General features: G+C 40.1%; 6 protein-coding genes and 1 long non-coding RNA gene across 7 annotated transcripts; 4 read left to right on the top strand and 3 right to left on the bottom strand.

The window, feature by feature from the left end:
- The first annotated feature begins 1127 nt into the window (after positions 1-1127).
- LOC129747066 (trypsin-3-like) lies at positions 1128-7050 on the top strand. Its single transcript, XM_055741078.1, has 3 exons — positions 1128-1348; positions 6148-6406; positions 6461-7050. Exons 1-3 carry the CDS (start codon positions 1140-1142, stop codon positions 6743-6745), a joined length of 753 nt encoding a protein of 250 aa, XP_055597053.1. The 5' UTR covers positions 1128-1139; the 3' UTR covers positions 6746-7050.
- A 5894-nt stretch (positions 7051-12944) lies between these two features.
- Positions 12945-15090, bottom strand: LOC129748851 (seminal metalloprotease 1-like). The gene is made up of 4 exons (XM_055743617.1): positions 13981-15090; positions 13728-13895; positions 13213-13646; positions 12945-13141 (listed from the first exon to the last, which is right to left on the bottom strand). Exons 1-4 carry the CDS (start codon positions 14045-14047, stop codon positions 13052-13054), a joined length of 759 nt encoding a protein of 252 aa, XP_055599592.1. The 5' UTR covers positions 14048-15090; the 3' UTR covers positions 12945-13051.
- A 2795-nt stretch (positions 15091-17885) lies between these two features.
- LOC129748976 (trypsin 3A1-like) lies at positions 17886-18926 on the bottom strand. Its single transcript, XM_055743788.1, has 3 exons — positions 18675-18926; positions 18363-18615; positions 17886-18301 (listed from the first exon to the last, which is right to left on the bottom strand). Exons 1-3 carry the CDS (start codon positions 18914-18916, stop codon positions 18011-18013), a joined length of 786 nt encoding a protein of 261 aa, XP_055599763.1. The 5' UTR covers positions 18917-18926; the 3' UTR covers positions 17886-18010.
- Positions 18927-32293: 13367 nt separating this feature from the next.
- On the bottom strand, positions 32294-36651 carry LOC129749647 (uncharacterized). The gene is made up of 4 exons (XR_008738116.1): positions 36147-36651; positions 35300-36080; positions 35121-35240; positions 32294-32483 (listed from the first exon to the last, which is right to left on the bottom strand). It is a non-coding gene; the product is annotated as an uncharacterized LOC129749647 (long non-coding RNA).
- A 9769-nt stretch (positions 36652-46420) lies between these two features.
- On the top strand, positions 46421-47570 carry LOC129749473 (trypsin-1-like). The gene is made up of 3 exons (XM_055744448.1): positions 46421-46721; positions 46789-47038; positions 47208-47570. Exons 1-3 carry the CDS (start codon positions 46582-46584, stop codon positions 47499-47501), a joined length of 684 nt encoding a protein of 227 aa, XP_055600423.1. The 5' UTR covers positions 46421-46581; the 3' UTR covers positions 47502-47570.
- A 743-nt stretch (positions 47571-48313) lies between these two features.
- LOC129746103 (trypsin-4-like) lies at positions 48314-49378 on the top strand. The gene is made up of 2 exons (XM_055739565.1): positions 48314-48886; positions 48966-49378. Exons 1-2 carry the CDS (start codon positions 48359-48361, stop codon positions 49275-49277), a joined length of 840 nt encoding a protein of 279 aa, XP_055595540.1. The 5' UTR covers positions 48314-48358; the 3' UTR covers positions 49278-49378.
- Positions 49379-55395: 6017 nt separating this feature from the next.
- On the top strand, positions 55396-69178 carry LOC129743182 (CUB and peptidase domain-containing protein 2-like). Its single transcript, XM_055735155.1, has 8 exons — positions 55396-55704; positions 57455-57701; positions 57889-58179; positions 63856-64051; positions 64108-64206; positions 68147-68468; positions 68537-68789; positions 68858-69178. The coding sequence occupies exons 1-8, from the start codon at positions 55475-55477 to the stop codon at positions 69149-69151; spliced, it is 1932 nt and encodes a 643-aa protein (XP_055591130.1). The 5' UTR covers positions 55396-55474; the 3' UTR covers positions 69152-69178.
- The last annotated feature ends 908 nt before the right edge of the window (positions 69179-70086 follow it).

The raw sequence follows: 70086 nt of genomic DNA, 5'->3' as shown, positions 1-70086 counted from the left end.
TAGTCCGGCTCGTTTTTTAGCTCCATGCACGGTTGTAGACGATACGCCCAGCTTATTTGCGGCATCTCGGAGAGAGAGGTTAGGGTTTCGCTTGAAACTACCGGCATCTCTCTTTGTCGTCTCAGCGGCTTCCGGTTTTTGGTTTCCACCCGATCCAGACTTCCTGGCTGTCGACAAACGTTCCCAAACACTTTAATTACACTTCTAAAGGTTGATTTGGCAACTTTTAGCGATTTTGCCAGCTTTGCGTGCGAGTAGCTCGGATTTTCGCGATTCGCGAGCAAAATTTTTATACGCTGCTCTTCTTCCTTGGACGGCATTTTGACAACTGAAGAGTGAATTCCAAAATCAAAATAGGAGCAACATTCTACACACACACACACACACACAGACACCTTCAAAATGAGGGGTGTTCATGTTTTTTAAATGCAAAATTGAAGAAATACGTCAAGTTGATATTGACCAAACTTTGACCGTATCACCCTTTACTCAAGTTAGCCGCTCAGTTTTGCCACGCGTTGGAAATCTTGGAGTTTCCTTCTCACTTTTCTTTCAAGCTCCGATAACTTCTTTGGGCCCGGCAGGCAAGTAAACCTGCCAAAATGTGCTTGGCAACGGCTACGACGATTGTGTTTAGACCCCGTACGCTGGAAGTCACACACAGTCATGTTTCTGACCTCTGCGTTAAAATTTGTTCTCCATCAAATTTTTCGATGCTTCCAAAGCGTCAAAACAAAGTACTAGGGCCCAAAAGCTGATTTAACGCAGCTACAAAAGTAATGTTTCTTGAGATGTAAACAACCAGCAGTCAAGTTTGGGAAAACTCCGATAAAGCGAGAGTTTAGTTAAAGCGATGCCAGAAGAAGGAAATGTTCCGGACTATTCTGAAGTAGAACGAACAACATTCTGACTAAAACTTATTTTTCTCATCGCATTAATGGCAAAAGATTTCTGGAATTGTAAACCGGTGTCCGTCTTGTAAAACAGTCTCATTTACAACATTCTTATCGCGATTCGACTGGTCCCTGATTGAAAGGTACAACTCGGTTGGCTGAATGCAATTTAGCCTAAGTGGTCCGAAATATAAAAGCATTTGCCTTGGCGACGTTTTCGAATCAGTGATCTTTGTAGGCGTTAAGATGTGGAAGTTTATATTCGTAGCTGTTACAGTCGCCGTGACTGTCCGAGCCGGAGTTCCTCGAACGGAAACGCGAATCGTGGGCGGCACGGATACCACCATTTTGCAGCATCCCTACATAGTGTCGATCCGCAAGCTCAATGAGCATACCTGCGGTGGCAGCATCCTGGATACCCGCACCGTACTGACAGCTGCTCACTGTGTGTATTAGTAGGTATATTCTGGTCATTTCGAAGACGTTTTTTTTACTTTTTGAACCTTCAATTTTCAAGCTTGCTATATGACCGGAAAAAAATACAGATTCTATGTCCTATTTGGTAGGGAAAAGTCGGGTAAGACGGACACTTTCAATATTTCGAAAACTACAATTGTTGCGCGAGCGATTAACAGAGAGAGAATTTATGTTTTCGATTTTTTAACAGCCTTTGTTATAAACTATTTTGTTGTTTGTGACGGCGGCGGCGTTAATAAATTCCTTTGAGGAAAGGCAAAACACGCCTAAGTTATTTTTACAATTTGTTTCAGATCATTTGAGAGATTTTTAGGAAGTAAAGAAACATGTGACTTACGTTTAGTATCTCAATCTCCTTACTATTCTCGCATTCCAATAACGTCCCTTCCACGTGAGCTGTTGGGAATTGTAGGTTAGGTTGGAATTTAAATGTCTAGCTCTTTCAGTTACCTGGCGATTTAATCGTGAAACTATATAGAAACTGATTGTGCTTCCTGGCACTGTCTGTAGCTATTGTATCTATACATTTTAAACAAATTTCACATCAATTGAGATAATTTTATGATTTTCATTTTACCTACGCTTTTTGCACAACTTGCACTAGCTTTCCTTACAGACTTATAAATTCGAAAACTATCAGATTGCTATGATCAGTTCAAATTCTACAGATTCATGAATTCAAAAACTATCAGATTGCTATGATCAATTTAAATCCAACAAACTTATCTAACGGCAAGAAACAAGGTGTATTCTACGAAAGGTGCTTCACTCCGTAGGTTGTGACACTGCCCCTCGGTACGTCACTGTTCCTGTGGCTTACCTCCTGTTGCACCGACATCTAACACGGCAATCTTGGTAGCAGGTCGCCCTAGAAGCCCCTTTACTGTCTGAACAATAAAACGACGAACCTGACCATCATGCGCCGGACCAGCTTTGATCACACGCCCTTTTGGCCAGCAATTCCTTGGAAGGTTATTGTCTATGACCTTCACCAAGTCTCCTTCCTGAATGAGCTTCACGGGTTGAAACCACTTGGTCCTGCGCGTCAGCGTGGACAGATATTCATTTACCCACTTCTTCCAGAAAAGATCAGCGTATTGTTGTGCCATCGTCCACGATCGTTTCAGAGTAATCGGGGTATTGTCGAAAACGATCGGGGGCTTACTTCCATTCGAAGAACCCAACAAAAAATGGTTAAGTGTTAAGGGGCTCATTGTCGTTGTCTATCGGTATGTCTGTCAATGATCTAGAATTCACTATCATTTCAATTTCCATCAGCGTAGATCATAGAATTTCGTCAGACGGTAAACGTCGTGGGGGATCGAAATCGTTCATTTTCTCTTGACGGATTTAATTAAGCGCTCCCAACAGCCACCAAATTGTGGGCAGCCGGAGGATTGAACGTCCATCTAGTATCTGGGCTGACGAATTCAACTTTCAGACGTTCTTCGACGATCTTCGTCAGTGCTTCACGTAGCTCCCTCGATGCTCCGACGAAGTTGGTTCCTCGGTCACTGATGATTTCCAAAGGCGGACCTCTTCTCGCGATGAAATTGCGCAGAGCTAAAATGCAGCAATCCGTAGACAGGGAATGTGCGATCTCGATAAGTATGCCTCTGGTGGTCATGTAGGTGAAAAGAACTCCCCATCGTTTTTCGGTACGTCTGCCAACTAGAACAGCCATTGGTCCAAAATAGTCTATTCCGGTATATGAGAAGCAATGGTGCCGAAATTTCGTTCATTACAACAATTCTTTTGAAAAATATTTCTTCTTTAAATTTATTCATCCTTGTTAGTTGTATCACCTACAAATAGGAATGTTTTGTGTTATAATAAAGTAAAAATGATTTATTTTTTATACCTTCTGCGAATGAACCGAAAACCTTTTTTTCGAAACTTGATTTATCTTTTGGATATTCATTCCTAGAGCTATTGCAAAGTCTTTGTGGGTCAATCAACCCATGCAAATTGGACACCCCGTATCAATATTTGTTCTTTCAAGTGTGTGCGTCCGGATGTTTCTGAATGTAATTCCGCAAACCTGAATTTCTCACATAACTCATTTCCTAGTTTTGTGAACGTTATATTCATTTCTGCAAACAATTTATTTTAAAAAAAACTTCATGGCGTTAACTTCTCTTTCTTACGCTGTGTGACAAAATGTTCATGCATCATCCTGCAGGTTATATCCGAAGGCAGATATAATGCATTTGGAGCGTGATCTTGCCGGTAATGCGAAACCGTAGGATTATAAGATAAAATATCGTTGCGTACAACTTCTGTTAAAAGAATTTTTTTTTTTTTGAAAGGTCACGTTCAACAGAAGAATCCTTCGTTTTTTTTTGCAAGCTCTATTTATTTTATTTATTTACATAGTATTCCGCCTTACGACATAACTTGACGAACATAATTCCTAAAATTCACTCGGTCCATGGCAACCGTTCTCCAATTCCTCGGGCACCCCACGTTCGCCAGATCACGCTCCACTTGGTCTAACCACCTCGCTCGTTGCGCCCCTGCTCGTCTTGTTCCTACCGGATTCGTAGCGAACACCTGTTTTGCAGGACAGTCGTCCGGCATTCTCGCAACATGTCCCGCCCAGCGTATCCGGCCAGCCTTCACCACCTTCTGGATACTGGGTTCGCTGTAGAGTCGCGCGAGCTCGTGGATCATTCTTTGCCTCCACACTCCGTTCTCCTGTACGCCGCCAAAGATGGTTCTTAACACTCGTCGCTCGAATACTCCGAGTGTACGCAGGTCCTCCTCGAGCAATATCCATGTCTCGTGCCCGTAGAGAACAACCGGTCTAATAAGCGTCATATACAGGTTACACTTCGTACGAGGGCTAAGTCTTCTCGACCGCAGTTGCTTGTGGAGTCCATAGTAGGCACGACTTCCGCTGATAATTCGCCTCCGGATCTCACGGCTGGTGTCATTGTCTGCGGACACCAGTGAGCCGAGATAGACAAAGTCTTCGACTATCTCCAGCTCGTCGCCGTCGATCGTGACCTTGTTATTACTGGACAAGCGGGTTCGGTCGGTCTCGGATCCGCAGGCCAGCATGTACTTCGTCTTGGACGTATTAATCATCAACCCAATCCTTCCTGTTTCGCGTTTCAGTTTGCGGTAGATCTCCTCCACCGCCGCAGATGATCTGCCGACTATATCAATGTCATCGGCAAAGCAGATAAGTTGACTGGATCTGTTGAAAATCGTGCCCCGCATTTCGCCCACCGCTCGTCGAATAACACCTTCTAGCGCCACGTTGAACATCATGCAAAATAGACCATCACCTTGTCGAAGCCCCCTGCGCAATTCGAATGAACTCGACAATTCACCCGAAATTCGCACACAGCACTGCGTTCCATCCATCGTCGCCTTGATCAGTCTGATTAGCTTCCCGGAAAAGCCGTTCTCGTCCATGATTTTCCATAGCTCGTTACGGTCGATCGTGTCGTATGCGGCTTTGAAGTCGATGAATAGATGGTGCGTAGGGACTTGGTGTTCACGGCATTTTTTGAGGATTTGCCGTAATGTGAATATCTGGTCCGTCGTAGACCGTCCCTCCATAAAGTTGGCCTGATGACTTCCCACGAATCTGTTTGCTTGTGGCGTTAGGCGGCGGAGTAGGATTCGGGACAACACTTTGTAGGCGGCATTGAGGACAGTGATCGCCCGGTAGTTCTCACAGTCCAATTTGTCGCCCTTCTTGTAGATGGGGCATATTACCCGCTCCTTCCACTCCTCCGGTAGCTGTTCTATGTCCCAGATCCGGACCATCAACCGGTGTAGGCAATCGACCAACTTGTTCGGGCCCATTTTGATGAGTTCAGCTGCGATGCTATCCTTCCCAGCCGACTTGTTTCTATTCAGCTGGCGAATGGCTTCCTTAACTTCACTCATCGTTGGGAGTGGCTCGTCTTCGTCGTTGGCTACGCCGGCGATGTACCTTCCCCCACCGTCTTGATCTCCTGCACCTTTTGATCACCTCACGATTGTCCGTAAGGACACCCCCGTCCTTATCCCGGCACATTTCGGCTTGCGGCACGAAGCCTTTGCGGGATGCGTTGAGTTTGCAAGCTCTATGACTGCGATAAAAGAAATTACTAAAAAGAAACATTGCTCACTTTTGAGATTTGACTTTCTAAATCAAGCTTCCTGTAACTTACGTTGGTCTGCACTCTGCAGTCTTTTTTCGTTACCGATTAACGATGAAAAAACGCATTCGGCAGTTGCAATCAGCACTTATAAGTGTATGACTCACCGCCTTACCATATTTTGTTCGCGTTTTTGCGGCCTGTTTTTTGTCGGTTTCGGTAAGCTTCCAGCTGGTGGAAAATCAAACACATTTTAATTAGTTATAGCTATTTTGTTCTCATCTGTTGAACTATTTCATACCTTGATTATTGTTCCCAATATCTCTTTCGAACTCTCCGGTATCGTCTAAAAGTTCTTCCTCCTCGCTCAAATATGCTTGAATAAGTTTCAACGCACTGGCTATTTCAATGAAGTTGGAAAAAATGCTTCATTTTTTGTTTGGAAAACTTTCACAAGCTTACTAACTACCATAGTCAATTTTCATAACTTATAACACGGAAGTATGTTTCCACATTTTTTGACACTAAACGGCCTACTTGATCAAGCTACTGAAACAAACATTCTTAATTTTTTTTTTCAATTTTTTGTCCAACCTGAAGCGTTCGTCAACTTTGAGAGAACATTTCAGTCGCTTAAATAAAACTTTCAAGTTCTTCCATCGATCTTCGCTCGTCCACAGCCCGCATCTGACGGCTGCCGATTTCATCATCCATGCCGGGTCCACTTACCGACTGAACGACGGCGAGTATCGAACTGTTTCGGAGCTGCACGTGCATCCCGATTACGATGATTGGACCCTGGAGTATGACATCGCGGTGCTAAAGGTGGCCACCGGGTTCGCTTTCGGTAGCACAATTCAACCGATCCGGCTGCCATCGGAGGATTTCAAAATTGAGCACGGTACCCTGGCTTCGGTTGCCGGCTGGGGAACACTTTATGTAACAATTTTTTTAAAGTAACAAAAGAACAGAAATAAACTCATTTTTTTTCAGTACCAAGGTCCCAGCACCAACCACTTGCAGCACGTGCTGGTGCCGGTGGTGCGCAATTCCCAGTGTGGAATGGCGTACCAGAACTTCGGAACCATCTGGTCGTTCCACCTGTGTGCCGGGGGTAGTGGAGTGGATGCCTGTCAAGGTGATTCCGGTGGTCCGCTAGTGTACGACGGACAGGTCATCGGAATCGTTTCCTGGGGCTACGGTTGTGCCTTCAACGGTTACCCGACCGTCTACACCAGAGTGACCGAATTCCTGGACTTCATTCGAGGGAATTTGTGAGCGATGTAACTATGAATTGAGAGATGAAATAATGATGAAATAGTCTAAGATGTGTTGTGAGCCTTCTTGGTTGAATAATTCTACTAAATCAAAGCAATCGAAAGATTCCCTTCAATTCAACCACGGTATAAGAACAGTTCGCATATACCGGTATTTCGATGGTTACTAGCTAACTCACTGAAGAAGATAGTAAGTTGCTATCGAAAAACCGGTATATATGAACTGTTCTTATATCGTGGTTGAATTGAAGGGAATCTTTCGATTGCTTTGATCCAAATGAAATAGTGATATTTTTTAAAAACATATGATACACCAACAACAAAACAATCTTTTCTTATGAGAATTCCCTAAACAACAAAATTTGGTTTTCATTCTGAGAGCTTTCACCTTGTACATCATCAAGCTATTGTTGGTGTACTCCTTAGGCGTTGTATTGTTGTTTTACAGCTGGCATCTGCCGGCTTTCTTTATGACATTATAAGCAATGAAACTTTCATTGAAAGGTGTTACCACAGCAGCCGAATTCCGGGCAAAAAATGTCGTGAAAGAAAAGAAATTATTGAAGACATTTTTAAAATTTTCTTATCTTGGAATTCCGGTGAATTTTTAGAAGACATTTTTTGACGTTTAAAAAAGAAAACACGATTTTCAATCTCTTCGGATTTTTTTCGTTTCGAAATTTTCTTAGATTGACATTCCTGTCAATTCAAAGAACACATTTTTTTGACGTTTGAAATAGAAAACGAGATTTTTAATTTCTTCGGCATTTTTGCTTCGGAAATTTAAAAAGACCTTTCTTTTCAGTGAGGATTTTTGTTAAATTAAGTGTCAATACCTATTAAAACTTGAAAATAATGGAGCAAATGATTGTATCATATTACTTTGCAAAAAAGAAGTGGTATAAACGTCGGTATATTGCGATATCTTGGCTCAGGTAATCGATTAAACCTAATTAATCTAAATCAATAAGTATGACACTTTCGAATGTACAACTATAACATATTTCAGGTTCCCATCAAGTGACAGTCGGACAAGACAACCGATTGTTTACAAACACGTAACTTTCTAGCTTCATTTTTCAAAATGTCCAATTATTCCTTCAACACTCAACGATATGTTTTTTCATATTTAATTGCATGCGCGGTTGTGATCAAGATTTGAAGTATTTTATTTAGCAATATTGAATATTGCTGTTATAAATAGTCAGTATTACAAATATGATTTTAATCTAATTACCATGCTCAATATCGGGAAACAAACTAACATGGGAGAAAGACGGTGCCAACAATAAGTCGTTTTGAAAAGTATCACCGACAACAAACGTCAAAGACGTCTAGCGGTGAATAGGTGAACTATACTTTTTTCTTCTCTTACATTTGTTTTTTTTTTCTTTCTCTTTACTTTTGCGGAATCAGCCAAGAAGAAAAGACATTTTTTATGAAGAGAACGACAATTTTAGAATTTCTTTTCTAGAAGAGATTTTTAGTGATTTCCTTCAAGTACCGGAATTCGGCTGAAGGTGTTACCACTGACCATACTGACTGGACACTCGATTTCGTTTTCTGGATAATTTTTCCAACAGTGCGCAATGTCGATTCCAGAGTGCGCATCGATCAATTTGAAGAAATGCTATCCCAGTTAGGAAATGTCACCCAACTTTAAAAATAAAACACGCAATTTCTACGATAAAATCGGGCTAAACAGGACAATTTTTCCTACAGGGCATTTTTTGTTAAATTTTTCAGGTTCGCCACCTGCCGTCGGTATTGCGAACCTGCAAAATCTGACATCAAAAAATTAGACAGAAAATGGTTGAATTTTTGTTCTAAGTGTCATGTCAGTGTGGTCAGTGGTGTTACTTCAAATTAGGCTCGATTCTAATTTTCGATAGCAGTGTTTATTACAGCAGCTTCAAAGCTAAAAATATTCGACTTTTTGTTGGCATTTTTCGGTTAAGTATTAAAATCTAGCTTACATTAAGTCGCCTATGCCTTGCTACTCGATCGCATTCGAACCCGGGACTATCCGAGCCAGATTCGAATTTCACTTTCAGTTCGATAAAGTAAAAAGAACTTACGGTCAGCTATGCTCTGAATTCTATCAGGCAATTCATCGAGTGCTGCCGAAATCGAGTGGTATCGGAACGGTATCACTGTTTCAACAATCAATAATTAGCAAAAATCTATCCAATCAAATATCAAAAAATAACTTACATTTAACGAAGCACTAATGAAGCTATCTGGCAAAGTATCGATTAAACAAATTGAGTGGGTTCGGAATAGTGGGATCACTGTACGAACAATAACAGCTTATTACTCTTGGGTCAAATATCAACAAAAAAAGGGAAACTTACGGTTGGAGATATTAAAATTTTGTCTGTGTTAAAATATTGTTGCACTCTACTAGTGATACCTCTTCTGCGGAACAATCACGGAAAAAGTCTCAATTTCACGACAAACAAATCACCCCGAATAGCCAAGACCGTGGTATTAATATAACAAAACAATGGCTTCCAATTTAACAATAAACTTCATTGTAATATCTAAATATTTATCAACCGATTTTTATCTTGAAAGTACCATAATTTTGAAAATCACCGTGAAGTATAACGTTAATTCAAAATATTTCATAGTTGACATTTCTATCAGAAGCATGGTTTGACAGTACTTTTCCTGTGATTTTTATTGTTACAATGTACTTCAAGGTAAAATGAGAATCCAAACCATACGAAAATAGGTAAATGTTTGCTTTTTGCACATTTACTGTTTTCCGTGTATCGAAAATTTTTCGCGCTCAAATCGTTTTTTTGTGATTTTCGCGGACGGAATCAGGGAATTCGGACAAGTTGGATCAAACTCATGAATCAAGCTGGAGCGATTTGGAACGGAAGATGACGCCTTCAACTTCGGCGATGATGGTGAGTTCTTTTTAATTATGAGCATTATAATTAATCAAACTAATAGAATTTTTTTTCATTCCAGAAGCTGACGACAAAACGGTGAAGTTTCCTGCTCCAGCTTTAGGTGAAGCCCATGAAGTGTAAACGATTTGTTTTTACAAAAATATAATTCGATAGTTTCTTTATAGCTTTAAAAATACCAATAATGAATAAAAAATAAAGCAAACAAACCGAACAGTTTTTTATTTATTTTAAAAGGAATAATAAATTTTAATGGAAAAATGAAAATGGAACAACGAAAATTCACGGTCCCGAAATTATGATAAATTATGAATTAACCTTGATGTTCATGGTAGTTGAACCACAGACTAAACGATTAAAATTCAAGGGAAAACAATGAATTTAACAGTTCAATTGAAAAAAGTGGAAGCTGTAAAAACTATTATCTGTATCGTTTCGTGTTTCAACATGTATGGGAAAAAGTTGATTTTATCATTGTTAAGTTGCTTAACAACCCCCTTTTTTCATGGTAAATTTTGCGAATACCATAAATTTCACTGTCAAAAAATATGAATTTGACAGTGTATTCATGGTTTGATGAACCATGATTCGCGTAGTCTCAGCCGTTAAATTCATGGTTACGTGAAAATGAAATTCATGGTCTTTACATAATGTTTTTCTATTCGGGACTTCTTACTTGCTCAAACAAGACGCGCACAATGAAAAGGTGCACGCTCCTTTATTTTAATTCAAAATTAAGTACGACCGAGGTTCAAAACATAGTTCGATTCTATGAACTTAAAGTTAAGTACCCTTCTTCCTCCTTGCGATGGTTCAAAACGGAGTTCGAACTGCGAACTCAAAATTGATCCTTTTTTTCCTTCAGGGAGGGATCAAAGCTGAGTTCGACCTTATGAACTAAAAATTCAACTCTTTTTGTTGGACCGAAAACACTTAGCGATTTCACTTCGACCCGGAACAACAACCAACAAACACGACGCAAATATTGTCGTTCCGGAACAATTACCGGAAGACTATAAAGGAACTTCATAATGGAATGTCCGCCGTGTCAGCCTTAAATTCCGGATGTTATTTACTTCCTGTGGGAAGTAACATCCGGAAGTTTTCTTTCGTCGGAAGTGTCAAAACTTTCCACCGCTCTGTAATGTACCTGTACCTGTAATGTAATGTACCGGAATAGCAACATCCGGGTACAAAAAATTTTAACAATCCTTTAATTCTCTGAAAATAAACAACCCTCGAATATAAAGGATAAATTTGAGTTCGGCTGCCGAACTTAGTATTGAGTATGCCTAGCAAAACTTAGTTTCGCGATTGCCCAGCCAAACTCAAAGTTGAGGGCTGCCACTGAAGCGCTGTTTTGAACCAAAACTACTTAATTTTGAGTTTAAAAAAAAAGGAGCGTATGATCAGACACGATGCTGCTTGTTGACAATCTAAGCAGTGCTGCTAGTAGTGCCGACAAAAGGAATTTGCTCGAATTTCTTTTTGAAATGGAATTGACGATTGCCTGCTTCGAACGAAAGAAACCGAAGTGAAAGCGAAATATTCGAATAAGCATTTTTAAAGCATTGTTAAACAACTTAGGTGGTATATGCCTTGTTTGATTTTGTGATTCCTGCGGAAGAAGACTTCCTTGATTTTTTTTCAGCACAGATCGTCAGCGGTGATCCTGTAGAAGATTATACTTATTTAATTCACCATTGTCTACGAAGTTGGATTAAAAATGCACACTTTAACAATTTTAAGCTCCTTTTGGGATACCACAGTTACAGGTTTTTTTGAAATGCATTTAATATTATTAAAGTAGCATGGTGAGCTAAAATTTGATTGTGGAATTAGTTTAAAGGAAATGTTTATACTCCATGACACCGCAGACATTGAAATTAAATGATTTTTTTTTAGGAAGTGACAAGGAAAGTAAAGACAAAGGTCTTTGATTTCGCGTTGGAGCGGGAAGTCCAATGAAAGAAAGTTGAGACGGAAGGTCCTTAAACTCGCGTTGGAACGGGAGGTTCAACAAGAGAAAGTTGAGTTGAGACGGAAGTTCTTTGACTTTGCGTTGGATCGGGAGGTCCAACAAGAGAAATTTGAAAAGGAAAGTCTTTTACTTTACGTTGGATCGGGAGGACCAACATGAAGAATATTCTGAAGGTTCACTTCAAGAATTTTCGTTGGAACATAAAATAACATAAAAGTCGTCGTTCTTGTGTGAAAGACTCCAGAGCGATATGAATAAAAAAGATTGGGTTAAGAAACCTCCCCTTTTGGAGAGGATTGACTAACTTGAATTGTAATCCAAAGGATTTACAACGAATTCACTGAGTTGAAATTAATAACGTTCCTTGTGTTTGGAGTGCGATGTCCAATGCCAGAGTAAGGTTTGGGGTATCCCCGAGTCAATTACTCGGTCGTGACGAATCAAGACAGTTGATGTCGTCCAAAGCAAATGTCTTTTTTTTTCAAAGTTCGACAGTTTAGAGGGCATAAATAGCTCGTACCTAATTTCATTGGGTTGAAGAAAAGACGATTTCGTTTGTTTTCATCATTATTAGAATTAGAACAAAATAAGATGTTCACAACATTTACAAAAACCGTAGGTCGAAGATTGGGCCTAAAATATCCGTGCTTTTGCATATTCTCAGTGGTAAATTTTGCAACCCAAACATTTTTGTTTCTGTTTTTTCGATTTGTGTGTAGGGGGGAGATGTGTAGCCGATAATTGCAAGCACGACACTTTCTCGGCTGATAGGCAATTCCGAGTCGGCGATCTCCCTTCATCGTCCTTAATATACACACGCATCGGTGTATCGGTGTGTCGGTGTATCTTTGACAAATTTCACTGCAAAAACTTAATTTCAACAAAAGAATACTGTTGGAAACTCAATTCTGATTCTACCAGCGAACTTTTTTATTAGTTAGTATAAGCAGCTACTTTTTTATACTGCAAAATGAAACTTTGAACTCAATTCTAATATACCTAAATATAGCTCGGATTGGTGTTGTTATTCAAATGACTATAATCTGTGTGTTTTTATGAAAAAAAACAATTTTTCACGAAGAGTATAAAACAAATTCCGAAATGGCAGTGCTACTTATGGGTAATTATAGCGCAATTATGTCAATCAATTTAGTGTTTTTCGGTTGTATTTTTTATTGTGATGCTTAATTAACTTTTACCATTCAAAACATTTATCACACAAATGATACAATTTTACTTTTTCAACACATAAACAAAGGTTTGATTGCTTGCAGAACTATATTCTAATTTTTTTACGTAACTAAATTGCTTAAACATATACTGATCATCCGAACAAAACTTATAAACTAAAATCATGTCAGCCTTTTCGAGTGATTTGAAAATCGTGTTGCCAGATCTAACAGCATCAGCACCAGCTACACTTGTACATCATGTTCAATTTCCGGATGTCCTTCAAACTGAGCGATTCCCGCTGACCGAGGGTGGCGTTCCTTTCCTGAGGAAAAACATTTTAAAAACGATTTAAAATCGACAAACTTTATTCAAATAATTAAAAAAATAACTCACTTTAGTGTAAATCGTTTGCGACCCATCTAAGCTAAAGTGGTTCCATCCGAAGTGCAGTATACTATCCATGTCCATGGAAATGCCAAAGTCGGGAAACTGGAATCCGTCATACTTTCTCAAATTAACCCCCAAGCTGGGTTCAATGTTCTGGTAGACAATGTCCATGAAGAAGTCCCGGTCGACGGAATTGGTCTCGTGGCCAAATCCGAGCACATGCAACAACTGATGTACGACCGAACCCTCACGCATACACTCGGCGGGGCTGAGATTCATCCGGTTCGGTCCACGATGCCGGCCCAGTGTCGACCAACAACCGGTCGGTTCCCCGCTCACGACGAGATAGATCTGTTCCGACTTCCGCGGTCGGAACTGGATAAAGCTGACCTCTTCGATGCGGTTCATCGCTTCCCGGATCAGTCGGATGTTTTCGGGTGCTGTTGAGATTTATTGAAAGTTTGATATTTAAAGTTTAAATTTACTGGAATATTTCTGTGAATGGATAAAAGTTTACTTACAGAAATAATTTTCTTCAACCACGTAGGGCACCAGATTATTTATCCATTTTTCTTCCGGTGTGACTACCGGATTTCTTCCACTCTTGGCCGTATCCAGCTGCCGCTGATTTAACACCAAATCACCTTCGTAGTTGCCAGATCTAGTTTCAGCTGAGTAATCGTAGTTTGCTGTATTATTATTTAAAGAAATATAAAAATTTATAAATATGATTAATCCAACTACATTGATTGATCATGGAATGAATATCGCTACCTTCGACTGAGAATATCAGTGCGGTAATTGCGAGAAAACTCGCCGCCAATATTGTTGAGGTACGCATCTCGCAGATCTGTAGATTATCTTGTCGTCGCAACTCGCCAACTGATGCCGTCTCAAAGACTCCGCAACAGCTTTTATATCGTCGTTAGAAGTCGCATCCAAGAGATTCAGAGAATTCGTCCTAACCACGTACGATTCGCAATAACACGAGACTTTGTTTACCCTTAAACTACAAAAGCCTGGTTCCTATAATAAAATCTTGTTCCGAAAATCCACACTGCACTCATTCATTCATTGTTTGGGCGCCCGTCGGATTGCGCTTATCATTTTCATTAAATTCATTCAAAAGAATTGACCGTTGGCAAGGTACACCCAGAATTTTGCTACGCTTATGAACGAAAACAAAACAAAAATATTTAAACCATAATAACGTCTATCCAAAGGAGAAAAAAATGACCAATAATTGTTTCCGAGCTTTTCCTTCCCAACCCTTTTCGAATGAAAACCATAAACCATTTTGGGATTCGGGTGTATCGATTTCCAATGATCTCGAGCTTGTGACACCAACCACGAGCTTGCTCAAACAAAACGAGTTCAAATGAAGTGTATCGTCGTTGTCCTTCAATGGCGGTGGGCGTTATTGTGAGAATATCATTAGGACAATCATATTTAGATGCAAAATTCTAATTTTTAATTCAAATTGCAAGGTAGAATTCGGTTTAACGACTCCTGGATTACATTTCGCAATGCTGACGGAAGTTCCCTCAATGGAATTTTGATTCAACAGCTCCATAATTCCAAGGCATTGTCCGAAAGTTATCCAATTTTGGAAAATTGTCCGTACAGTTTCCCATTTTGATGAATGGATTAAAAATAGTTGTTGGGAGCAGCCAAATTTGATTTTGGAAAATCTCTTTGTATATCTAAGGTGCACCCAAGGTCATCAAATCACTAGGTTTTCTGAATTTTACACTAAGTAGGCGAGGAGAGCGCGTAAATTAGCAGTGTGTTAAAATGAGGTAAATAAACGTAACGAAGCAATCAACAGCTCTGATTCTGAAATTTGACAAATGTGTATGTGTACACATGCTATTTGAGGCTACTATTTGAATTAATTTCTAATCGTAGCAATCTTGAGAACTTCGAGAAGTTCTCAAGATTGCTACAGGATTGGGTTACAGCAATCTAAAAACCAAATAAACACCAGATATCATACTTTTATATTCTTATCGATTCTAGAATGACTAGGAAGGACTATGTTAAGTTCCATAAAAATTGTTGATTTCACCAGTTATTATTAATTTTACAAAAACATGCGATTTTCACCATACTGAGAAAAAGGGGGTAAGTTGCAATAAACTTTGTTTTTAATGAAAAATCAAATGCAAACGTTTCAAAATTTATAGTTTTTGATATATTGATGATGTCGTTAAGCATAAAGCACCAATTGCAGTAATTTTTGGTTTTGTTCGAATTAAATTCTACACTGAAAATAATTTTCACCTAAAATGTAAGTGACCTCTGGAGTGAATTTTGGCCATTTGTGAATTCATGTCAATTTTAAGTGACCGTCAAGTATTTTTTTGTTGTTTCGATTATAGTTGTTTTACCATCTTTATGGCATTCGCGACTTTATCAACGTTGCAGTTGGCGGATCGTTATTGAAAAACTTATCCTGTACAACTGTGTTCGATGTTTACTCTTGGGCTCGAACTCGCGGACATCGGCTCAGGAGACAAAAGACTTGCCAACTGAGCTATATCACAAGCCCCGAGTGACCGTCAAGTGATATTCACTTAAGTGACTGCACAAGTGAGTTTCAAGTGAGTGACGACATTCCAGGTGAGCCTGAAGTGAATATGAAATGTATGCTCAGGTCGTTTAAATCTTTCAGTAATAGTGATTTTAAGATGAAATATACGCGTTTTGGGTAGCTATCTTTAATCGGAAGGTTGGTATGGTCATCGCTACAAAATAAAAAAAAATCGAAACATTAGTTCAAATTTTACTATGTGTCACATTTTATTTTTCCCCACTCAATCTATCGACTGTTCTGGTCGTTTTTGTCAGAGTGTAGTTTCATTCAAATTGCACTTACGGCTCATGTCCGACTGGCACCTTCCTGGGAACCATGCATGGTTCCACTGTCTGCCTCGTAACTTGCCTCCGAGACGCTCGACCGCATGGCCATGCTGCTGCTGGAATTGTTTCTGTTCTGCTGCTGGTGCAGCACTTCCCTTAAAGCCGGAGGTGTGGCTGGTATCGCACCGATGACGACGTACAACATTGCCTTGCCGGATGTTGTTGCTGGAGTTGTTGTTGTTCTGCTGCTGGTGCAGCCTTCCTTCTGCGGACTATTCTTTCGAACGCACAGTGTGCGAAAAGGGCACGAAGGACGATTTCCTCCGGTTTGGCACAGGCGGTAAATACAAAATGGCCGCTTTGCGCAACCTTTGGTGGAATTTCTTATGGCCTCGGCTGAGCGATGTTCCGCATGGATGCACGTGACGAATACTCTGATCGGAAATTGGCGTTTGTCCTTTCGATTTGGCGTTGATCTACAGCGTTTTCCCCCGTTGCTTCCCTTGCAATCGGCGCGACCAAACTTCTGCGACCGACCCGAACGATTGAAATTTTCCGTCTCCCGGAAATTGCAGTGACAGCTTATTTCACGGTTAGCTGATTTTACTCTGCTCAGTGTTTTTTTTAATATACGCTTACTATTTTTGCGTTAGAATGTTAAAAATATCTATTCACGCTTATTTTTTTCTGCGTAGGGATGGGTTTTTAAATAAAGTTGCCAATATCGCTGATATCACATTAAATAAAAAGTTATAGCATACTATAATTTTTATAAAAATATTTTTTTATAAAAATATATTTTTATAAAAATCGAATGTAACAATCTTATTTTATTTTTTCTCGATCAATGAACTTCATAATAGTCGAAAAAGGGCATTTTTGACAATTTATTTAATGACATTCACACCTACTAAAATCCATGAATTTCATTAGGACATTCGTAGAAATGGTTAATCAAATTCAAGCGTGAATGACCTTTTTTCAATTGCGTAACATTTTTTTGATGACTGTCAAGTCTCTGAGAAATGTCATGGGAAATCTCATGCGACTGTTACGAGTTTGAATTTCATTTCAATGACATTCTCAGGCCTGCTGATGTACATTCAAGCAACAAATCATTCAAGAACGCAAAAGGCAAGGTGATGCAAAAGATTCATGGAAAATGTTGACAGTTAAAATAATTTGCCTGCGATTCTATTTATTCAAGATAATCACGATGTGTAGCCTACCACATTAATCACCATATATAATCAAAAGAACAAAAAACGACATCAATATTTCAATATTCTACATCAGGGCTGGAAAACAGAAAAAAATAAAAGCGCTCAAACGTCAGATTGGTCTGATTAAATCACCGACCAGTGAGCAGGTAACAAATTTAGTTCCATTGGAATAATCATCATAGGGTCCGGCACGAGTTTTTATCTTAGAGGTCTACAACTATTTTCTAAAAGTGCTCAGTTTTTTGCCGAAAAGTAAAATAATGCTGAAGCGAATTTCTATTTGGCTGACCTAGCTTGGGATGTAACATAGCAACCTGGAATTCATATTATTTAAATATCTCGCACACTTCTTTCACTGTCCAATTCTTTTCAACGTAGTTTGTACGAACACATGCATTAGATAAAACACTTAACATAATTTGTTGAATTTTCCAAAAAGTATAGCAGACTACCGCGAAGAATATGGACTGCTACACTTGTCGCAACACGTAGTAGTTTGGTGGAAAATTACCTAAAAGACTCGGGACAGCTGTCATCAAGAACGCGAAACACTGCAAAAATTGTTTTGAATCAGTGCAAACAAAAACAAACGCATTACTGGCCTGCAAACATTGACTAAAGTTCTTTATTGTAGTTCAAAAAGCTCTGTGGTACGGTTAAAGGGGACAACCTCAAAAAACCCCTCAATTAACCTCCCATCAACCCGAGGGGGTCCCAGCTTATTTTATGTGACTTTTGATCCAATCCTTGACCTCCAGCACGTTGGTGTACACTCCGGGGTACCTGCCGTCGGCACATCCGACTCCCCAGGACACGATTCCGACCAGCTCTCGGTTCAAGACGAACGGACCACCGGAATCTCCGGTGCAGGCATCCTTCTTGCCACCGGGATAGCCGGCACAGAACATACGCCGCGAGAAGCTCTTGCTCCTGTAGATCCGCTCACAGCGATTCCAGTCAATGATTGGCACATTGACGCCCAGCAGGTGCGTGGCCAGCTCACCGTTGTTCTATAGGGGGAAAGTGAATTAGGAAGATTGAGGTTTTTTCATTAGATTTAAAAGGTTTTACCCGGATCATTCCAAAACCGCTGACCGTTCCCATGCGGTCGGCATTGTAATTAGACCAGCTCGATGAAAGCTTAATCTGCTTAATGGCCGGATCTCTGAACGATCCTTCCATGTAGACAATGGCCACGTCAAAGTCTAGTGTGTCCTTCGAAAATTGGGGATGCCGAATGAATTGCTTCACTCTTAGCACTTGGCCTCCCTTATTCGGATAGCTTGATCCAGCCCGGACGGTCATCCCCCTGGCGCTTGAGACTCTGGAAGGATTTTTTTTACTAAAATTTAAGGGCCACACAACCAAATACAATCCTCTTACCCTACGAAGCAATGTGAAGCCGTCAAGATGATGTGCGGCCGCAAAACGGATCCTCCACAGAAAATACTGCCGTCCATGTGCAGCGACGCCTGGTAGGGCACATCCTCGATGTCCATCTGGACGCCCCCAACGATTCGCTCATCATCTTCGTTGTCATAGGCCCTTGTTGGATCAACTCCAACGAACACCAGGTAAAAGACACTGATCACTAACAACCGTTGAAGAATGGTTCTCGAAAACATGTTACGGACCGACTAGTGCCGGTTTGGGATCCGGCGAGGGAATTTAACATAAGCAACCTCTCACAGGCGGATAGAATCGATTTTGATCGGGAAATTTAGCGAATCGGAGATCAAACCTAAAATTAGCTCAACTCCCTACGGGAGATTATGAAAACTAATGAGATACTACACCTCCCAATGGCGTGGTAAAGTTAATTGTTTTAATTAATAAAATCGTTTATTTAAAGATTATTCGCTATTAATACTTTTAAGACATGGTAGATTTAGATAAGTGAAATGGAACATGTGCCACATGTTCCGTATGACCTTGGCTATCCGCAAGTTCAACATTCCCGGAAGGGAGAGTGAGGTGACTTGATCCCTGGCGTGTCTTGATTCCTCAGCATATCTTAAAGGGTGATACGGTCAAAATTTGGTCAAGGGAAAACGCATGTAAATCGGTGAAATCGTTTATTTAAAAAATCAAATTAAATTTCTTTTTCAAGTTTAATTAGTATAAAATTCAGGAAAAATATTCAGTTAGGCTTCCGCTTTTCCAAATCCGAATTGCCGGGCCTTACGCTTAACCCCTGCCATCAGATTTTGTACAGCCACCTTGTCCACCTTCTTCGCCGCAAAAAGCCAGTTTGCCTTGAACTGCTGCTCGTCCTTAGCAGTTTTTTTGGTCTTCTTTAGATTCCGCTTGACAATAGCCCAGTATTTCTCAATTGGGCGGAGCTCTGGCGTGTTGGGAGGGTTCTTGTCCTTGGGAACCACCTGCACGTTGTTGGCGGCGTACCACTCCATGGCCTTTTTACCGCAATGGCAAGATGCCAAATCCGACCAAAATAGTACGGAACAACCGTGTTTCTTCAGGAAAGGCAGCAGACGTTTATTCAAACCCTCTTTCACGTAAATTTCTTGGTTGACAGTCCCGGAAGTTATGAAAATGCTGCTTTTCAAGCCACAGGTACAGATGGCTTGCCAAACCAGATATTTCTTCGCGAACTTTGACAGTTTCATGTGCTTGAAAATATCTGCTACCTTTCCCCTTCCTTTTGCCGTATGAAACTCCTGTCCCGGAAGCTGCTTGTAGTCGGCTTTTACGTAGGTTTCGTCGTCCATTACCACGCAGTCAAACTTCGTAAGCATCGTCGTGTACAGCCTCCGGGATCGCGCTTTGGCCGTCGTATTTTGTTTATCATCGCGATTTGGAGTCACTACCTTCTTGTAAGTCGATAGTCTGGCTCATTTTTTGGCTCGATGCATGGTTGTAGACGATACACTCAGCTTATTTGCGGCATCTCGGAGAGAGAGGTTAGGGTTTCGCTTGAAACTACCGGAAACTCTCTTTGTCGTCTCAGCAGCTTCCGGTTTTCCCCCGATCCAGACTTCCTGGCTGTCGACAAAAGTTCCCCAAACGCTTTAATTACATTTGTAACGGTTGATTTGGCAACTTTTAGCGATTTTGCTAGCTTTGCGTGCGAGTAGCTCGGATATTCGCGAAGCGCGAGCAAAATTTTGATGCGCTGCTCTTCTTCCTTGGACGGCATTTTGACAACTGATGAGTGAATTCCAAAATCAAAATAGAAGCAACATTCTACACACACACACACCTTCAAAATGAGGGGTGTTCAGGTTTTTTAAATGCAAAATTGAAAGAAATACGTCAAGTTGATATTGACCAAATTTTGACCGTATCACCCTTTATAATAACTGAAGGCCTGTTTTTGTGATACCATAACTTATGAACTGGTGATCTGAATGTCGAAAAATTTGCTAGCCGAGAGTTTTTTTTATCAGAAATGGTTTGTATAATAGTTTCAAAATCCTCACAATTTTGTAGAGGTGCTACCATACAAAATTATCTCTCCTTAGAGCAAGTCCAATGGTGTTGGGAAAAAGTGGTAGGAATTTTGACGTCTGTAGCACAGATGGGAATTTTTCTATCGTGAAATATAGACCAAAAAGGTTGGCCGTCCACCGGTGTGATAGAATACGAAGGTATAAAATTGAAAGCAACCAGCGATGCCAAGAGAATTTGCTTTTCAGTAATTTTACTGACTTTTTGTATTTTGAATTCACCGTTTGAAAATTGAAATCAAATTCATTTTACTTGATCATTAACTTGAAATAGTAGTGCCAATATGAAAATTCTATTATTTAGATGTATGAATAAGTATTGTTTAAGTTATAATGCATCCCAATATTAAACTGTATTGTGCAGAATTAGGAGTTTTGTATTGGAGGGCATTTGATATCACGAGTTGATAAAGTTTTTGAACTCTTTCTAAAACTTTCATTTTCAAAGTGATAATTAAGTAAGTGACGAATAAAAAGTATAGATATTTCAGACACAAGCTGAATTTTACTTCCGATACGACGCCTTGCGTTTGATATGATTGACACTTGTCGAATCAACAGCGAGGGTTCCGTTTTCTAAAGATGATGGATCCATTAAAGACGGCGTTCCGAACTTGTTACCGGACATTCCGACGGAATATCTTTTTCAAATAAAAAAGCGAATCAATTTCCTACTCCCGAAAACCTACTCAAACAAAACATACATACAGAATTTATTTATTCACCTAGCTATCTGGCATCTCTGCGCCTCAAAATGTATTCGATTGGCAAGGGCATGAAAAAAAATGGCCGTAAGTTTTAAAGAGTTGATTAACTTCATTGCAATTCGTACCAATTTAAGTGATAAAAGATTTAAAAAAAAATATCACTTTATGTTTAAATCCTGAAATTGCTCAATTTCCTTTATTTTCCCCTCAACTGAGGTTTTGAGCATAAGATAGATGGCAGCACCTAAGCGTTTCATGCACGAATACTGTATTGCAACGCCGACTCTATCACTCGGTTCGGTGTTGCAAAATATCGTGTTTTTCTATCACCTTCAGCCAAAAAGTGTTATACGATACAAATTTTGCAGCGCGAAACTGTTCGAATATCAGATTTTTCCAACACCGGTGTACGGCAAATGTGTTGTGAAGTGTTGTAAACCTTCGAAATTTCCAACTCCATCTCAACCAGTGAACTTGCTCTTATCTCTCAAAGCGTGAAATGTGAAAAAGTTTTTGTTTCTCTCAGGCATACGCAATGCGGTTGCGTTGGGAGGATTAATCCAACAGTTGTACATGCACGGCTTATTACGCGCGCCAATAGTGTGCTAATCCTATGCCAATCATGTGCAAATATTTGCATGTCAAGATTGGAGTACGTCCTGAAATTTGGGTATAGTAGCTTTGAAAAAACTATAAAATACGGCAAGTTGTTAACTTTTCCAAAAAGATGAAAACAAGAAAACTAGATCAAGTCTCCCCATTCTCCCCTACTGATTGCGCATATACGTACATATGCACAAAATATTTCTAAAAGTCTAGCTTTGATAGGGAAACTGTTTACTGGAGTTACTTTGATGACCGGGGTAATGAGTGACTAATTGACCTAACTAATCACTAATCGTACTTCCACAGCCAGAGTTCAAAAGAAAAAAAAGAAAACGTCTCCATTTTATATACAGTTGCATTAAAAAAAAAAGAATGAAATCGCGTGAAACTGCGCACTCACTTCTAACTTTGACAAGCTGCCATTTCTCTCTCGATTGATATTTTCGCATGAAATTTTCACACAATCATGTTCAAAAATCCAACTAACGTTCTACAAAATTTGAAGTTTTTACAATGACTAGAAACAGAGTTACAGCTATTCCCATAGAAAAAGGAAATTTGGAATTGATTCACTAAATTTTCTCTATATTTGGTTATTTTCATTGAAAAATCTTAAAAGTTGAATCAAAGATTTAAAAATGTTTGATCTAGTACCTGACCAAGTTTCGTCAAAATCGATGAACGCGATCAAAAATGGTGCCGGGTAGAAAATGAGCTTCATTATCACCCAGCAGACGATTGCATTTTTTAATGTATGTTTGTATACAAATAATCGTAATCAATGTTTTCTTAATTTTTCTTTCACAAAATCAAAATTTATCACAAAAAATGTTGTTAATGAGGAGATGATTTTATATCATTTATTTACGACAAGCTTTGCCGAAAAAAAGGTGAATCGGATAGCAGTTTAGTCAATTCGTAAATTTGTCTCCAAAAGTTGAAAAATATGCTAATTCGACATTTACGATTTGAGCTATCTAAAAGTGAACTGATTTACGATAAATAGGCGGTCCTTTAATTGACACTCAATCTCTCCCTTTCTTCATTTGACCGGTTCGTAAAAATAAAATCACACCTATAAAGCTAAAGCGTGGATCATATCAACTGATGAGTTGGTATCGTGGAAAGATATTGGACAGCGAACTCGGAGGATTGTAGTTGAAATCTCGATCGACGATTTTTTTTTTTCGTTTTACTCAAATTACTTAGAATCGTTTATTTTGCTTTTTGTGGGGAAATAGAATCGTTATCATTGTAGATATATCGCCTCCACTTTGGTAGCTAAATGCTAATTTGGTAAGTTTAAGACGGATCTCAGCAAGCCTTGCTCGGAAACGGAAGTGTTTTTTTCGGTCGTCGTGTTCGATTTTTCCGTTGTCAATACCTAGAGAAAATATGGCGAAATGTTTCGTTGCATTAATTTGAAATGTGTTACATTTCATGCATTCATCGATACATTTACGATATATACGGTTCCAGTTTCTATTTTCGGCTACTGTTGTGCGTTAACATAAGAGAGAAAATGCGTTTTATATACTGTTTTCGAGGTTCCGAGAATCACAAGTCACAAGCGCTTCTAGGGGGCAGTGAAATTTGGCAAAAAAGTTATCCTAAATAAGAATTTTTTTAAAAAGGGAAATTTTGAACGTGTGTGAGAAAAATGACCACTGCAATTCATTGGACCGGAAAGCTGTTCATCATTCCTTGGACCTTCACTTGTGCTTATTTTGGTTTTGAGATCAAGCTGAAGCACACACTTTATCCTGTTGAATCGTCGAACGGACGCGTGAAGTGCCAAACTCGGTTAGGATGTGCTATGAAAGTAAAGAAGTTTCAAAATGAGCGTTATGATACACGAAAAATAATAAAAAGGTAAAATTTACCGAGGTAGCAAGGTGAACGCTCGTGAAAGCCAAAAAGGTAACTTCTACCTCTTCGAGGTGAAACTCACCTCACAGCGCGGTAAAATTTACCTGAATCGAGGTTGGAAAAAAAAGGTACAATTCACCGAGAAAAAAGGTGAATCCAAAAAAGGTAAATCCTACCTCGTGGCGAGGTGAAGTTCACCTGAATTGAGCTGATTAAAAAAGTATAATTCACCTAGAAAAAGGGAAACCCAAATAAGATAAAACTTACCCCGTAGCGAGGTGAAGTTGACCTGGATTGAGCTAAACAAAACGGTACAATTCATCTCGAAAAAAAGAAACTATTTGCCGAACCCGTTTATTGAGGTTAAGCTGTTTTGTCGTTCAGGAAGGAAGTTTTGTTTCGTGCCAAATATGTGAAAATCGGAACAAAATGGTAAGTGTTTTCTTAGATATCATTTAGTTGTGATGGTTCTCGCTGAAAACTTTACTTTTGTTTCAGGCCGGCCCACAAAGCGAATGAAACATGAAACATGAAAAAAACATGAATGTGATAACGCAATGCAGAAGGATTCAGCGGCCATGGTGGCTCGGGAAAACGTGAAAGCCGAATTGTCACGAGCCTGGCAAAAAAAGGACTTGCCTCAACAATTTTTTAAAAACGGGGATACGTTCCGAATATTAATATAAGGGGAAAGTCCCAATTTATTTAAAATAAATATCAAATGTTGAATGAATTTTGTTTTATTTTTTATTGAGGAAACCAATCAAGCGAACTGGCATTAACTTTTTAAATCAGTGAATGGGAAAACGGTATTGTTTACTATTTTGCTAGGTGAATGCGAAAAAGGTAAAATTTACCTTTTTGCTAGGTGAATAAAAAAAAGGTAAAATTTACCTCGAAAGAAGGGTGGAAAAAATCACCTCGCAAAAAGGTAAATTTTACCTTATTTTTATTTTCCGTGTAGAGCATTTTCACCATCTATTCGTTTCATCTACCCACAGCGCTCCAGCATTGACCTTTCTACCTATCAATTTTAATTTCTGTTTTAATTACTCTCTAATTAGAATAAGAATTTGCCGATATGCCATAAACTTAAATAAGAATATATCCCAGCGGCGATCAAAATAAGATAACCATAATCTTATAAATTGTAATTTTTCAAAATTCCGTATAGATTCTAATCAAAATACATCTCAGTAGAAATTTAAAATTATTCTTATAAAAAAAATTACACAAAATTAAAAAAAGTAAAGGGAATTGATTTTTCATTTTATCTATTTTTTAAACCTAGTTTTCGGAAAATGTCTATTTTGTTTATTTTATCAACTGCAAAAAATGGCTGTAAAAGTAACGATTAATTCATGATTCCATAAATCATCATATTTAACTCATCCCTGTCTAAGCTTGGCCTCAACTGATTGAATGATTGTGATCCAATGAAATTGCAAAGTTGAGCCTTTCCCTTTTAAACTAAATAACTGATAACGTTTTTCGGTCCAGTTAATCAAAATCATTAACAAACGAATTCTTCTTATCGATTGATGTAAACTAAGGCTGCCAGAATTCTTCATCACGTATCCGGGCCAGACAAATCCAGACTTTCGATTTCAAAATTTACGGTCAAAATCCGGGCAATATCCGGGCAAATTTTGTCAAAACTCAGAAATTACTAAACAGAAATCAAAGGAAAAAAATTGAAAAACATTTTTTTTGCATCAAAACTTGTCGAATTGTATTTAAGGCTTCCAAAAACCCTTTCATGATTACTTTTATAAAACTTGGTCAAAAGATCTCATTTTACAAGCACATAAAAAAATTACTGCACAATTGGTTTTTTATTTTGTTTAATTTGCGAAAAAATGTGAATAAATCCCAGAAAAAAGGTTTGTTCGTGCATCGTGTTTCAAAACACCATGAAATAAACCTAAGTTTTGATGGAATTCGTGGTTTTATTCGAAAATTCCGAAATTCTATTAAAATTAGAAATAGTTTTTGAACCAATATTTTTTTGGTTTTCATTAGTTCATCCATTTTCTTTACTTCGAACCGATCAAATTTTGTTATTAAGAACCGTTTATGTTTTGATTTCGACGCTAAAGCCTAGTCCACACTAAAGGGTGTCCACGATGAAATTGCAACACACCAAATTGATTCGCAAAATTCGAGTTTTCATCCGATTGCCACCAAATTTTCAGGGATTGAAAAATAACTATTAAACTTCATTTTAAAATTTTACTCGTATTTTATTTACAATCCATACGCAAATGCCCACACCTTGGCCTTAATCCCGGCCATAAAATTCTGCACAACCTGTGAATCAAGGTCTTTTGATACACTAGGTTCTCCGACTTTCACAGTAAGTAGGCGAGGAGTGAGCGGGGCTCTCAATAAGTTTGTTTATTTTTTGCTCAGCTTTTCGGTGGTTTGTTGGTAAACAAACTTTATGAGTTCCGCATAGTTGCATAGCCTACATAGCCAAAATAGCTGAATCGGGAATTCGATATTCGGTAACACCTCCTGAATATATACACACCTTGCTGTGAATCAACTTTATTGTCTGTTGTTGTTGTTGGAAACCTGAAATTGTTAAAATTATATTTGTGCTTTTTCCCAACCAAAAATTTTATTATTTTCATTACAAATTGGATTCTTTTTACAATATATTTTTCTGCGTGGCCCAGAGATCTTGAAAACATTTTTGTATGATAAAATTTTCAAAATGTGCTACAACTGTCAACATTTTTACCACTTTTTCCCAAAACGAGTGATCTTACTCTTATGCAACAAAAATGCAACCCCCTCTTCCTCTTGACTGTTCTTTATTGGCTCTTAGCTCTTGGCTCTTGGCTCTCGGCTCTTGACTCTTGACTTTTGACTTTTGGCTCTCGGCTCTTGGCTCTCGGCTTTTGGCTCTTGACTCCTGACTCTTTACTCTTGATTCTTGGCTCTTGGCTCTTGGCTCTTGGCTCTTGGCACTTGGCACTTGGCACTTGGCTCTTGGCTCTTGGCTTTTTGCTTTTGGCTTTCGACTGTTGACTCTCGATTCTTGACTCTTGGCTTTTGGCTTTTGGCTCTCGGCTCTCGGCTTTTGGCTCTTGATTCTTAACTCTTGACTCTCGATTCTTGACTCTTTTCTCTTGGCTCTTGGCTCTTGGCTCTTGGCTTTTGGCTTTTTGCGTTTTGCTCTTCACTCTTGACTCTTGACATTTGGCTTTTGGCTCTTGACTCTTGACTCTCTATTCTTGACTCTTGACTTTTGACTCACTATTCATGACTCTTGGCTCTTGACTCTTGGCTCTTGGTTCTTGGCTCTTGGCTCTTGGCTCTTGGCTCTTGGCTCTTGGCTCTTGGCTCTTGGCTATTGGCTCTTGGCTATTGGCTCTTGACTCCTGACTCTTTACTCTCGATTCTTGGCTCTTGGCTCTTGACTTATGATCCTCGGTCTTTGGCCCTTGACTCTCGACTTTTGACTCTTGGCTCTTGGCTCTTGGCTCTTTGCTCTTGGCTCTTGGCTCTTTGCTTTTGGCTCTTGGCTCTTGACTCTTGGCTCTTGGCACTTGGCACTTGGCACTTGGCACTTGGCATTTGGCACTTGGCTCATGGCTCTTGGCTTTTTGCTTTTGGCTTTCGACTCTTGACTCTCGATTCTTGGCTCTTGGCTTTTGGCTCTCGGCTCTCGGCTTTTGGCTCTTGATTCTTAACTCTTGACTCTCGATTCTTGACTCTTTTCTCTTGGCTCTTGGCTCTTGGCTCTTGGCTTTTGGCTTTTTGCGTTTTGCTCTTCACTCTTGACTCTTGTCATTTGGCTTTTGGCTCTTGACTCTTGACTCTCTATTCTTGACTCTTGACTTTTGACTCACTATTCATGACTCTTGGCTCTTGACTCTTGGCTCTTGGTTCTTGGCTCTTGGCTCTTGGCTCTTGGCTCTTGGCTCTTGGCTCTTGGCTCTTGGCTATTGGCTCTTGGCTATTGGCTCTTGACTCCTGACTCTTTACTCTCGATTCTTGGCTCTTGGCTCTTGACTTATGATCCTCGGTCTTTGGCCCTTGACTCTCGACTTTTGACTCTTGGCTCTTGGCTCTTTGCTCTTGGCTCTTGGCTCTTGGCTCTTTGCTTTTGGCTTGGCTTTTGCTTGGCTTGGCTTGGCTTTTGCTCTTGGCATTTGGTTCTTGGCTTTTGGCTTTCGACTCTTGACTCTCGATTCTTGACTCTTGACTTTTGGCTTTTGGCTTTTGGCTCCGGCTCTCGGCTTTTGACTCTTGACTCTTGACTCTCGATTCTTGACTCTTTTCTCTTGACTCTTGGCTCTTGGCTTTTGGCTTTTGGCTTTTCGCTCTTCACTCTTGACTCTTGGCACTTGATTCTTAACTCTTGACTCTTGACTCTTGATTCTTGACTCTTGATTCTTGACTCTTGACTCTTGACTCACTATTCATGACTCTTGGTTCTTGGCTCTTGGCTCTTGGCTCTCGATTCTTGACTCTTGACTCTTGGCTTTTGGCTCTCGTCGCTCAGCTTTTGGCTCTTGACTCTTAACTCTTGACTTTCGATTCTTAACTCTTTTCTCTTGGCCAGCGGTGTGTAGACTCGCTTCGGAAAGAATCATTCGGCTGATTTTTTCCGAGTTTAACTTGTAGTGTGCAGATTGATTTCATCTTCGTTCCAATCATGACGTGATTGCACACAAAACGAGGAGAACAGTTCCGAATTGATGTTTTCCTTGCCTCGCAGGAATAAAATCGCACCAACGAAACAACAGAACGAAGCTTACCGTACACGAATGCTCACGAGCGATCGTTGCCCGACGGCCGAGTTAACATTCCTCGCACCCTTCTCTCTGTCGTTTCCCGTTCCCTTGTATCTATCTCTTTTAGCCACGCCCCCATGCGTTGTCCGATTGTTGTGTTCGGCTGCCGAACGAAAACGATTTTTTCTAATCCGCAGCAGAACTGTACGTTAGCTTAGCTGATGTTTCCCCCGATTGCTGTTTACTTCTGCCGAGTTTACCCGAAGCTTACTTCCTGATGCTTTCCGAGTTGAACTTTAGATAGCATCATTGCAGATTGAGTTTAACGAAATAAAATCGTTCTGCAAAGAAGGGCAAAGTGCGAGTATGTAGACTCGCGATTTTAACATCTCTGCTCTTGGCTCTTGGCTTTTGGCTTTTTTTTTAGCTTTTTCCTTTGGGCTCTTGACTCTTGGCTCTTGGCTCTTGTATTTTCTTGGCTTTTCTTGGCTCTTGGCTTTTGGCTATTGGGTCTTTTATTTTTTCTCTAAACCAAAACTACTTTTTTTTTTAAAGAGAGGGATAGTAAAAGAGTCTAAAATCAGAAGTCAACAGAATGAAATTTTTGAGTTGTAGTCAAAATTTGAATTTTGAAGATAGAAGAGAGAATTCAGAAATCACACGACAGATTATAGAAGTTGAAGCGAAAAGATTCAAATTGGTTGTTTGACACTAGAAATCAGTAGCTATAGGGTTGAAATTTTTAGGGCAGGCTTAAGCTAGAAATCTGAAATTAGAAGTTTAAAATCAGTTGAATTTTTAGATTCATTCAAAATACAACTTTTTTTCAATGATTTATAAGTTCCGGAATTTTAATTTATCAAATCGAATGTCTAATTACTTATTACTCATTTTTTTCTATTTTTTTTTCAATTTGGAACGCTCGATTAATTTTTTTTGTTCCCACAGTTATTTCAAAATTTATCTTTGTTTTATTCTTATCATATAATATCAGTAACAAACTACAATTGAGATGGTCAATATTTATTTGGCAAACGTAACATAAATTCCGATTTTCATAACGTTAATAGTTTCCAGATAACCTCCTTATTTTGTTTCTCCAGAATAAGTTCGTCCATTTTTTCACGTTTTGAATTGAAACAGAAAGAGATGGGAACATAGAAAAAACACATCTCCGTCTTGAGGGAAGTTGCAAGAGCTAGCAGCACCACTATCAAGTTTTCCGGTTAAGTCATCGCTCGCTAGTCTTCCGGTGCTGCTGCTCTAAGTTGTAAGACTGGCTGTTAGCCAATCGGTAGAAGTGCTGTGAACCCCTATCAATCCCTAGGGTCGGCACGCTTACCACAAGTACTATGTTGCAAGGAAGTTCGGGAAGATTAAGGTAAAACTCCTAGGCTTAACAATTGGTACCTTTATTAATTTTGCAGTTTCCACCCACCACTTTCTTAGTACTATCTAACCTTTAACGCGGGAATGTACTCCTCCTTCCTCCTTCGGCGTCGAGCTCGGGTTCGTTGAGGTCGGCTTGGAGGCCAGCTGGTTCTCGCTGAGTGTACCCGGCCCCACCTTGGGTGCTGAACCGGGCACTGTTGGTTCTTCGACGGTAGGCGAAGCGGCACGTGGCAAGTGCGTACCTGGTCCCACCTTGGGTGCTGAACCAGGTACCGGTGCAGGTCAAACCGACGTTGTAGCGGTTGTCGGTCGACGCTGTAGGGCGTCGCGCAAGGCGCTCTCGGATTGAGTTTAAGAGAGTTTTAAACTCGAACAGCGGGGCCCTGTTAATGTTCAGGAACCGATTAGGGGGATGGCGATTTTGGGCAACAATAAAATGGCGGATGGTTACCTGTTGTCAAAGTTACGCCTATACTGGTCGTTTTAAGGGTTGATCCTGTCTAGTGGAATATTTCCTGTCCCTTGAATTGATGGAACTTGTACTATGGATAATATTCCCACAATCCGACTTTTAGTTCACAATTTTGTACTTTTAACTAAAGCCTTTCTTCTTAGTGATCAGTTCGCGAACGTTTTTCACAATGCCTAGTCATTTCGTCTTGACCGGCCTTGAACCATCCCCCGATCATTGCCCTTATTTTTCGCCCGTTTTTCGCTTCGCCATTTCGCCACATCGCCGTTTACGTTGGCGGCTCACATCTCCTGGAGGCCCTCTGGTGGCGGGTTGACGAACTGTTTTGCCGTGTTGTTCGCCGAGTTAGGGTGGCTTGGTGAATTGCCTTGCCAAGGAGAAACCCTTAACCCCCACGAACACCACTGCAACATTATTTAATAAATCTACAGAAAGAACACTGCGACCTCCTTCGAACGACTAGCAACGCTTACAAAGTAAAAACGGTTGATACACTAAAGCCCTACAGTAAAAGTGCGGCAGACTGAATTCCTCACCGATTTGGTAGCACTGAAAAAGCTTCTGTAATCTTTCAACACTGCCAAAAACGCAAACATTCGCATGACTTCTTGTTGATGTGCAGCTGTGTCGCAGATTGTGAAGTTGATTTTCGTTTTGTGAATATTATTTAATTTGTTCTCTGTTGTGCCAATTGTTAAAATAAAAATGAAGTGCTTCTTTCCGCTTTGCTCGAATGAATTTTCCCTGCATTCTTGATTAATTTCAATTAAAAAATCGAAAGTCACATTCACACAGATTACAATATCTCCCACGAATTTGAAATGGTAAAAATGGTAATGCTCGATTGGAACGACTTTTGACAGTTCGATTGGAACTCCGCGGTGACAGTCTGCCACACTTTTATTTTAGGGCTTTATGATACACAGGTTGTGCAGAATTTCACACCCAAAATAATCTGCACGTTGTGGCTACGTGAAAAACTACATAATTTTTATCCAATTGATTTTCACGTAGCTTCTACGCAGAAAATAAGTGGATCATTTTGTGGATGTATTGGTGCAGGAAGAGCTATCATATCATATCTACGTGAATTTTGAGTGAATGCAACTAAGTATCAATGAAGGTGAAATGTATTGGTATGATTATTGAAATCTACGTGAATTTTTAATGAATTTGACGCTTCATAAAGATAAAATCAAATGTTTTCATAATATGAAATCCACCCGAAATTTAAATTAAGTTCATCGCATTGGATAATAATGGAAAATATACCGCACGGCGCGTGCCGCGTGATGGCTCAAAATATTTGTTTCGCCTGACATCAGAAGGTGCTCCAGACTAACAAAAAGTCACTTCAGACGTTCTCCATCTGTTACGCGCTCTGAAATCAGACGAAACAAATACTTTGAGTCATCCTACAGCACGTTCCGCCATTCATGGTTATGGAAATCTGTAAAAAAAAAAGTCATTCGATTTTATTATTTACTTTTGAACACATAACGTTCACTCGTGAAACTGAAACAGCTTTTTTTCAAAATTTTCTTTCAACTTTATTTAAAAGATTTACAATCCAACCTTATGATTATAAATAAGAGGATAATAATCTAATAGTAATAGATAATAAGCCTTTATATTTATCTGAATAAATTCAAAAAAAAATTGTTATAACAAAACATGTTTACATGAAGAGAAACTATGATATATTGAACTGTAGCAGTAATTAATGTACCTAAATATAACGACGACCGTTTATATAGTGACTTCGAGTTCAGATTAATCAATCTTCGAGCAAATCGTTCACAAATTAAAAAAAAAATGGTGTGATCCAACAATCTTGACTAGACAACGACCAATTAGCAGCATGATTTTTTGGTAGCAGTTACGCAGGCGTTCGGTGAAACTTGACTTACAGCTGGAATTCTCCTGGGAAACTGAAAAAATAAATTCTATCAGTCCTATTTGTTTTTCGAAAAAAGCTTAAAAAACTAAAAATGAAATTTTAATGAATTTGTAACGATCTAGAGTTGTATGCGTTTTGAAAATTTATTGTCTTTTAATAACGACTGTGGTGAGTAATAGAATTTTAATCGATGACAAATGAACGACAAACGAAAATAAGTAACACATTGAAGGAAATTTGTAAAGCATTTTTGCGGGTTTCTTGAGAGAAAATACATAATTCAATTTCTCAACACTTGAATGATTTCAAGAATTTCATTCCGTTACAACTTCTTGTTTTTTCCTCAAACAATAATCGATTAATAACATAATTAACATGAACAAATTTTTAGAGACACGAAAGACACAGCCGTGGTAAAGTGTCTATAATAAGTAAAAAAAAACATAGCATTAATAAATAAAATAGAGAAACAAATCCGTTCTAAAAATCATTAAAACCAGATTCCGATATAAAATTGGAATTTTTTTTATTTGATTGAGCATGGAAATTATCATTCGAATTCGAATGCTGCAATGGGAATTCATATAATCAAAAACGGTTGACAACCTTCTATTTACAAAAAATAAGTACACAGATAAACTCAGCTAAACTAAACTGCATACTTTTAGAATTTAATAAAATAAATATACACTGAGGTTTTTTTTTACGCGGTTTTTTTTACACGGTATTTTTTTACGCGGCTTTTTTTACGCGGATTTTCGAATTAACGCGGTTTTTTTTTACGCGGATTTTCGAATTAACGCGGTTTTTCAGAGAAAATATTCTAAGTCTTTTTCAAAGGAAAACACTTAGAATCTTTTTGTAGTTGGGAAAATCTTAGCTCTGAGACTAAGAACGTGATACATGAGATCTGAGACCTGAGACTTGAGACTTGAGACCTGAGACCTGAGACATGAGACCTGAGATTTGAGACCATGAAATATTAGACTCGAGATCTGAGACTTGAGACCTGAGACATGAGACATGAGACATGAGACATGAGACATGAGACATGAGACCTGAGACATGAGACATGAGACCTAAGACATGAGACCTGAGACATAAGACCTGAGACATGAGACATGAGACATGAGACATGAGACATGAGACATGAGACATGAGACATGAGACCTGAGACCTGAAACCTGAGACATGAGACATGAGACCTGAGACATGAGACCTGAGACCTGAGACCTGATACATGAGACATGAGACATGAGACATGAGACATGAGACATGAGACATGAGACATGAGACATGAGACATGAGACCTGAGACCTGAGACATGAGGCATGAGACATAAGACATGAGACATGAGACCTGAGACATGGGATATGAGACATAAGACATGAGACCTGAGACATGAGACATGAGACCTGAGACATGAGACATGAGACCTGAGACATGAGACATGAGACCTGAGACATGAGACATGAGACATGAGACATGAGACCTGAGACCTGAGACCTGAGACCTGAGACATGAGACATGAGACATGAGACATGAGACATGAGACATGAGACCTGAGACATGGAACATTAGACCTGAGACATGAGACGATCTGAATTCCATGAGGCATGAGACATAAGACATGAGACATGAGACCTGAGACAGGAGATATGAGACATAAGACATGAGACCTGAGACATGAGACATGAGACCTGAGACATGAGACATGAGACCTGAGACATGAGACATGAGACCTGAGACATGAGACATGAGACATGAGACATGAGACCTGAGACCTGAGACCTGAGACCTGAGACATGAGACATGAGACATGAGACATGAGACATGAGACCTGAGACATGGAACATTAGACCTGAGACATGAGACGATCTGAATTCCACACTGTCAAATAAGCTTCACTATATTCTACTATTCTATTAATCTAATTGATTTTGTTTTTTATCTTAAAAATAAACTATCATTGTACGCAAATTTTTAAATAATCATGGTTCTTACGCGTTTTTTTAGTAACGTGCTTTTTTGTGCGAATTTTTTAATTAAAATTGATTTTTTACGTGGATTTTCGAATTTCGGGTTTTTTTTAACGTGGATTTTCGAATTAACAAGGTTTTTTTTTACGCGGATTTTCGAATTAACGCGGTTTTTTTTACGCGGATTTTCGAATTAACGCGGTTTTTTTTTACGCGGATTTTCGAATTAACGCGGTTTTTTTTTACGCGGTTTTTTTTTTTACGCGGGACGAAATACCGCGTAAAAAAAAACCTTAGTGTAATTACAAATCAATTTTTAATAAAAATCATAATAGTTCATTATTTACTGCATTAATAACTAAACCTATCAATTAACAAATGTCCATTATTTAATTTTATTAAAACATTACATCTAATTTGAACAACAGAGTTGTAACGGAATCTCAACAGAGAATGTCGAGACAAAAAATATAGAGCCAATTTTTGAAGCCTATTCAAAATCGTTTTTAACACTTCATTGAAGTTTTAAACAGCATCAAATATTGAAGTTAAAATTCCACTAAATCCAACAATGCCAACAATGTACAATTTTTGCTAACAGTCAGTGTAACTTTTTTCCAAGGCAATCGAAATGCTGTTGTTAGTAAATAGTGAAAAAATTATCCTACTAAGAAACTTCAATTACTTACCCTCAATTTATTGATTAGGACTGGTGCTTTACACATCTTTTAAGCTTGTAACTCAGCTGGATGACTCGACGTTCGCTTTCGTCACTTATGTTGTTCCACCGATGCTAGTTTCCTCGCAACCTGGAGAAAGTGTAGACTTTAGACTAATGACTAAAATATATGCTAGTATTAGAATTTACCTCCTCTGCTTTATAAAAGTTGAGGGAAAAATCTTCGGTTGGAGGTTCACTCCTGATGTTGACGAAGTTCTGTTCTAGATCAAAATTCCATAAAATTTAAATTTAAACCTATTTAATAATAGCCTTTGGAGGCGTTAGCACGATGGGTTTGGAAAGACAAATTCGGCAGGAAGATTTTTTTAAGGAAGCTCCACTCTCGTCTGCACCGTACGTGGCTACACAGATCAATGAAAGGTTCAGCGGTTCAACGTCTTCAAACTCATACGTTAGCCCATCAGACGGAACGGATCAGGGTAGAGTGTCCGTGGCACCAAAAAAGTTATTTTCTAGCGGGCTGTCGAGGTATCTGACGTACAGTAGCTTCCCGACAATTTTACGGATTGTTGGAACCGCACCTAAATGGGACAGTTTTTTTTGTAGAAGGCAGACGGGAACCGACGTTTCTCAATCATTTCACAAAACTTCTTTTGAATCGTCAACGGGTACGTATCTTCCTCCTTCATTCTGATGACCACATTTCATAGTCTAGGCTGGCGCATGCCGGAAGTGTGTAACTAGGGCGGCAAAGAGCGTGGAACCAAACAAAGAGGCCGTTAATCGAAGGAGTTGAAACAATTGGAAGGTTTCCGCCGGTTGGTAACAATTCGCACATCCTGCGGACAGGGCGACGGAAGCCAATTCCTGCAATACAGCTTCTGAATCTCGCCCTGGGAAGCTTTCTCGAGTTAGCTGCATTGAGCCAGGAGCAGTTTTTTGCTGAATTCCGTGATTGCAATTGTCGCTGCCAGGGAATTATGGAAAAAAAAATATCATTACAACTTGACGGCATAGCAAACCAGCTACTTACCTGATTTTCTAGTTGTTTTTGCTGCTGCTGAAGGGCCAACTTTTGCTGAAACTGCAGCTACTAGAAGAGGTTTTAATTATTATCTTCCGGCTCGGTCACGAAGGCGGTGCTGAAGGCGTTCATGTTGGGAATATTGCCGCTGCTCCACTTTTCGTCTATCACCATACGTTTGATAGATTCGCAACTTTGGATCTGTAATAGGAAGCCGTATCTTTATTATCTGGTCAAAAACTGGCTCAAATTTTGTGTGAAAGATGAAAACACTGACCTTGTGTACGCGGAAAAATCGGAAAACGCCAACAGATGCAAAACTCCAGCACAGCACGGGCAACTTTATTCAATGTACGATTCTAATGTTTGTTTGTGTGCGTGAGGACAAGAGAAAAATCAAACGAAATGAGTTTACAGGAGTTCACGTAAACTTTACGTGAAATTCATGAATCAGTTATGTGGAGACAAAGTAGTTAATACAAGCGCGTCCTTGTAACATTGTGGATACTACAGATTCACGTAGAATCGATATTTTGTAGCAAAATCTTATTTTACGTGAAAAATCCCGTAGAAAAAATTTCCTTATTATTTTGGGTGTATGGCCGGGATTAAGGCCAAGGTGCGGGCTTTTGCGTATGGATTGTAAATAAAATACGAGTAAAATGGTAAAATGAAGTTTGATACACCCAAAATTCAGCCTCTGTGCCAATGGCGTGTAGTCAATTACATAGCATCATTGGTACAAGAAGATAACGCGATCGGTGCTGATTCGATTTGCTCCCACCGGCATTAATCTCCCAAATTAACCGAATTGCGTATGTCTGAAAGAAACAAAATAAAAACGCTTTCACGTCCCTCCCTATCGCATCACAAGACGAAGAAGGATGGAAATAAATACCGGCCAACACCAGGCAGCCAGCGAACCGAGCACTGTGCATGTGAATGTAGCAAAAGCAACAACAAAAACATCCTTCTTATTCAATCCCTTCAATTAACCGGCAAACAACCACGGCCGAGCTGTGCGTGTGTATGCAGTGAAAGCAACAAAAAAAAAACATTCCTTCAATTCAATAGGCGATGGAAGCGCTGACGAATTTGGGTGATGGTTTTGCATTAGTTGAAGTGGGATGCAGCTATAATTTCACCCAACTTTTGACAGTTCTAAAGGGGTTTTTCTTAAGGAGAGAAAGAATAACTTTTCGCTTCCATCGCCCATTCGCCGGCAAACAACCACGGCTAAGCTGTGCGTGTGTATGTAGCAAAAGCAACAAGAATATATTCCTTCAATTCACCGGCAAACAACCACGGGCCAAGCTGCCCGGCTTTAGCAGCTGTGTATATGTAGCGTGTGTATGTAATAGCAGGCAGTAAGCAAAGCACAGTTCTCATTCAATGGGTTTCCCGTTTCCTCCACTCCCGTTCCCTTTCCCGTTTCCATCGCAAGACAAATGAATACCTTGAAAGGAGGCCAAACGCCGGGAAGCCACTGTCGTGCGTTTCTTTTGTGATTGATCGGTGGCAGAATGCCTATGACAAATATCCCTCTTCCTGCATGAAGCTCAAATAGTACACTGGTTAAGATGTCGGTTTGGCAAAACCATATGGTTGATGATTTGAGTTCGATTCTCCCTACGGGCGCTGTGGTTTATATTTTAATTTTCTTGTTTCTGGGATGAATTATCCAATAGGAACGAAATCCCATAAAATGTTTTTCTTGTTTTGCTTGAATGTAGTGGTCATGCATCATTTTAGTTGGGAGCCGAGTCCTTATGCCAGTTACGGTTTTTCAAACATATCATCTTCGGCACAGTGCACATTTCAGCGCATTATCGGCACAGAGATGTGCTAAATAGGCATTGGATTTTTGCAACCTCTTCTATGGGTGTAGTTATTTTTCAATTCCTGATAAATTGATGGCAATCGGACGAAAACTCGAATTTTACGAATCAAATTTGTGTGTTGCAATTCCATCGTGTACACCCTTTAGGCAACATGAACTGCGATTTATGTTATGAGACGAACTTTGTTGTCTGTTATTGTTGTTGGAAACCTGAGACGGTCTCAGTGTCTCCCGAAGAAAATGAGAGACGCTGAGACCGTCTCGAGACGAACCGTCTCCTAGTGTGGACTATAGGCTTAACAGAATTTGTGATTTTTACCCAAAATTTTATTATTTTGGCAAAAAAACATGCATCATTTACAAAAAAGTTGTATTTCATTTCAACAAAACGATAAGTTTCAATCGAATCGCTCTTTTTATCGAAATTATTAAAATTATATTTGTGCTTTTCCCAACCAAAAATTTTATTATTTTCAATAGATTCTTTTAACAATATATTTTTCTGCTTGACCCAGAGATCTTGAAAACACTTTTGTATGGTAAAATTTTCAAAATATGCTACAACCACTGACTTGACACTTAGAACAAAAATTCAACCATTTTCTGTCTAATTTTTTTGGTCAAGTTTAGTAGGTTCGCAATATCGACGGCAGGTGGCGAACCTGAAAAATTCGACAAAAAATGCCCTGTAGTAAAAATGGACCTGTTTAGCCCGATTTTATCGTAAAAATTGCCTGTTTTTATTTTAAAGTTGGGTGGCATTTCCTAACTGGGATAGCATTTCTTCAAATCGATCGTTGCGCACTCTGGAATCGATTTGGCGTACTGTTGGAAAAATTATCCAGAAAACGAAATCGAGTGTCCAGTCAGTATGGTCAGTGCTACAACTGTCAACATTTTTACCACTTTTTCCCAACACGAGTGATCTTGCTCTTATGCAAAAAAAAATGCAACCCCCTCTTCCTCCTTTCAATCTTCCAATTATGAAGCGAAAGGGGGTTTTTATGCCCATCTCTCGTACCGGAGTGTCGTGTCCTCCGCTGAGCATTTCTCTACCATGTACCTAAATTTTCGTCGGAGCTAGAAAAAGGGACACGTTAATCCCGAAAGCGTACTCGTGTCCCTTCTTCTAGCTCCGACGAAAATTTAGGAACACGGTAGAGAAATGCCCGGGGGGACACGAAACGGAGTGCACTTCCATCCCCAATTTGGTTTGATTAGCTTAATTTAGCCTTGAGTTATAAGTTTCTGATCGTAGCAGCCTTTGAAGTTTAAAATAAAAGTTGTGCAGCCTGCTCGCTTCGAGCGTCGCTAATCTGTTTGATAACATTTCGTGCAGAGGGAAAAAAATAGTGAGCCCACGTGTAAATTGTAGCTTTTGTAATAGTTTTATTTGCTTAATGAAATCTTTTAATTCGAACATTGTGCATTTATTTAAGGGATACGAGAGCAGTCGTTTTGAGTTATTGTGAAGAGTTCATTGCGAGGTTGCGGCCTCGTTTGACTTCACCGTTAGCACCGGAAATTGGGCAAAAGGCCTGAATTGAAGCTACGAAGGAAAAACGACTTAAACCAGGAAATAATCAATCCGCAACATGTTTTCGATTGGCGTTCTACAGTTGGTAAGTGTTGTTCTTCTGATGCTCCTAGAAACTGATCTTTCGACAGCCGATGCCCCAGTTATAAAAACCCTTCAAAGCATCGAAGAAGCACCCTACGTAGTTTCAATACACGGGAATGACTCTAGCTTTATTTGCACTGGCGCGATACTAAGGGCTAACATCATCGTATCATCCGCAAATTGTTACAACAAGTAGGTGTAGTCTAACGAGCCTATAGTAAACAAAATGTGTGTTCAATGGAAGTTAGTCGAAACAGGTTGAAATAAGTCGAAACAAGTAGGAATGGATTTTGACAGTTGGTAATCTGTCTCTTTCCAATTGACTTCGACCCCATGAGCTTTACATAAGGTGTGGATGAACTCGGTTTGCCGTGGTATAAGGTGATCGAAAAAACGTAAACATTGTGTGTATTACAGTGATGACGTCATAACATCATCGGGGCTGCAGTGCGTAATACAGTTTGCTAGAAAATTTGTCAAATTTACATGATTAAAGTACGATTCCAACGGTTCTTAGAAGAAAGCAAATGTTCCACTGTTTCAAAAGCAAATGTTCACACATGTTTCAATATACCACTGTCGTCGTGCTCAGGGTTTACATTCGACGTCGCTTCTTTCCCAGACACATTGGCGCATGTTTCCAGCGGTTCACCATCCATGGCCACCTCACAAAGGAGGTCGAGGTCTACAGAGGGCTGCTGATTCAGAAAGTGACGGCTTCGCGAGACTTAGAATAACTTCTTCCGGCCAATCAAAGTTGGTTTTCAACGGATCGCTTATTGCCTCACAAAGTAGGTCTAGTCCCCGGAAATGATCATCAGTTTGGTCTGGTAGCTCTTGGTCCTTGACGTTAGTGCTGTTCTGTAGAGACTCGATTGAACTGTTGTTTCTCTGTAAAAGTTCTTCGACCAGTTGCTTCCGGTTCCTCACATTAGCTCTGATGGATCGAGCAGACTCAGTTGGAGGGCAACGAATGGATGGCACAGCTGAGAGAAAAAACGAAACATAAAGAATATTGCGATAATGGCCAAAGTCAAAAATACTTACCAGATTTTATAAGAACCCTCCTTGCGTTTTCCATGTAAACATTGGCAAACTCCGTCAATTCGAAATGCTGAAATGCACACGTATATGCCGGATCCATCCTAACGGCCACAGAACGCGAGCCATTTTTTGCGTACCGCGGGTTACTTCGTTAGCTGATGAAAACTCACTGCACTATTTTGCTTTCTCGCGTCGACCTGCGAAATTTTGCAGGATTTTATGCAGCACTTGGTCATTTTTTCAATCAACAAAAGTTATCCAAATAAAAAAACTCTTTCGTTTTTGCAACCCAAACAACTCTTGTGACGTCATTCATGCGAATCAGACCGCATTGTACGTACACCAGTCTGAAGATACTGATGTATTTGTGACAGCATCAAAATATCTCCGCACCTTATGTAAAGCTCATGGACTTCGACCGATTTCAACCAGGTCGTCCGTTGAACATACTTACACCAATACTAATGCGTGTTTTTTGCGTTTTGCACACGAATTTCTAGACAGACCGAAATAGATCACGCGAAAATTTAGACGCGTATCGTAACGGGCTAGAAAACAAGGTTATATGCATGGAATCCTTAAATGTATTGAAATAAAAAATTTCGTAATATTAAATGAGACTGAAAAAGCGATGATGGGACAATCTGAATTTATTTTCCCATGCATCTGCAGAGTTCCGCGACATTTTGCCGGTTGCTTTTTGTGGACGTGTTCACATAAGTAGACCATCTTGGTCTTAGCCGTCCACAAACAAAAAATGAATAACAAAAATTGCGTGGAATTATTTCGAACGCATCCGTGAGGTAAAACCATTGAATTTCTTATATGAATAAGATAACTTTATGACAAGTTTTTATTTCATTCATTCCCCCCGGGGCAAGTGCAAACGTCTTCTACCGCACAGCACAGGAATAATTGCAGGAAGAGTTAGCACAGCGACAATCCCATCGACTCGAAACACACAGAACCGACTGCCGACTGAATCCAAACATCCAGAGCACTTGACGAAAATGAAATGGCGAAAACGAAACAAAAACTTGCTCTCTGTCTGACACACACGCTGCATGTGTGTTAGTGTGGTAGAAATGAATCCTGTTGAGATGGCAACCACTGCCAGGTTTGCCCCCACCAGACGGCGACTATGGAGAGAGAACAAGTGCCATTTTCTTTTCAATCTAAAAGTTCATTCTATCGAATACACACGTCTTTTGTTATCGATCTAAAGTAAAACCGCGTGTTTTCTCCTGGCCTATCCGAAATCCCAGTAGGTTATGGGCCCAGGACATCCGGTGCCGTGTCGCGAAAATGGAAGTTTTAAAGAATGAACGTTTCTTCGTTGCGTTGCTCGACGGGACAAATTACTCCGCGTGGAAGTTCCGCGTTCAGGTGCTCTTGGAGGAGCATGAGTTGTGGGATTGCGTTTTAATGGAGTTGGAAGATTTGGTTGAGCTGCAGGAGAATGAAGACGACACAGTGGCACAGCGGCAGGAGAAAAGGAAGAGGCGCGATATTTGGAGGAAGCGGCAGCGGTCGTGCAAATCGATGATTATTGCTCGAATCCATAGCTTCGTTCAATCGTTAGTAAAAATCGGTTTCAACTGGTTTCTGTTAACTGATAGATGTTCAACGAGCCAATGTTTTGGTCGAAACTAGTCAGGTCGTTGTTCAATGGAGCAAGTTGAAACTAGTCGAAACCAATCCAGCTCGGCAGCAGGATTAGTTTCGACTTGGTAGAAGTCGGTCGAAGTCAATTGGAAAGAGACAGGTGATCAACTATCAATCCATTTCTACTTGTTTCGACCCGTTTCTACTAGAGTTGATTGAACAGACATCATGACACTCAGCTCGAGTACGTGCAAGAAAAGGAAACCCCAAAACAAATTTGGGACGCGCTGAGACGGGTTTTTGAAAGGAAGAGCATCGCTAGCCGTATGTCCCTCCTGCGTCGAATGTTGGACATGCGTTTCGAGGGAGGACAACTTCAAGAACATTTTCTTTGTTTCGACAAGTTGTTGCGTGAATATCGTGGTGCAGGTGCGGACATGGATGAGCTGGCAGCAGTGTGTCATTTGCTGCTCACTCTTGGTCCGTCGTATTCTACCGTTGTCACGGCAATCGAAACGATGCCGGAAGAAAATTTGACGATGGAGTTCGTCAAGTGTAGACTTCTCGACGAGGAAACGAAACAGAAGGGCATCGAATTGAAGTTGCCCTCCAGTAGTGATTCCGCCGTGTTCTCGGGAGTGAGACAACCGAAAAAGTTCCGTTGTTTTCGGTGTAAGAAGGAAGGACACAAGTTAGTGGACTGTCCGGAAAAGAAGAAGCAGTCGTTTCAGAAAGTGAATCGGTACCCGAAAGCAAATGTTGCCGATGGTGTTAAAAATAATCCGGATGAAGTGTGTTTCGTCGGTGTGACTGGCTGTGTGTCACAAAAAGTGCGTGGAACCAAGTGGTTCATCGATTCCGGAGCATCGGAACATTTGGTCCGAGATAAGGAGTTGTTCACGGAAATTCGTCGATTGAAGAAACCGATCGAAATTGCTGTTGCGAAGGACGGCGAGTCCCTTGTGGCAGAATACATCGGAACTGTGAAAGTGTTATCGATTGCGAATGGCGAAAACATTGAGTGCACAGTGAAAAATGTTTTGTTCATTCCGCAACTACGGTACAATTTGTTTTCGGTATTGCGGGTCGAAAAAGCTGGCATGCGGGTAGTGTTCGGACAAGGAAAAGTGCTGATTTATCGTGATTCGGAAATCGTAGCCAGCGGAACGCGTCGCGAAACACTGTATGAACTGGACTTTCGGCCGATCGGGAACAGTGTTAGTGAGAAATCGTTGTTGTCGTGCGGTGTAGCTCAGTCGAATTTTGAGCTGTGGCATCGTCGGTATGGCCACATTTCCGCGAAGAACTTGGAAGTGCTCGTTCGTAACGATATGGTGTCGGGACTGAAAATAGACACTGAAAAGAAACAAGGTGCAACGTTAACCTGTGAATCGTGTATCGCCGGGAAAATGGCTCGGAAGCCGTTCTCATCGTCTGTCGAGAGACGATCGTCGCGTGTGCTCGAACTGGTCCACTCGGACGTATGTGGTCCCGTGTCGCCGGTCGGGAAGTTCGGTTCGAGATTTTTCGTCACGTTCACCGATGATTGGACGCATTTTACCATGGTGTACTTGATGGAGCAGAAAAGTGATGTGCTGCGTTGCTTCAAGGCGTACGAAGCAATAGTGACGGCCAAGTTTGGCAAGAAAATCTCTCGCTTGCGGTGCGATAACGGTGGGGAGTACACCGGGAAAGCCTTCAGGAAGTTTTGTGCGGAAAAAGGTGTACAGTTGGAGATGACGGTACCCTACACCCCTCAACAAAATGGGGTCAGCGAGCGTATGAATCGCACGCTCGTAGAGAAGGCGAGGGCGATGCTGTTCGATTCGGGTGTGAGCAAGGAGTTTTGGGGACAAGCCGTGCAAACGGCCGCCTACTTGCTGAATAGGAGCCCCACAAGTGCAGTGACGGAAGTGAAAACGCCTTTTGAGCTGTGGGAGAATAGAAAACCGGATGTTTCGAAGCTGAAAGTGTTTGGGAGTTCAGTTTTCGTGCACGTCCCGTCGCAGCTCAGGAAGAAGCTAGACTCCAAGGCGTGGAGTGGTGTTTTCGTTGGCTGTTCTTCGAATGGCTACCGAATCTGGAATCCGAAACAGCGTCGGATTGTCGTCGCTCGTGATGTGGTTTTTGTGGAGACGCAAGTCGAAGAAAGTGTGAACCTCGAATTGATTCCGGTTGAAAAGTGCGTCGAAGTTTCATCGAATCCTCTTGTGGAAATTGAGGATGAGCTCGAAGGTAATGAAAGTGTTATGACGACGTCCGAGGATTTCGAGGGTTTTGAGAGTTGTCAGTCCAGTACAACCGAAGAGCTCTCCGAAAACGAAGCACCGAACGAAAGACCGCAGCGAGATCGTGCCCCTCCGGCGTGGCATAGAGATTTTGATGTTGAGTATGCTGTGTTTGCGTTGAGTGCAATAAGCTACGTCGACAACATTCCGAGCACGATTGAAGAGCTGAAATGTCGTGCGGATTGGGCCAACTGGAAAGCGGCCATTGACGACGAAATGGATTCCCTGCGGCGAAACAAAACATGGACGCTAACGAAGCTTCCCAAGGGCAGGAAGGCTGTAACCTGCAAATGGGTGTTCTGCATTAAACACGGCGATGGTGAGGTTCCTGATCGGTATAAGGCGAGATTGGTAGCCAGAGGCTTTACTCAAAAACAAGGCTTCGACTATACCGAGACCTATTCGCCGGTGGCTAAATTGGATACTCTTCGGATGGTGTTAGCGCTTGCGAACCGGGACCGTTTGTACATACATCAAATGGACGTGCGAACGGCATTCCTGAATGGTGTTCTTAGTGAAGAAATTTACATGACCCAGCCGGATGGGTTTCAGCAGGGGAAGGATTTAGTTTGTCGACTTCACCGTGCTATTTATGGACTAAAGCAAGCGTCCAGAACGTGGAACCAGAGATTCCATGAGTTCACCGAGAAGCTGGGGTTGAAACAGAGTGCTGATGACCAGTGTCTGTACACGGTTGGTGAGAAACAGCAGCAGATCATTGTCATAGTTTATGTTGATGACATTCTGATCGTTGGAGCGTCTTTGGACCTTGTGAAGATGTACAAACAAAGGTTCAGTGAGGAGTTTGATATGACAGATGCTGGGGAAGTAAAACAATTCCTCGGCATGACCATCAAGAGAGACGTAGGAGCTGGTATCATGAGCATTGGCCAGAGAGGATACCTGGAGAGCTTACTCAAACGTTTCGAGATGATTGAATGCAAACCCATTTCCACCCCAATGGAGAATCGCCTGCGATTGAAAAAGGGAATCGAAGATCGCAGAACGAATAAGCCCTATCGAGAGCTAGTAGGCTGCCTGATGTATGCCTCGCTCACGGCTCGCCCCGACCTAGCAGTTGCCGTGAACTACTACAGCCAGTTCCAGTCTTGCCCGAATGAGGAACACTGGGTTCACCTCAAACGGGTTCTTCGGTATGTCAAGGGGACCCTTGATTTTGGATTGGTGTACGAGGCGAAACCAGAAGAGAAACTGCTGCAGGTGTTTTCTGATGCCGACTGGGCAAACGACATCATCGACCGTCGATCCATCACGGGTTGTGTCTTCAAAGTTGCTGGATGTACGGTTAGTTGGATAACGAGAAAACAGCAAACAGTCTCGTTGTCGTCTACTGAAGCGGAGCTTGCAGCGCTGGTGACGGCTGCATGCCATACACTGTGGATGAAACGAATTCTTCTGAGTCTTGGGCACGAACAGCTGGAACCAATACAGGTTTTGGAGGATAATCAATCCACAATACGAATCGTCGAAAACGCCAAGGACTATGGGCGCTTGAAACACGTGGATACCAAGTATCGTTTCTTAAGAGAGCTGATCGAACGTAAGGAGGTTGCGGTACAGTTCGTTTGTTCAACGGATCAACAAGCGGACATCATGACGAAGGGACTGCCATCGGGTGCCTTCAAGAAACTACGGTCAACCTTAGGAATCGGACCTTGCCGTGGTTGAGCAGGGGTGTTGAGATGGCAACCACTGCCAGGTTTGCCCCCACCAGACGGCGACTATGGAGAGAGAACAAGTGCCATTTTCTTTTCAATCTAAAAGTTCATTCTATCGAATACACACGTCTTTTGTTATCGATCTAAAGTAAAACCGCGTGTTTTCTCCTGGCCTATCCGAAATCCCAGTAAATCCTGCTTTCGAGCTGGATCGGTTTCGACTAGTTTCGATCGATTTCAACTTGCTCCGTTGAACAACGACCAGACCTGTTTCGACCAAAACATGAGCCCGTTGAACAACGACCACTTGACAGAAACTAGTCGAAACCAATCGCTACTTACGATTGAACGCAGCTAAAGAGACGAAATGTCACGATTGGAATTTTTGATTTTCTGTCAGTGTCATTCCAATCGAGCAAAACCAAGCAGTCTTAAATGCAGCCCTACAGCAGAGTTGCAAGCTCATTATTTCGAAAGGGATCAGATGGCGCCTCTTTGTTTACTATAGTCTCTTTAGTGTAGTCCTATAACATGGTAAAGTCTTAAAATACATCTTTTTTTTTTTATTTTGCAGCTTTTCCAGCATAGCTGATCATATCCGGGCAGGATCGATTTATAGCGATAAAGGTGGGACCGTGTTGAAGGTGGAGAAAGTCATCTCCCATCCCAAACATGTTTATCTAAAAACGGACTATGCCGTGGCCTTGGTGTTTTTGGAAGGCCACTTGGAGGGTTCAGTTTCGAAGCAGATAGGCCTCGCTTCCTCACAAGACTCTTACGCGCCCGGCGTTGTCGGAGAGGTCACCGGTTTTAAGCGCCCAGATGTAAGTTTGTGTGTCTCATATGTCAAAACTGCATACCTACCTACATTCTCTCAGTCATTTAATTGCCTAGCTTTCTCTCGCATTTTTTTTAAATTTCATATTATTTGTCACCGAAGTAAAACCTCCTCAAAAATCAACGATGAGCAACAATTATTTCAACTTGTTTCAGGCCAGTTCCTGGAGTTTCGGTGCACTGCAGGAAACCAACGTGACAATTTTGAGTAGCGAAGAATGTGCCGGAACATTTTCCCCACCAATCACAGAATACACTGAGCGGATGCTCTGTGCTAATTCACCCGTTGGCCCGGATGAAGGATATTGCGCTTTTTTTGGCAACCTAGTAGTGAACAACGAACTGGTCGCAATACACAATAATGGAGAGCCATGCCAAGCTCCGGATTCTCCATCGATATACATAAAAATGCTGGATGTCATTGATTGGATAAAGAGCTACTTGAACTAATTGGATTTGGCGTTAGGGTCTCGTGGAATACTTCAAAAAAAACAGATCTGTTTCAGCCGTTTAGTTAGAAGGGAAAAATAAACATCTCACTGCTGTAAGAGATTCATAATGTTAACTTTAAAACTTTTACAAGAGAAATGGGCCTTTTTCTGCGAGTCACGTGACGTGACTAGCTGACTTTCACATCGTAGTGCTGACTTCACTAAGCTCCCCAGGCTAGAAACGCCAGCTAGGATAGACTGCAATCGGAGCTCATCCGAACTTACATTTCTTTACTAAAGCTAATAATGTGGTATTTCACGAGTCACGTAACGGAACGCCCCCATGTTGTCCATAAGCTGTATAAACAACGTTATAACATACCCATTAAAAAATGCGAAAACCTATCATCAAGGTTCAAACACACTTTCTTGATATCGAAGAAATCGAAAGAAAATGGCGATAGCTTTCGGTAGATCTCGACAACTATCATAGGGAGAAACAAAAGGGCACATTAGGCATATGAAGCCCAAGGTGTTTTTTATGGGACGAACCCATACTCACGGCAGCAAAAACACCCGGTTGTTATGGATTGAAGTCAAATTTCCATCTAGTAAAAAAAGGTATTTTCATGAACCGTCAACCGTTTTCGCGACTTTGTCGCCAAAATGAAAAGGGGAGGTCGTATTTTGTATACTTGACGAACAAAATTTCAATAAATGTATTGGCCTTACCGTGGAATGTTAATTTTAGTAATTAAAAATTTTCTTTGATCTTGCATTTTATAAATGCCAGGCGAGCAGAGCAAAGTTCAGATTGAGCTTTAGAGTTGATTGCACTTCGATAAGAGACCTGGCAGTGGTTCGCAATCGGCAACCATGTCTCGCATAGTCATTCTGGTACATTTGGTGACTGTTCTGTTGCTGCAGCTGCTCAACGGGGTCGATACAGTGGCCGCACGACGAAAACACAAGTTTAAGGTGGCTGCATCAGGACGCATCGTTGGAGGCTTCGAGATAGACATCAAGCGAGTTCCCTACGTCGTGTCGATACAGGATAGCTTTGCCTTTCATGTCTGTGGAGGATCAATCCTGAAGACTGTAAGCTACACCAATTTGGTCCTGACGGCAGGACATTGCTTCGAAGTCAGCATTGAAGAAATCGTAGACACCTGGACCGTCCGGGCAGGTTCATCCTATACCCGTGAGGGTGGTCTTGTATTCAAGGTGAAGGAAGTTCACGTCCATCCCAACTACGACAGCAGCACGACAGACTACGACGTGGCAGTGATGCGCGTGGAGGGAGAAATGAGAGGTCCGCATATCAGGCCAATCAGGATCACTAGGTCTCAAATGTCTTACAGAGAAGGTGTAGTCGGACTGGTTAGCGGTTTCGGAAAGACTAAGGTAAGAGATTGTATGCCTCGTAAGTGAAAACTAGAGTATCTTGCATAATATCCGCTAAGCTTCCTGCCTTTTTTTCTAGGAACATAATACATTGATATCCGACCACCTGCGAGCCGTCCAGGTGCCTATTGTCGAATGGCATGTCTGTGAAAAAGCTTACTACCCCGAATTCTTTTCCTACCGCATGTTCTGTGCAGGTGATCTAGAACACGGGGGTAAGGACTCGTGCAGCGGCGATTCTGGAGGTCCCTTCGTAGTGAACAACGAACTGATCGGCGTTGTTTCCTGGGGCAGAGGGTGCGGCAGAGTAGGTCTGCCCGGGATCTACACCAGAGTGCTGCTCTTCAGGGATTGGATCGAGAGCTTTTTCGAGTTTCCACCGATTCCTTGAATTTAGATAAACTATTTTAGTTACAAACAACTTCGTTAATCAACACTTAAATAAAATCGCGTCACAAAAGTTTGTGCGGTGCGGTTTGGCGGTCACATTCACGTCTTCGAGTCCCCTTTATGGCATCCAAGTCCTCACAGGTCACTTGTCCGAACTGCTGATGGTACTTCATGGAGTACACGTCGGGAACGTTGAAGTCCAATCGCACCGTATTTTATATCTGCTCATTACTCCACGTTCGGGATCAGACGATGGGTCCCTCTTTTTCCTCTCACGGGGGCTTCCACTTGGCCATTGAAGGCTCTCCAGAGTAGTTCCGCTCGTTGAACGTTTCCTTTTTGATTTGTTATTTGTTATTTATTTCTGATCAACGGATCACATGTTGATCCCAATGATTACTTAAAATTAAAGTTAAAAACAAAACATTTAAATCTAACTATGGGGATCTCAAGGCCCTAATCACTTTTCTTCGGAAAACATCCCTCGAAATGTCGAAGTCAAAACGCTCCGAAAAACGGTTGAACGATTTCATTGCACCGTTGAGGGCGCTGTTAGCTCCGTAATTGTTCATTCGAAAGGGAATGTACAATTGAAGATCATGATGTTGATGTTGATGTTGATATAATTACAGAAATCCTCTCCTAACAAAACCAACATGGACCGCCACTACGCAGGTAACCTAGTTTCGATCCGGTATCTGCTGATAATTGACGAAGTTACACTTAAGACTTAAGACTTCACCTGTCGTTGACTACCGCTTACATGACCGCGAACTCGAATCCACATAGGAACTCTAAAAGTGTAACCTACGGGCTGAAATAGTGGAGCAAGAGCCCTCTCTCAAGCCTCAGGGTCACGTCCCAATGATAATTCCCCAGAAAAGATCGTTTGGGTCGTACCTTGTGTTGCAGCGTGGAGTGATTGCCGTTACGGAAGTGTCGAAAATTGGCGGCTCGACTTCCTTAGTGGTGGCTCCCGGAGTTATTGGCAGCCTAGCTCCGATGCGTATTGGGGTATTGACGACGGATTTTTGTGGGCGTTCAAAATCCCCTGAAATTTCGCAATCGGGAGATGCACACTGGACCAGGGGTCCGCAATTTAATAAGTAAGCCGGCTGAATCTTCCGCGTAGAATTTCGGGATCTTTAGGAACATGATGGGATACGGAAGTAGTTAGTAGTTTGTCTGGGACAGGGTTCAAAATGGCGGTTACCTGGATCGGTTACGAATGATTGTAGGTTGCTGGTGATGTTGACGTCTCGAACAAGAAGGCCAAAGTGAGCCTATTTCTCGATCTAGGCCGTTGACCTCGTACTAATTACGATCATAGGGATTCTTATCCATCTATGAATTCCTCTCATCATTTCAGGTTACGGTTACGGTGCGTTAGCGTTACTGTAACGTGTCCTCCAGTTCTACGTGGTGTTAGCTAGCGCTGCGTTGACCTATTCTTGCTGCTTATTTACGTGTTTGGTATTTTAGAGCAGTCCTCCTTCATTCGCCATAGCGCCTCCTTGAACATCTATGTTTGCTTCGAAATTTAAAACTAAGATTCTCACTTCACAAACCGGTAAGTCAACGCACTGATTACAAAAGGTCATAGATAGACACAGATCAAATCACAAGGTAGAGTACACCATATTTGACCCGCACTTTGATAATTGCTGCATTTGCTAGTGCAACTGGAAACCTTACCAGTTTGACTTCTGCATTCCTGTTATGGGGACCGGATCGTCATCTTATCCGAACAGATTTGATACTCTCTTTGCTCAGTGCTGACCACATTTCATCCTCGTTTTAAGTCAGATTTTTAACCCGGACAGTCTTTGTCTCCAATGTTTGGAAAATCGCTCAAGAAAAGCAATCAGGATTTATTTCAAGCTGGAAAACGTATACCTCCGAGTGATGTGATACGCACATGGTGATGGTTTCCGTTGAATATTTGTCGAACATCATCACTAACTCGATACACGAAAATATACCATGAACCATCGAGGGCTACCGTTGCTATTTGTCACGTGGCTTTTCAAAGGTGATCGACATACTTGATGATACATTTTGAACGTCGCTCCCACAATCATTCACGAACGTCTATCCACGCATCATTGTGTATAACGTTCGTTATTGATAGACGATCATGAACGTATCAGAAGGAAAAATTGAAGAAATTCGAGCACCAAATGCATAAAAAAAAGTCGTAGCACATGCTGGACACCACATTGCGGTGACCTAGTAATGATTTGTCCTTCTATGCACAGCGAAAATTAAAAAATCAACTGATAGCCTCCACAGATCGCTCAAAACTGATACATATCAGTTGTGATCCTACAGGGTGACAAAAAAGACCTGTCACACAGGAAAACCTCAATATCTCAAAGAATAAGAAGAAAATCTGAATCTGGCTTTCAAAGCTTTATTCAGTAACTCATAAAGATACTTCACAGACGATACCTCGGAATTACACCACCTTTATCTGATCGTACCAGCTTCAGACGTCTCGGAAAGTCGTCGCAAGCGGCGCGCACCTGCTTTATCGGCATCTCGTCCCAGATTTTCGTGATAACTCGCTTGAATTGCTCCAAATTTGCTATTTTATAGTCGTTCAACTTCGACGTCATGTATCCCCACACGAAACAATCCAGTGGATTCAGATCCGGAGACGACGGAGGCCATTCATTCTTCGAAATGAAATCGGTCAACTTTTTCTCACATCACGCTTGAACAACCTTTGCGGTGTGGGATGCTGCGCCATCTGTCAGCAAGCAGGACTGACGTCTAATTTTGGAACCGGGAACCGTTCAGCTTGTCTGCAGGAGCTTGCTGGAGGCTCACACTATAAACTCGATCATTTTGGCGATTGACTGTTTGCTCCAAAACGAAAAGCTTCTCGTCCGAAAAAAAGAGCTGGTCATCTGCGCGCCAAACCGAGCAGCGATAACAGCTGCCCTTAACTTTGCCATGGCTCACAACTCAATGTAAACAAACTGCACAGAAACGAAACTCTGCCACTTTGGGCAGCAAGGTTAGTCCTTTCATTTGACATATAGAAGGCACCAGAGAGATGCAACGTGTAGGCTACAGGCGACTCCAAAAAAGTGTGACCGGACTTTTTTGTCACCCTGTAGAAGGTAAAAATCATCAAGGAAGGCAATCATCATCGAGACGTTCATAGCTGATAGTCTGCGTCCTTCTTTACCGCATCATGTTTTGCAAGAGTATTTCAAATACAGGAGCGTCATGCATGATTGATTTTATGGTTTGAATGGAGAAGAAAAAATTGACTGCTTCGATTCTGTAGCTCAGAATGCAGTAAAGCATGACTCAGTGAAAATGATTGATTTTCGGAACATTGACGGTCTCACCAAAGACCTCAGCAGCCCATCCGGAAATCTATTTTCCACGAACTTACTTTTGAATGTCAAACTTCTGTCAAACAAAATGTGATTCGGAATTAAAGTAGGCGTTGCCTTGTAAGGACGTCAACATTTTCGCTCCGTAAAATAAGTTTTTTTTTAGTACAAATGCAGCTATTGGAACATGGAATCCAGCTGATTATTACTGCGAATGTGAATACATATTGTGAAGTAATTTTGAAGTGGTTCTGCTGGTGTTCGTTGATTTCGAAAAAGCATTCGACCGACTTAACCATGAAAACATCTGGGCGGCTCTAAGGCGACGAGGGGTCCCAGAGAAACTAGTCCATCTCATCGAAGCACAATACGAGGCATTTTCGTGCAAGGTCTTGCACGACGGTGTCTTGTCCGAACCAATCCCGGTAACTGCTGGAGTGAGACAAGGATGTATCTTATCATAGCTACTTTTTCTAATGGTAATGGATGAGATTCTGACTGGATCGATCGACTGTGCACCGAACCGAGGATTGCCGTGGAATCCTTCAACAATGGAGCAACTGAACGACCTTGACCTGGCTGACGATATTGTTTTGCTCGCGCAAACACAACCGGATATGCAGAGCAAACTCGAGGACCTCACCGAATGTTCCAAGCCAGCAGGTCTCAAAGTCAACGTCGGAAAGACCAAGTCGATGGAGATCAACACAGGAAATCCCTCCAGTTTCATGGTAGCTGGCAACAAGTTGAGAAAGTGGAGTGCTTCCAGTATCTTGGTAGCCAGATAACGCCTGATGGTGGTACCCGGAAAGACATCGAAAGCCGGATCAGAAAGTCCCGATTTGCGTTTGCGAGTCTCCGAAACATCTGGCAGTCACGCCAGATCTCTCTACGAACGAAAATCCGAATCTTCAACTCAAACGTCAAATCCGTATTGCTGTACGGGTGCGAAACTTGATGCACATATGCGGTAACGACGCGAAAACTGCAAGTATTTGTAAACCGCTGCCTGCGGAATATCATCCGCGCTTGGTGGCCTGGCAACTGGATCTCGAATGAGGAACTACATCGCCGGTGTCATCAAAGGGCGTTAGAAATCGAGATTCGGGAACGTAAGTGGAGATGGATTGGGCACACGCTGCGGAAAGATGAAAACGAGATTTGCAGAGAGGTGCTAGATTGGAATCCAGAAGGACATCGAAGAAGAGGCAGACCAAGAAACTCGTGGCGGCGAAGCCTAGCCGCTGAAATCCGAACTGTCGACGAGCATCTTGACTGGAACCAGGTGAAGACGCTGGCTCCGGATCGTCAACAGTAGAGGTATTTTACCACGGCCCTAGGCACCGGAGGATCGGTGCGGGATCATTAAGTAAGTAAGTTATTGTGAAGTGGGCTGTATCAAATGGGAAAATCCCGTGGATATTTCATACACCGGCAAGACGTGAGAGGCGGCAGAACGGCTTCAGAACTTTCGATTGTTATAGGTCCCATTATCAAAACATCATTAACCATGCTCCTAGAGGCCAAAATTTCTCAAATTGTTTTATTCCTCCTCGAATCCTCAACTCCCATTTATGATCAAATATTTCACAACACCAGACAGTTCGACAAAATGCCGTTCAACAGATAAAACTATCCACCACGTTATCACTGTTGGTATTCCCGGTTGAACAACAAGAAAAATTGACAATTGAATTAAAATTTACAATAATTTGTTCAACTTTTGATAATATTAAATTGCGCAGCTCCGGAAAATCACGTCTGTCACGTTCAACCGACGCCTACTTCTCCTAAATCTTTTACAGTACTCTAGTGTGTACTCTGATGTGTTTAACAATCTTTAAGTGCACAAAAAATCGCATCTTTTAATGGTATTGATATTGAAAAAAAAATCTAACGGTAAGCACACACTTTGATCAGATGAAAATGAATATGATTGGCAAAAAAAAAAGTTTTTTAAAAAAAGCCAGCTGTTTTAAATTTCGATACAATTTTTATTTTTTTTTTTTTTGACGTTTAAGGTTTAATCTAATCTAATGTAATCTAATCTAATCTTTATTAATTAACTTTTTTTTTAAGATCGCACTGGCTGAACCTTTCTGGCCCTACACGAAAGTTTATTCTCCACACTCCACACCCTTTTTCATTTGGAGGTCGATTTCCAGATTTCCAAACATTATGAAATTTAAGGGCACCCTAGTGTATATGTGGTTTGATGCGAGTTGTGCTTTTTCTGCAAGCATGTTATCAATAATTCCATATAAATCCATTTATTTTAAAATATAATTGGCTAAAATTTGTTTCCTTAATCTTGCGGTTTATATTTTTTAAGTAATTTTCCATGAAAATAAATCTTAACTGAGAGAAACAATTATGCTATTATTGTTAAAAGCTATGAATGGTAAACCTAATATTGTCTGCCACTAGTTAGCTCTTATCTGTGCCTTCCCACGTTTAGTTGAATGCAAATGGACAGCTAACTAGGACAATTACTGAGCACAAGGTCTTGGTCATCGACCATCGTTGAAGTTCCCACTAGCTGCTGCGAAGATGCCAATAGCTCCAGTCTGATAACATTTCGGTCGACCGGCGAGAAACTTTAAAAATTTTATTGACGTCGCCATTAAATGTAAATTTTAGCACTTGAAAGGTAATTCCGTTTGGACACCACAGGAGTATAAATGTCAGAGCATAGCGCAAGAGTACGCACAGCATCCCAGCGATATCGAGCGACTGGTTGTTAGAGCTAACGAAAGTTAGAGTTCTTTTTCAGTTAAGGTGTTTTCGCTTGATAGAAGTATTTTTCCTTCTAGCTAATAAAATTGTGCTCAAGGGAAAAATCCACATCATGTCTCCGATAGTCGTTGTACAGTTGGTTTGGGCTTTACTAGTGCTCAGTAAAGTTGATCCCACGGCAGGCAATCTAGCAGAAGAAGAACGAATCGTCGGAGGCTTCCCGTTGGACATCGAGCAAGCACCGCACCAAGTGTCAATACACCTAAAAAATGGCACACTTTTGTGTGGAGGATCCGTATTGAGGAGTAACATTATCTTGACGGCAGCTCATTGCTTTGTAAAGTAAGAATTCAGGTGAAGCCGACTTGAAGCTTAATAACATAGAATATTAAACTGAGTCGATTTGTGGTTATTTTTAAGTAAAGTTTACATGAGTTGATTTGAACTTGTAGGTTTGTTTGTGAAAATTGAATATTTTGTACTAAAAAATCACTATCATTTTTGTTCCTTCTGTGGAACCGAATTTGCTAAAGGTTTTTGTGCCAATTTATAAATTCTATCAAGAACATTTTCCGCTGAACAACTTTGTTGGAGACCGTAACTTCGCATATAATTAAAGCTTAGTTCTTTTAGAAATGGGACAGTTACAAATGCCTGTATCTCTAAAACCATTCGTTTGAACGAAATACTTTCTATGAAGGAAAAGTAGGCAATGTTATGATATTTCATGAAAAAATTTGAAAAAAAATATTTACTGTTTTTTGTAAAAGAAATTTCTACTTTATTCTTAGTGTCTCCCATTGGCCGGCGCACACTTTTTTCTGTCATGGTATTGATCAGTTTCTCCAACTTATACTTTGTAAAATCTATATTTTAGGTGGCTTCACCTTCCTTCTTCAATTTCTGATACTTTTTGGTCCAATACTTCTCTGGAAACTGGAAACTGGAAGCATTTTAGTGGATACAGTTGTTTCGAAATGAACAAATTTGGTTATTTTTTATCACATTTTTGAACGTTTTTTTTCGGTACCGGTTTTACAGCTTAAGAGCTTTGGAACTATCAAAAAATGGCTGTTTGAGGTTGGATTTCAATGAGTCATCACTAGGCAACACTTCAGCTTATCGGAGAAAATTGTTTTGGACATTTCAGCGATCTACCCTTAGCTTTTCGTTTATTGAAAATTAAAAATGCTGGTATGAGACTTGCATTCCTTGATGATCCTTAACCGTTGTTGCCGATCATCTGCTTCACTCCAATGCTTGATTTGAACTTTGTGGACATTATTGACAGTGTTTGCATACTTATCCACCACATAAACTCAGTAATTCTTTGAATAATCAACGGTTTTTTCAGCTATCAATTTGATAATGACGAATTTTAAAGGAATCTGTGCAAAAATTTTTTTTTCTTTTTCTCAAGCATCGTACATATCTCAAAAACGCGTAAATTTTAAATTTTGAAAAAAATAGGTCGAATAGTACTTTTTACAGGCAACAAAATGCTGTTCAAATTTTTAATATCCAATAACTAGTTAACGAGCTATTAGCAAATGAAAGTGTCCCATTTCTAAAAGAACTAAGCTTTAGGCAAAAAAGTTATCAGCTGTTTAACAGAGAGAATGTCTTTTGACATTGAAGAACAATAAATTTATTTGACATCACTGCTGATGCCTTGCATAGTATTGCATGAAAAGTACTCATACAAGGCCTCGCTAGGTACCCAGCAGTGATGTCAATTGAATTTATGGTTTTTCAATGCCAAAAGACATGCCCCCATTTAGCACCTAATAATTTATTTGTCTAATCAGATCCGAAGTTACGGTTTTGGACAAAGTTGGCACAAAAACCATTAGCAAACTCGGTTCCACAGAAGAAACAAAAATAATGTTGATTTTTCAGTTCAAAATATTAAATTTTCCTATACGAACTCAGAAGTTCAAATTTACTCATGGAAACGTGTTACTTAAAAAATCTGCAAAAAATAAGGGATGAGTTTTGAACCAAAACGAAGCTTTTCAGGCCCCAGGGTTTGAGGAATTCAAAAATGACCCCAAATCGACTCAGTCTAGAAGAATATTCATCCTTCCTGCAGGTTTATCAACTTCGAAGGATGGACCGTCCGAGCCGGATCCAGTTATCCAAATAAAGATGGGGCTCTGAAGGAGTTTAAAAATGTGATTATCCACCCTAACTATAACCACCACGACTACGACGTGGCCCTAGTATATTTAAAAGGATCATTAAAAGGTCCACATATTAAGCCAATTACGCTCGCTTCGTCCCAAGCATCTTACCATCCCGGAAAAATGGGAATTGTCAGCGGTTTTGGAAGGATTATGGTAAGACTGTAGGGATAAATCATCTGAAGGGATGAAAATCCCAGAAAAAAAAGTAAGACTGTATTGTATGCTTCATAAATAAAAACTTGGGCATGTTTTCTAGTTAGGAAAACACTTTCTAATCCTAAACACAAAAGTTCAGTTATTCATCCCCAATTTTATAACACATACATCTTTATACTTTTAGCATCAGGGTGTGCCTTCCGAACGGTTATTAGGTGTCAAGGTACAGGTCATCGATTGGGAACAATGTAGAATTGATAACATGAATGTACTTTCCCCCCTCACTGCGCGCATGTTCTGCGCCGGAAATGAAAGTGGAGGTAAAGATTCATGCGAGGGCGATTCCGGAGGTCCCCTGGTAATCGATAACGAATTGGTCGGAATCGTTTCTTGGGGAATAGGATGTGGCTGGCCAAATCATCCTGGAGTATACACCAACGTGCTGGTCGTCAAGAAGTGGATTTTGAGCAACATATCTCAAAATGAACAATAATGCTAGTTTATTCTAGAATTTCAAGTATTTTCAAAATGATGTTTTTTCAGCAAGATTTCTATTTGTCAAGCATCGAAAAGTTATTATTTCTCGAAATAAAAAGTAAAAAATAGAGTAAGTTACATAGCAACAGTTTTAAATAGAAGCTTACGAGTTACCTTACACTGCTCGGGTTTGAAAGAAAGTACACTCGCTGGATCCCGAACTATCTCTGCCATGTAATCTCCAAAAGTTCTTGAAGTTGAAGATTGCATAACTGGACGTACTCGTTGTCATAGCGCTTGTAGGGCCATTTCGTATTCCATGAATCCTTCCAACTTGTCCACTCAATGTTCCGGAATCGCTCACACTTTCTGCAGTAGACTGTTGATCCCCAGGTTAGGCCTCTCCCGTACCGCAGACGAATTACCTATCATACGTATCAGCACAATCCACCCTACGTAGCCATGGCGGGCGATTCCTTCAGTTTGCTAGAGGAAGGCAGATTTCGAGAGCACGACCGGAAGAGCAATAGATTTTGTTCGATTTAAGTTCTCCCCTCGGAGGGTTGTTGTGGGGTGCATGAATAGACTGAGTCGATTCGGGGTCATTTTTGAATTTCTCAAACCCTGGGGTCTAAAAAGCTTCGTCTTCGAATTTTAAGTAACGTTTACATGAACAGGGTTGCTAGCGATTTTTCATTTTGAAATTCCAAAGTTTTTCCCGGTTTTCCCCCGGTTTTTTTTCCCAGTTATGAATTATGATTTTCCCATTTAAAATACTCGTTTTTTAAATATAAAATCATGTTGAAGGAAAAAAATCAATGTAAAGAACCTGAAATTTCTAACAATTGTATCTCAAAACTTGTTAACCGGTTAGAAATCATGACAAATACTTTGGCGTCTTTTGAAACGTACCGTCACTTCATATGAAATTGACAGGTTTTCGTGATTTTTTAATCGAATCTAACGAAATTGGAATCTTTCAGTTTTTTTGCTCCACAATTTCAATAATTTGTAAAAATAAGTCCGGTTAAATTGATCTTGATAATGTAGTACTTTTCCACTATGAAATTTATTACGAATAACAGTAATATTTGAGATACTATGTGTATTCAGTGAAAATGATGTTAGCAAAATAAAACTAAAATGTAACCTCTGTTGAAAAGTGAGATGTTTATTTCTGGTAATTCCAGGATAGCGGCCGAAACTCCCATGTGACTCTCTAATTTTTATTATGTGTATAGCACAAAACAGAATAGCGACAGTTGGACTAGCGACGCTTTTTACAAGCGAAATTTCTGTCATTCGCAGGTTTGTTCTTCTTTTTTCCGTCCAGTAGGTGATTATGTAGTACTCGAACAATGTTTATGTTATTTATCGTATATTTTCCTTAGGGCATCAATCGCATGCTCCAGGTCTCCTAGGAAACTTGCGGTGCGTCGTTGTTATTTTCAACGTCGCGACGTATGCGACGTGTCGCCAGTAGGCAAAGCTGCTATGATTATTAGCGCTCAAATTTCGATTTTTTCTGCATGCATAATATATATGATGGCGACAACCCCTTGGCAACTTGACAGTTCAGTCGAGTTTGCAGTGCCGTCTTCAAAATTGTAGATGTCGCACTAGTCGCGTTTGTTTACATGCATCCTGGGTCGTCCCTAGCAGCGGCAACGTTCATTTTCCATTGAAACCACTTGATTTTTTACGGCATCCTTGGATGCAATTAAACTGACGAAATACCATTTTAAAAGGGCACATAATCAAAAGTGATGCAAAAAGGAAAAATAAATAACTTTATAACTAAATTTTAAAATAGTTGTCAATGAAATTGGTAATTTTATTTCAATCTATTTGTGTTCCATTTTCGTTTCCAACTTAATAAAATTTCTATTTATAGCAAAGATTACAAAAGGCCATCTTTCATCCGTTGTGTTTTTGCTACAAGGCGTCACCAGCTAGAGTTATGAGTTTTTTTCGTTAAACATAACGCAGTTTGAAATAGTTCCTCTATTTCCTAAAGTTTATTACTGTAAAATTTTATCCAGCTGAATGTTATGAAATATTTGTCGATCTTCAAGAAATTACGGATATCTACGGCTATTGGTGTAGCCAAGATCATTTAGAATCTTTTTTTGCTGCAATACGTTCCAGAGGCGGCAACAACAATAATCCAACAGCTTCCCAATTCAGAGCAGCGTATATGTGGACGAAAAAGTAAAATTTTACCTCAATAATATCAACAAGGTTAGAATTGAGCCCCTGATGGTTGAGGAGGAAATGGAAAAAGTTACCCTAGAAGGCGACGAAATAATTAAAACTACTGTCGACGAGAATTTCCACCAACAAGCCTTACAAAATTCGGCAAATTTAATTAAAAAAAATAGTTCGTAGCATCAAATGTGAAGATTGCAGAAATGAATTTATCAATAGTTTTATTGGCAGATTAGAAGTTAATGCCGATGTGTTAAAGGTGTGCATAATAACCGAGTTGGAGGTAAAAATTGTAGAACAAAATCATCAATGTATAAACTTAGCATACTATTATGATATCATAATAAATCGAACTCTGACACGGGTTTCAAATGATGCAAGGGATGTTTTTAGAGAATTAGCCGAACACATTTTGGATCAAGATGCTTTAGTTAACCACCGAAACTTGAAACTCTTCGAAAAAAAAACTAACAAAGTTCATATTGTTTAGAAATGAATAAAATGTTGTTTTTAAAATTTACTATGCAATAAACCAATAACAGAGATTTTTGAGTTTAAATTTGCTTGTGTATTTCATAAATAAAAGTCATTTGAAACATTGACTTTTTAACCACTTTTTTTTTCTAAACATCAACTCCTTTTCCGCTTATTAGAGTTTTAAAATAATTGTTTTTAAAAACTTTTGTTTTTCAATAAAAAAATATATTTTTGAAGAACATTTCATTATCCACCCTTTCGATATGTTTGTTGAGCGAATATGAGATTTTGACAGAACCAGAGAACCAGAAAAACTGGCACACGCGATTAGTATGGGAAACGTCAAGTTGCCAGGGGGTTGGATGGCGAAGATTATTTTTTCACAATTTGGAAACTTCTCGCGTAAAGGCTCCCGCACAATAGCACGTTGGACGTCGCGTCACGTCACTTGTCAACGCCGTCGTTGTGTGCTAAAACGCTGACGCGACGCACCCGACGATTTTAGCGTCACAATACAGCGTCAAAAATCATAACAACCAAAAGTTTGTTTTGATCTGTTGCTTTCGATCAGCAGTGTGAAGTTTTTTTTTTTTGCAGAGGCGGAATTCGTTGGATAGTCTCCCAGCGTATTAGAAGCCTATCCATTCCAGCTAGTTCCAGCATTTTTGTTGCAATGTTAATACGCCTGCAGGAAAGATACCTCCCAGCCCAGGAGCCAAGCAGAAACACAATCCTCCAACCGGAAGTAGATAGCCAATTTCGAAATTCATATGGCAGAGAAGGAATACCCTCCCAGGGAAGAAGAATCCGATTAATTGCAACCAGTACCTTCCAGCGCAGGAGACTTCAATGGAGCCGGAAATGTTTCTCGATGGTCAGCCACCAACTTAATTCACCCGCCAGGTAGTGCATCGACAATTCTCCCAGCGCCAATAGTGTCGATCTAATAGTGTGTTTTCGAACTGTTAATTATGTTATCGCAACTCAAACAATAATAAAAATGGTTGTTCTGTAACCCAATAATTTCGAGTTTTTAATTTTTTGAAAATAGAGAAAAATATCTTTGCATGTTCGTTTGTAAATCTTTAAAGATTGATCATGAGTCATATGAACCAGGCCAACATTAGATTTCAATGTATGAGAAGATTATGTTTAAAAAAGTGTTATTAGTTATTCGTTCAGTTATTAAAAACATTTTTTAATTTAAAAAAAAATGGAAATACAATTCGTGTTATCATTTTTTACTCCCTGTAAATCACGTTTTAGTTTATTTTAAACGCATTGATTTTATTTATATCAACTTTTGATTTATAAATAAACTTTTTAAAATATTGAAGATTTGTGGTTAAAATTCAAACAAACACTTCCTATAAATTATCAGTGACGCGCTAGAATTTTGAAATTTTTCAAAAACAGAACGTCGACGTCGGAAAACGTTGCTGTTTAGAACAAGTTTTGCGTTTTAGTACAATACCTACGCAGACGCGACGCATCATTGTGGTGGCTCAAAAGAAAAGTAATAGCCCCAAAATTAAATGTCAACGCAACGCTGACCCGACGCGACGCCTGACGGGCTATTGTGCGGCCGCCTTAAGCTCTTTCATTACGTTGTATGAAACAAAATGTTAACAAACAATTTTATTACGAAAACACAAAAAAAAATGACATAAACTAGTCGCAGTTTCTATCCATTCAAAATATAAGTAGCCTGGATAACATATTCTAAAGCTATGATCATTTGGTATTCGGGCACTTAATTTCGGTGTTAGCTACGCACTTCCCGGCAATGTTATTCAAACCGTGTGGAGCACATCTCTCAGATTTTCCATTTTTGTCCCCTCGTTTTGACAGATTTAAGCTTTTTTCTTCAGATTTGTGCTTAAACAAACTTTTACAATAGTTTTTCACCTGCTTTTCGGCAGAATGGAATCAGCCTTCTCAATGCACATTTAAGTGCCTGATCCATTTCTACTACAACCTGCATATTTGCAGAACGAAACCAGACCTCCGATTCGCATTTAAGCGACTGGTTCGTTTCTAATTTTTCTCTAAAATTCAAGAAAATAATTCTCTAAAATAACATACCTGAACCTTTTCCTCTTACCCAACGCCATTGTTCTTTATCCTCGTCGCCAATGTAGAATCCTGAAATTTGTAGTAATCTAGAAAGGAGCAACTAACTTCTAAAGTACTAACTATTACCTATTACCTTAACTCCCGTTGATAATTCAAAGAAGAATGTTTATTGTTGTCTTTCATGATATCGAGTGTTGCTTTGATTTCCAAAAATAGAAATAAAGAAAACCTTTTAATTAGTTACGATACTACACCTGCCTTTTCTGCTCAGGAAACTCTTCAAAAAAAAATTTGCATTTCATAATCGATCTGTTGTAGTTTTCCGCCAAATATAACCGAATACCGCAATACAGGCTACAAAAACATTTTCAATTATTTTCATTTCACTTTTTTTTATTGAATTGACGAATTAATGAGGTTTCAGCTTGTCATAGTAAACAAACAAAATCGCAAGGGCTACCATGATTGAAAATTATGATTTCTCAAAAAATTAAGCAGTGCTATCTGGTGGCGACATTGCCAAAATAGTTCCAAAGCCATTTTGCGAAGAATGAAAATAGAGTGTCCTGTCTGTTTGTCTGTGCCTTAAAATCCGTTTCCGGCAGGCAGAAAGTAAATAACTAATAGTTAACGAGCGAGCCTATACTAAACAATGTGACGAAATGTCTCGATTGGAATTTTCGATTTTCTGTCAGTGTCATTCCAATCGAGCAAAACCCAGACCCAGACCACTTTGATATTAATAACGTATGTTACATTTGAATTTTTCGTTAAGTTTTTTGAGTAAATGCGCAAACTATTTATTTTTTACTCATTCCACAAAAAGAAATAATCATCTTTTTTGAACAACAACGAACAAAAATTCGGAACAAAGAGAACATCGAAAATCTAGAATCCCGCACAAATTATTCAGTTAGACATCTGCTCACTGCAGCACAAAATTGGACTGCTGTTGGACTACAAAAATAATCAAGAAAATTGGCAGCAGTGTCGCTGTCAGATTGTGTTTCCGGAAAAAGAAAAAGAGAAGTCATTGTGCTACCGGGGAAGCAGCCCGTGTCTGGGAGCAAGCTCTCGCCCCAAGGGCATAAAATGGCAAACTGATTCATGTAAGCTTGAGCAAAAGCTCTATTGAGCAATGCAATTAATGCCCTCCCGTTATTAGTTTCGCATTTCCTGGGCCAACATCGATTCCGGACAAAAATACGGCGCAAAGGCAGTGTCAGATCAAGTGGAGGTCCGCATAAAAAGGGGTCGAGTAATCGTAAGTAGCGCTCCATCAGGTACTATCAGCTTCTGAGACATTTTGGGGACAAAACACTAGCGCCAAAAAATTATTGACGAATAATGCTTTAAACTTAAAATCGAAAATCTTAATAGCATGCGTTGACGTTTTTGTTTACATCTGGTGGAGTAGATTTTTTTCTTTCGTTGTCAGAGATGGTCAGCTGCTGCTCCTACTGTATGTTAGGTGGAAAAAACAAACTTAAAGGCGATGGACCGGAACCCGGACGTTAGAACTGGCAGGTATATGTAGTTTTTTACGTGGGCTTTCTCACATTATGATTTGATATTTTCACAGGTTTGCCAATTTTAAGAAGAATTATACAGAGAAATACTTCGCAACAAATTTTCTACCCTGCCTGTGATGGATATCCAGAAACCGCTACCCAAAGTTTAGAGCCCCCTCATCCCTAAAAGGATGTCATAAATCCCTTAATCGATGTGGCTGCAGCTGATGCCATCAATTGTTTGACCCTACTTGCAATCTCTGGCAAACTTTTTATGAAAATTCGGGACAACGTCTGATGTCTGAAGGAATTGATACGCAATAAGAAGCTGATACGATTATTTTCTGTATCATACAGACGACATATATAACTGCAACCTCGTGTCATAGTTGAATCATCGGCTGAATGCCGCATGTCGTGGCAGCCAATGAAGATTTTCTTGACCCCACTTCCGGGATGTACTACTTTTTTATGATTTCCAAGTTCAAATAAATCTATTTTCGTATAAAAAATAAAATTACTCATTATAAAATTTGTGTTTTTATTCATGCATTTTTCATATCTTCCAGAGATAACGAGAAACATAGCTTTAAATTTTAGTTCAAGAATAACCATTTTACAACTTCTCCGCAACGATTCTTTGCGGTTAAAAATCAACCACATCTCCACTTCTCAAGAGAAGTCGAAAAATGCCTTCTGTGGGAGAAATTAAAAAAAAAACACTTAACCCAGAAAAGTTAAAAAACATTGTTTTTCATTTTTAATGATTATGTGATTTCGTCGGCCAGATGCAAAACTTGTATGTGTTTGCAAGCTTGAATGCAAGTCGAAAGTTTGAAGACTTTTTCGCTGAGTGGCAGCACCGTAAACAAACGTGTCGATGTCCCAGACTACTTGTTCGAAAAACTATTCAGCCGGGTATCTTGATAGTAGAGATGTACCGAATATTCGGTCGGCCGAATATTCGGCGCCGAATACCGCCAAAAAACCGTTAAGCCGAATATTCGGCTCACTGAATAGTTGAGCTAGGTATTCGGCCGAATAGGCCGAATAGGCCGAATATTTATTATTTCAAATTTATACAAGAACAGACTTGTAAATTTTTTTGAACTGATATTGGATTAATTATAACATATCCAAAGGTAATGTTGAAAAAGCTTCGAAATTATCAAAAACTTATGGTTACAGTAAAATATTTTAGATGTATTCGTGTATTTTTCAATGTAGATAGCTGTATACATTGATTATCGTTTATTCCAAATTTTCTAAATATAAACCTTGCCCATAAACCAAATAAAGAATTCGATAAAAGTTTAATCTGACTGGTATGGCCACATATCTTTTTTAAACTTTCCAGATTTTACCCGGGATTATTAAGATTTTTTGCTAAATCAAATTTAAAAAAATCTATCGTCACTTTATTTTTTTTTAATTTTGTGTTACAAAACGATTTTTGGAAGTAAACTTATTCGTTGGATATGATTTGAACACTGCTGTTATACTTCGATGAAAACTATAAATTTCAAGTAATTTTATTTGTTTTTCCTCTTGAATGCTTGAAAACAATTCCTGGTTTCGGTTCAAATTTTCTCTTTTTTTACAAGTTTTTCAAAAAATCATCCAGACCCACCGTTTGGATTTCTGTCGTAGAAAGTATTGTTTGCTTGAGGTGAAGGTAATCGTTGTTTTTGGTAACTATTTTGATGACATCTAGCAAAAATAAGACATTTATCTAATTCGATACAAAAAAAAATCAATTTCAAATCGCTTGGCACCTATTATGATATGTTATGTCCCAGATTTCACTTGAACCCAATCTCTTTTGCGATAAACGTCCTAGAAGCGGCAAGTCATCGGATGTCCTTTCAGCTAATGGTGTCATTTTGAAAATCAAAGAGACCTCTAGTTAAAAAAGATCTGATTTATCTGGCTGGGAATAATCGACTTAAAAATATGAGGAGCATTCAGATGGCACAAAATGGAAGATTTCTAATAGAAATTGAAGTAGAAATAGAAGTATTTCTATTGAAAACTCAACAGAATATTCGACCGAATATTCGGCCGAATATTCGGCCGAATATTCGTTTGGCCGAATAGTTGAAAAGGTCAATATTCGGTATTCGGCCGTTCGCCGAATACCACTATTCGGTACATCTCTACTTGATAGAATATAATATCTTTGGCTCCATGCTAAATTGGTCATTGCTGACCACAAATTTCCTGTTCCGCAGGAACCCTTTTTATCTCCCGTATCGCTTCGTAAGAACGGCTTTTGTCGTGACACGTGGGTGAATCGATATCCATTCTACGACGGATTCGGCGAAGACGGAAGGAGTAGCACCGAGACAGTAGAAAATGAAACCGAAAAGAAAGCTCATTGAATTGCTTCGTCTGTCAGTCGTCCGATATAATCGGTTCGGAATCAAGTATCTGGTGCAGCTTCTGTGTTGGCCATTGGCCTCCCGCTGCAAGAAAGAAACAAGCCACGAAAGGAGACAACGGATTTTTAGTAGGGGAACTCGGCCTTTTCGGAAGGAGGTTCCGACATTATCGGTTGGCACATTGCTGCAATACCCATCAGCGTTCGTCGTTTTTCGAATCGTCAACTTCCGGGAACACATCGAGGTTTCTCATCCAGCCACCTACCACATTCATCAGCGCATCACGGAATCGAGAGGACGTTTTCCACTGGAAAGTCAGGCCAGCATTGAACTGGTTTTGCCTCATAAGTGTTCTGGAAGGGGTCCCGCAGTGTGGCTATGCAGGACACGGCGTAGTGGACGTATGACAACAATCAAAAGTGCGTAAGTCGTTTCTTGCTTATTTTAGTGTGTTTAAAAAAAATGGACAATTTAAAACCAAATTATCAGTTTGCTACACGTATTTGAAAGTGTTCCACCCTTGCCTAAAAAATAAGAATTCTAGCTCTTTATACAAAATTGTATGAAAAAGGAAACAGTATCAGCGTAACAACAGCAGCGCACCGGATTGAAATTATCCGGTGCAGTGTCAAATTAACATGCTTTCATAGAGCTTTAGTACCCAATGGGTGCCGTTGCTCTCATTAAACTGAGTTTCAGCAGTTTGTTGAAAACCGGAACTTGCCATAACTAGATCGCTGGAGAAAACATTTGCTTCACAAACGGATAAGACATTCTAGATCCAAAAAAAGTACGAGTGTAACAGTTGAAATTTTTTTTACAAAGAGAACATCGAAACATCGACATTTGCTCACTGCAGCACAAAATTGACCTGATGTTGAACTACAAAAATAACCAAGAAAATTAGCAGCAGTGTCAAATTGCGTTTCCGGAAAAAGGAAAAGTCAGAAGTCCATTGTGGTCAAAAGTGCGTTAGTGATCAAAAGTGCGTTATTCGTTTCTAGCTTATTTTAGTGGGGATAAAAATGAGAATGGGACAATTTAAATCCAAATTATCAGTTTGCGACTCCATTTATTCTGGGCAACCGAAGGCCAAATCTTTTTGTCATACGAACTTTATCCACCTGGAAATTATTTGAGTAAGCTTTTGCGAACGATTTCACCTGCCTGAAGCAATCATGATAGGAAAATAAACGATTCGCCGGCATATTTTCATATTGCGCTTTGAAGTTGGAAACGCACGGGCAATTCAAATAAAGCTGGAAGAATCCATTATGGTGCGGTTTCTCGCTTTTGGTTCCGGTCCGGAAAGGACTTGAATTGAAGCTGCGCGAAACGATTCATTCTAGCGCGAATACGTGGAAGTGGGACGATAAGATCCCTAGAAGCAGTTCAATGTCCGAAATCGGGATCTGGACCTGCCTGCTGCTATTGTTAGTAGTGGCGCGTCGCTCAATCGAATCCGCAAACGTAGAACCCGAAGTAACAAAGGACAATCGCATCGTCGGTGGGGTACAGATCAACATCGAGGATGTTCCGTATCAGGTGGCCCTGCTAGAGTACGAAACCTTCACCTGCGGTGGTTCGATCATACGACCGGATGTAGTCCTCACCGCTGCCCATTGCCTTAAGAGGTAAGAGCCGAACTTGAAATCACCCTGAAAATTGAAACAATAAAATATATGCTATTTCGAATGCCCAGGTCGGTGGCCAAATTTGTGCAAGTTCGAGCGGGAAGCAGCGACCGAAAACATGGTGGCCAGGTGCTCAACACCGAGCAGATAATCGTCCATCCCCAGTACATCCCCAAGGACCACGATTACGATATAGCTGTCTTGATACTGAAGGGTCGTTTCAAATTCAACGAAAAAGTGAAAATGGTCCGATTGGCCAATAGCATGAGATACTACGAACCGGATACGATTGGTAAAGTTAGCGGTTGGGGTTATTTAGAGGTTCGTATGTGTTTAGAGCAATCGCACCGGTTATTTTTGTCAATATTTTCTTATCTCTAAATCTACAGGCAGACGATGCTGGACCGTCAAAATCGCTGCAAGCCCTCAATGTTCCCATTATAGAGCAGAGTAAATGTATTAAGTTTTACCAGGGTAAAGATAACATAACGGATCGGATGTTTTGCGCCGGATTCGAAGCTGGTGGTCACGATGCCTGTAAAGGTGATTCCGGGGGACCGTTTGTTGTGGGCTCGAAGCTAGCGGGTATCGTGTCCTGGGGCAAAAGCTGTGCCAAGAGGGGTAAACCGGGAGTCTACTCTAGCGTGTTCAAGTACCGCAAGTGGATTAAGAAATTCATCTGAGAAAAAGTAAAACTAATGAATTGAACTTTTGAGCACGGCAGTTTAATCTAACAAGAAAAAAAACACTGAAAATTTTTAACCAAAACAAATCTCCAACTAACTTTTAAGAGCTTAAAATTAAATTGAAAGCTGTGATCTGTAATCTGAAACTTTAATCTTAAATTTAACATGTGATACTGTAATCTGTTTTCTGAATCTCACATCTGAATCGGAAAATCTAAATAAGATATCTGCTAGCTGGAGCCAAAATCTAAACTATTCGGAATCAATAGTGTCAATTTAAGACCTTTTATCTTGAATCTTTTACAGTGCACGCTTTAGATCACTGTCTCTTTCCAATTGACTTCGACCGGTTTCTACCAGGTCTAGACGAATCCTGCTGTTGAGCTGGATTGGTTTCGACTAGTTTCTACTTACTCCAATGAACAACGACCTGACTAGTTTCGACCAAAACATTCGCTCGTTGAACATCTACCAGTTGAAAGAAACCAGTTGAAACCGATTTTTACCAACCATTGAACGAAGCTATTATATTACACAGACTAAAACTGACAGGACACTCTTTTCCAGTTTTTCGCAAGATTTATGGGCAATGTCGGCACCAGAGGCGCATCGATCGCACGAAAGATATCGAAGCTAGCGATGTAATTTTGGTCAAATTTTAAACATAAAGTTCAAGTTGCTATGGGTCGTTTGTTTTTGTTTGTTTGATAGAGATAAAGCGAAAAGTTAACTTTGTAGAAAAAAAAACAGGTAACATCTGTTTGAGAGCAGTAGCAGTCCTCTGGCCGAAGCTAAACAACGCAGCAAGTTCGGAGTAGTATTTTTCGATTGTTGAAGTAGAAAAAAGGTTTCCATCGGTTAATGTGTAATTGTTTCAATTATTCAATAATATATTTCTTTCCAGCTTTCTGTTTTTGGTCACATTGAGAAAC

This window comes from Uranotaenia lowii, chromosome 2 (assembly GCF_029784155.1).
Source record: "Uranotaenia lowii strain MFRU-FL chromosome 2, ASM2978415v1, whole genome shotgun sequence".
Taxonomy (NCBI): domain Eukaryota; kingdom Metazoa; phylum Arthropoda; class Insecta; order Diptera; family Culicidae; genus Uranotaenia; species Uranotaenia lowii.
Note: the sequence above shows the minus strand (reverse complement) of the source record. Positions and strands in the feature narration are given on the sequence as shown.

Coding starts and splice junctions, on each gene's coding strand:
- LOC129749473 (XM_055744448.1), top strand. CDS start 46,582: ATGTCACGATTGGAATTTTTGATTTTCTGTCAGTGTCATTCCAATCGA. Junction 46,722..46,788: donor GCGCCTCTTTGTTTACTATA/GTCTCTTTAGTG, acceptor TTTATTTTGCAG/CTTTTCCAGCATAGCTGATC. Junction 47,039..47,207: donor CCGGTTTTAAGCGCCCAGAT/GTAAGTTTGTGT, acceptor AACTTGTTTCAG/GCCAGTTCCTGGAGTTTCGG.
- LOC129743182 (XM_055735155.1), top strand. CDS start 55,475: ATGTCTCCGATAGTCGTTGTACAGTTGGTTTGGGCTTTACTAGTGCTC. Junction 64,207..68,146: donor TAAAAAGGGGTCGAGTAATC/GTAAGTAGCGCT, acceptor CGGTCCGGAAAG/GACTTGAATTGAAGCTGCGC. Junction 68,469..68,536: donor GCTGCCCATTGCCTTAAGAG/GTAAGAGCCGAA, acceptor TCGAATGCCCAG/GTCGGTGGCCAAATTTGTGC.
- LOC129748851 (XM_055743617.1), bottom strand. CDS start 14,047: ATGCGTACCTCAACAATATTGGCGGCGAGTTTTCTCGCAATTACCGCA. Junction 13,896..13,980: donor ACTGATATTCTCAGTCGAAG/GTAGCGATATTC, acceptor ATAATAATACAG/CAAACTACGATTACTCAGCT. Junction 13,647..13,727: donor GGTTGAAGAAAATTATTTCT/GTAAGTAAACTT, acceptor AAATCTCAACAG/CACCCGAAAACATCCGACTG.
- LOC129747066 (XM_055741078.1), top strand. CDS start 1,140: ATGTGGAAGTTTATATTCGTAGCTGTTACAGTCGCCGTGACTGTCCGA. Junction 1,349..6,147: donor GCTGCTCACTGTGTGTATTA/GTAGGTATATTC, acceptor GCTCGTCCACAG/CCCGCATCTGACGGCTGCCG. Junction 6,407..6,460: donor CCGGCTGGGGAACACTTTAT/GTAACAATTTTT, acceptor ATTTTTTTTCAG/TACCAAGGTCCCAGCACCAA.
- LOC129748976 (XM_055743788.1), bottom strand. CDS start 18,916: ATGTTTTCGAGAACCATTCTTCAACGGTTGTTAGTGATCAGTGTCTTT. Junction 18,616..18,674: donor GCTTCACATTGCTTCGTAGG/GTAAGAGGATTG, acceptor AAATCCTTCCAG/AGTCTCAAGCGCCAGGGGGA. Junction 18,302..18,362: donor GCGGTTTTGGAATGATCCGG/GTAAAACCTTTT, acceptor TTCCCCCTATAG/AACAACGGTGAGCTGGCCAC.
- LOC129746103 (XM_055739565.1), top strand. CDS start 48,359: ATGTCTCGCATAGTCATTCTGGTACATTTGGTGACTGTTCTGTTGCTG. Junction 48,887..48,965: donor GCGGTTTCGGAAAGACTAAG/GTAAGAGATTGT, acceptor CTTTTTTTCTAG/GAACATAATACATTGATATC.